This window comes from Leptodactylus fuscus, chromosome 2 (assembly GCF_031893055.1).
Source record: "Leptodactylus fuscus isolate aLepFus1 chromosome 2, aLepFus1.hap2, whole genome shotgun sequence".
Lineage (NCBI taxonomy): Eukaryota > Metazoa > Chordata > Amphibia > Anura > Leptodactylidae > Leptodactylus > Leptodactylus fuscus.
Genome location: NC_134266.1, coordinates 8,533,746 through 8,605,834, shown reverse-complemented (window position 1 = coordinate 8,605,834; position 72,089 = coordinate 8,533,746). Strand labels below are relative to the sequence as shown.

General features: G+C 47.1%; 1 protein-coding gene across 4 annotated transcripts; it reads right to left on the bottom strand.

Annotated features, from left to right (window-relative positions):
* Positions 1-30,930: 30,930 nt before the first annotated feature.
* LOC142194290 (uncharacterized) lies at positions 30,931-65,850 on the bottom strand. Of its 4 annotated transcripts, XM_075263329.1 has the most exons (7): positions 51,588-51,655; positions 40,506-40,574; positions 37,978-38,310; positions 37,600-37,863; positions 36,717-36,814; positions 36,405-36,470; positions 30,931-34,167 (listed from the first exon to the last, which is right to left on the bottom strand). In XM_075263329.1, the coding sequence occupies exons 1-7, from the start codon at positions 51,607-51,609 to the stop codon at positions 33,988-33,990; spliced, it is 1,032 nt and encodes a 343-aa protein (XP_075119430.1). In that variant the 5' UTR covers positions 51,610-51,655; the 3' UTR covers positions 30,931-33,987. The 4 variants fall into 4 exon arrangements, with proteins under 4 accessions (XP_075119430.1, XP_075119431.1, XP_075119432.1 ...); XM_075263330.1 differs by lacking the exon at positions 40,506-40,574 and having other exon boundaries at positions 51,588-51,670; XM_075263331.1 differs by lacking the exons at positions 37,978-38,310; positions 40,506-40,574; positions 51,588-51,655 and adding an exon at positions 65,537-65,850.
* Positions 65,851-72,089: the final 6,239 nt, after the last annotated feature.

Genomic DNA, 72,089 nt, shown 5'->3' with positions numbered 1-72,089 from the left:
TAAAAACTTCAACCATTTTAGAAAGAAAAAAGAAAAAACTGAACATGTTCATGCGTTTTTACACTGAGCACAATAATAAGACCCATGTCCTTTACACAGATATTTTGAACATCCAGCACATGTCAGATTAGTCTTATTGTCACAGGAAGATGGACAGAAGCTCCATCTCTTCCTTTTTTTTGCTGGTAGCTGTGCTGGTGGAGGCCGTGGATGTGGAGTCTCTTTCTTGAGCATGCTGGACACTTTGTACAATGGCTGCTGCTCCATCACTTCTGGGGGTCACTTTTCTGCTCTCAATATATGGCCTCACCAGGGATTCTCCCAATTCCTCAAGAAATAATCTTCTTTTATGCAGCTTATTCCCTTATTCCGGTTCCAATCGCATACCTCCCAACTTTTGAAGAACCGAAAGAGGGACAAAATGTGCGGCGCGCATAATTTAGCCCCGCCCACTTTTGTGCTGACTCCGCCCACTCATTAATTTTTCATGTGCCCGCACACAATATAATCCTCCTACAGTCACCCGTAAATTATATGTCCTCCCTCTATCTCTTCCCCAGTTTCATATACACCCTTCATCTGCCCCCAGATTCATGTCCCCTCCATCTCTGCCCCCAGATTCATGTCCCCTATCTCTGCCCCCAGATTCATGTCCCCCCATCTCTGCCCCCAGATTCATGTCCTCTCCATCTCTGCCCCCAGATTCATGTCCCTACATCTCTGCCCCCAGATTCATGTCCCCCCATCTCTGCCCCCAGATTCATGTCCCCCCATCTCTGCCCCCAGATTCATGTCCCCCCATCTCTGCCCCCAGATTCATGTCCCTCCATCTCTGCCCCCAGATTCATGTCCCTCCATCTCTGCCCCCAGATTCATGTCCCTCCATCTCTGCCCCCAGATTCATGTCCCTCCATCTCTGCCCCCAGATTCATGTCCCCTCCATCTCTGTCCCCAGATTCATGTCCCCCATCTCTGCCCCCAGATTCATGTCCCCTCCATCTCTGCCCCCAGATTCATGTCCTCTCCATCTCTGCCCCCAGATTCATGTCCACACATCTCTGCCCCCAGTGTCATGCCGTCCTCTCCATCTCTGTCCCCAGTGTCATGCCGTCCTCTCCTTCATCTGCCCCCAGATTCACGTTCCACCTCCACATTAAACTTACCTTCTCCTCCGCTCCCTCGCCGCTCTCTGCCCGCCTCTCTCGCTGACACATGCGGCTGAAGGAAGGAGCTGACACAGGCCAGCTCCTCGCTTCGCCGCTGCCCGCCTCTCTCCCTGACACCAGCGCCTGAAGGAAGGAGCTGACACAGGTCAGCGCTTCGCCGCTGCGTGTCTCTCTCGCTGACACATGCGGCTGAAGCGAGGAGCTGACCTGTGTCAGCTCCTCGCTTCGCCGCTGCCGCCGGCTCCTGGCTTGTAGACGCGATTTGCCAGGAGCCGGCGGCAGCAGCGAAGCGAGGAGCTGACACAGGTCAGCTCCTCGCTTCAGCCGCATGTGTCAGCGAGAGAGACGCAGCGGCGAAGCGAGGAGCTGACCTGTGTCAGCTCCTTCCTTCAGCCGCATGTGTCAGGGAGAGAGGCGGGCAGCGGTGAAGCGAGGAGCTGACACAGGTCAGTTCCTTGCTTCAGCCGCATATGTGTTCAACTCAGATCTGCGTCCTCTGGACGCAGATCTGAGTTGAAATCGGGACATACCTCCCTCCAACCGGGACCGCGGGACATGTCACCCAAATCGTGACTGTCCCGCAAATCGGGACGGTTGGGAGGTATGCAATCGGGGTCGATTTCTCTCCATAAGACAAATATTTCAAATGCATTGTATGCAGAAACGTCCAGTATGTTATAAAATAAAATCATTGGCCACCGATTGGTTTTGCGTTTGCATGTACAGTCCTATGAAAAAGTTTGGGCACCCCTATTAATCTTAATCATTTTTTGTTCTAAATATTTTGGTGTTTGCAACAGCCATTTCAGTTTGATATATCTAATAACTGATGGACACAGTAATATTTCTGGATTGAAATGAGGTTTATTGTACTAACAGAAAATGTGCAATATGCATTAAACCAAAATTTGACCGGTGCAAAAGTATGGGCACCCTTATCATTTTATTGATTTGAATTCCCCTAACTACTTTTTACTGACTTACTGAAGCACAAAATTGGTTTTGTAACCTCAGTGAGCTTTGAACTTCATAGCCAGATGTATCCAATCATAAGAAAAGGTATTTAAGGTGGCCAATTGCAAGTTGATCTCCTATTTGAATCTCCTCTGAAGAGTGGCATCATGGGCTACTCAAAACAACTCTCAAATGATCTGAAAACAAAGATTGTTCAACATAGTTGTTCAGGGGAAGGATACAAAAAGTTGTCTCAGAGATTTAACCTGTCAGTTTCCACTGTGAGGAACATAGTAAGGAAATGGAAGACCACAGGGACAGTTCTTGTTAAGCCCAGAAGTGGCAGGCCAAGAAAAATATCAGAAAGGCAGAGAAGAAGAATGGTGAGAAGAGTCAAGGACAATCCACAGACCACCTCCAAAGAGCTGCAGCATCATCTTGCTGCAGATGGTGTCACTGTGCATCGGTCAACTATACAGCGCACTTTGCACAAATAGAAGCTGTATGGGAGAGTGATGAGAAAGAAGCCGTTTCTGCATGTACGCCACAAATAGAGTTGCCTGAGGTATGAAAAAGCACATTTGGACAAGGCAGCTTCATTTTGGAAACAAAAATTGAGTTGTTTGGTTATAAAAAAAGGCGTTATGCATGGCGTCCAAAAAGAAACAGCATTCCAAGAAAAACACATGCTACCCACTGTAAAATTTGGTGGAGGTTCCATCATGCTTTGGGGCTGTGTGGCCAATGCCGGCATCGGAAATCTTGTTAAAGTTGAGGGTCGCATGGATTCCACTCAGTATCAGCAGATTCTTGAGAATAATGTTCAAGAATCAGTGACGAAGTTGAAGTTACGCCGGGGATGGATATTTCAGCAAGACAATGATCCAAAACACCGCTCCAAATCCTCAGGCATTCATGCAGAGGAACAATTACAATGTTCTGGAATGGCCATCCCAGTCCCCAGACCTGAATATCATTGAACATCTGTGGGATGATTTGAAGCGGGCTGTCCATGCTCGGCGACCATCTAACTTAACTGAACTTGAATTGTTTGTCCAAAATCCCTTCATCCAGGATCCAGGAACTGATTAAAAGCTACAGGAAGCGACTAGAGGCTGTTATCTTTGCCAAAGGAGGATCTACTAAATATTAATGTCACTTTTCTGTTGAGGTGCCCATACTTTTGCACCGGTCAAATTTTGGTTTAATGCATATTGCGCATTTTCTGTTAGTACAATAAACCTCATTTCAATCCTGAAATATTACTGTGTCCATCAGTTATTAGATATATCAAACTGAAATGGCTGTTATAAACACCAAAATATTTAGAACTAAAAATGATTAAGATTAATAGGGGTGCCCAAACTTTTTCATAGGACTGTATATGTTGATATTACTTGGTCTAAAGCAGGGGTCCTCAAACTTTTCAAACAGTGGGCCGGAGGCAGAGCAGGTCGCACAGATATCGGGAGCGGTGCCCTCCCATAGGTAAAGTGAAGTGCGCTCCATGGCCTGGCCCGAGCTCCCCAGGAGCTTCATTATAAATGCACGCCTGCTGGCGTTGTCGGCGGGGCCAGACAGAAGAGCTTGGCGGGCCGCATGTGGCCCGCGGGCCGCAGTTTGAGGACCCCTGCTCTAAAGTATCAACTGCTCCCTTTGTGGCATTATAATCCAAAATAATGTCAGGCTTTCTGTCTTCTCTATCACTTACGGCATTGTCATGGTGCCTTGTGCTCATGAGAATTACCTGTTTGTTTGTTTTTTGGAACATAAGAAACAACAGTTGTATTTCCAGAAAAATAAAAAGTTGAACTGTACACCTCTCTCTTGCTAAGGATACCGTGCGGTAGTTCAGGTTTGTTTTTTCTCATAGTACCCAGCATGGTAAGTTGTTTTTTCTTCAACATCTGGCCTAGTTGATAGGATGTAAAAAAGTTATCACATGTGACATTTTGTCCTTTTAGTCCGTGAGTCAAATCTAGAACAACACACATACCCTGATGTTTTTCAGGTCTCTCATCAGGGCTTTTCCTGTATACACTTGAACATTTAGAGCATATGAACTTTTGCTGTCGCAAAGTGTCCAGATCTTGATGCCATATTTTGCTGGCTTACTTGGTATATATTGTCTGAATGGGCACCTACCTCGGAATGCCACCAGTTTGGAGATGAAGTACACATAAAAAAAACCATAACTTTTGCAGTCAGAAATAATCAGAGACCTGTAGACCATTATAAAATGCTATCGGGTCATATTGACCCGAACAGTACAAGTGTAACAATCAGCGTGTAGCAAAAAGTAAAAAAAAATAAAAAAAATGTAGAGCTCCACAAATGAGGAGAAGTCAAGGAACCACTAGTTTCAAATCATCATTAAAAAAAAATCTGCAGGGTCTCAAAAATCATTTCGGGTCATATTGACCCAAACATAACAGCAGGGTTAATACAAATGTACATATGGAGTAATTCTTCACATACAATACAGTGATCTTTGCAGGTAGGGTCCAGTTAGCAGGTGATGGAGCTTGGAGCAGGAAATTGCTTGGGTAGTTAAACTTGTAAAGATGGCCTGTATCCAGGGGGTTAGTCCTCAACAAACTGGGTACACATATGTAGGAGAGGAAATAGGGGTGTTGACAGCGGGAGACCTTCAATTTCTGTCAAACTAGCTATGGGCTCCTTAAATACAGATTTGTCCCAAAGACTTACTTGCAGAGAGATATATGCAGAGGTCCAAGATGTATAGATAACCAGTCAGCATACTTTAGTACTTGCAGACTTGAAGCTTCAGAGGAAAACACACTCTGAGGAGAATCTTGAGCACAGAGGAAAAGACATCTCTGGTTGAAGTGCCCTGATGCTTGGCTGCCATTTTCAACTCCACATGTCTAGATCTCTTCACACAAAAGAACCCAAAGGGTTCCCAACCCCCTCTAGAGAGGGCTGTAACTCCTCCTCCTCCAGGCCAGTCAAGGGAGCTTGATTGGTCCTGAAGGTCACCTGATCATACTGGACACTCCTTTACATTGGCAACATAAATTACAATGACAAGTATAGGCAGGTGCGATTCACAAAACATCCACAAGATGGTGCATTAATAGACCCCCCTGTGTGCTGGCTCTGCTAAAATAGAAATACTGTTAATATAGAAGGGATGGGGAAGAAACCTCTTTACCTTGTATGCAAATGTCCATACCATCTCGGTCTGCAAGGACTATTAAAGGGAATGGGCACAAGCAGTACCGGGACATTACACTGTCTCTTCCCCTGAAAGGACTGAGCTCTCCTCTGTGTAGCCGTCTCTTCCCCTGACAGGACTGAGCTCTCCTCTGTGTAGCCGTCTCTTCCTCTGACAGGACTGAGCTCTCCTTTTTATTGCTGTCTCTTCCCCTGACAGGACTAAGCTCTCCTCTGTGTAGCCGTCTCTTCCTCTGACAGGACTGAGCTCTCCTCTTTATAGCTGTCTCTTTGACAGTGTAACACTCAGGAGGGCCAGGGCTGGTATCACGGGTAATATATCAGATGTGGCCAGCTTTTAGGGGGTCCCTGGGTCCCAAATGTACACAAAATCTCCTTTTTGATGTCACCAACTACCCACCCCCACGTGGTACCTGACAATGACAACAGACAACCAGGTCTCAGGGGTAGTCGTTGCTCTTTTACTAGCAGGACAAGGTAATACAAATGTACATATGGAGTAATTCTTCACAGGTGATGGAGTTTGGAGCAGGAATGCTTTGGATAGTTTAATTAGTAGTTGCTTGGGTAGTTAAACTTGTATATACTTGTAAAGAGGATGTATGTAGGAGAGGAAATAGGGGTGTCGACAGAGGGAGACCCTCAAATTCTGCCAGACTAGCTGTGGGCTTCTTAAATATAGATTTGTCCCAAAGACTTACTTGAATAGAGATACGTGTGAGGTCCCAGATGAGATGGATAATCAGGTCCATATCCTTTAGTAATTGTAGACTTGGAACTTCAGAGGAAAACGCTTTCTGAGGAGGATCTTGGGTACAAAGGCTTGGCTGCCATTTTCAGCTCCACATGTGTAGAACTCTTCACACAAAAGACCAAGACAAAGGGTTCCCAACCCCCTCCAGAGAGGCTGTAACTCCTCCTCCTCCAGGCCAGTCAAAGGAGCTTGATTGGTCCTGAAGGTCACCTGATCATACTGGACACTCCTTTACATTGGTAACATAAATTACAATGGGAAGTATAGGCAGGCGTAGTTCACAAAACATCCACAAGATGGCGCATTAATAGACCCCCTGTGTGCTGGCTATGGTGAAATAGAAACACTGGTAAATATATAGAAGGAATGAAGGGGGAGGAACCTCTGTACCTTATATGCAAATGTCCATATCATCTCGGTCTGCAAGGACTATTAAAGGGAATTGGACGAGCAGGACTGGGACATTACAACAGGACTGAGCTCTCCTCTGTATAGCCGTCTCTTCCCCTGACAGGTCCGAGCTCTCCTCTGTTGCGCCGTCTCTTCCCCTGACAGGACTGAACTCTCCTCTCTGTAGCCATCTCTTCCCCTGACAGGACTGGGCTCTCCTCTGTATAGCCGTCTCTTCCCCTGACAGGACTGGGCTCTCCTCTGTATAGCCGTCTCTTCCCCTGACAGGTCCGAGCTCTCCTCTGTATAGCCGTCTCTTCCCCTGACAGGACTGAACTCTCCTCTCTGTAGCCATCTCTTCCCCTGACAGGACTGGGCTCTCCTCTGTATAGCCGTCTCTTTCCCTGACAGGACTGAGTGCTCCTCTTTATAGCTGTCTCTTCCCCTGACAGGACTGAGCTCTCCTCTGTATAGCCGTCTCTTCCCCTGACAGGTCCGAGCTCTCCTCTGTTGCGCCGTCTCTTCCCCTGACAGGACTGAACTCTCCTCTCTGTAGCCATCTCTTCCCCTGACAGGACTGGGCTCTCCTCTGTATAGCCGTCTCTTCCCCTGACAGGACTGGGCTCTCCTCTGTATAGCCGTCTCTTCCCCTGACAGGTCCGAGCTCTCCTCTGTATAGCCGTCTCTTCCCCTGACAGGACTGAACTCTCCTCTCTGTAGCCATCTCTTCCCCTGACAGGACTGGGCTCTCCTCTGTATAGCCGTCTCTTTCCCTGACAGGACTGAGTGCTCCTCTTTATAGCTGTCTCTTCCCCTGACAGGACTGAGCTCTCCTCTGTTGCGCCGTCTCTTCCCCTGACAGGACTGAGCTTTCCTCTGTTGCGCCGTCTCTTCCCCTGACGGGACTGAGCTCTCCGCTGTTGCGCCGTCTCATCCCCTGACAGGACTGAACTCTCCTCTCTGTAGCCGTCTCTTCCCCTGACAGGACTGGGCTCTCCTCCATATAGCCGTCTCTTTCCCTGACAGGACTGAGTGCTCCTCTTTATAGCTGTCTCTTCCCCTGACAGGACTGAGCTCTCCTCTGTTGCGCCGTCTCTTCCCCTGACAGGACTGAGCTCTCCTCTGTTGCGCCGTCTCTTCCCCTGACGGGACTGAGCTCTCCGCTGTTGCGCCGTCTCATCCCCTGACAGGACTGGGCTCTCCTCTGTATAGCCGTCTCATCCTCTGACAGGACTGAGCTCTCCTCTGTTGCGCCGCCTCTTCCCCTGACAGGACTGAGAGCTCCTCTTTATAGCTATCTCTTCCCCTGACAGGACTGAGCGCTCCTCTTTATAGCTGTCTCTTCCCCTGACAGGACTGAGCTCTCCTCTGTTGCGCCGTCTCTTCCCCTGACGGGACTGAGCTCTCCGCTGTTGCGCCGTCTCATCCCCTGACAGGACTGGGCTCTCCTCTGTATAGCCGTCTCATCCTCTGACAGGACTGAACTCTCCTCTGTATAGCTGTATTTATTGAATGTGTGTGTACCATGGAATGGTACCAAGAAAAACAACCACAAAACCCACAAAAATAAAGATCCTTTAACAGGTCTATAGATAGAAGTATAAAAAGTTACATCTACTGCGGAATGGTCCCAATGAAGACAACCGCTCACCGTACAAAGAGAGACATCCCACTAACAGAGCTGATACAGAAATATATGAAGTTAGGGCCAGTGCACACGGCGTTAATGCGAGCGTATTTTAGCATAAAACACGTGTATAGAATACACATGTAAAAATAAGTCCCATTGACTTCAATGAACTCTTTTACACGTGTAAAAAAAACCTGATGCGGTTTTTGACATGTTTTTTTAACACGTGTAAAAGATTTCATTGACGTCAATGGGAGTTATTTTTACACGTGTATTCTATACACGTGTTTTATGCTAAAATACGCTCGCATTAACCCCGTGTGCACGAGCCCTTATATGAATATGGTGAAGCGAGGAAACTTTAGTTTTAAAAGCAGGTTTTAATTTTTTTTTTACGGTATCTGTAACTCGACAGTTTGACTTTGTTTAGTTATTCCTTTCTATCTGAAGATTTTGGGTCTTCTTCACCCCCATCGGGGTCATGTGACCTCAGGGGTTTCTGTTCTCTTTTCACACCTTCCCGATTCATATGGCATGGACTGTACCACTCAGATGGGGGGGCATGATCTGCTATCACTAGCTCCTGCTGATATAAGACGGCTCGTGTCACACATCTATAATGGAGGAGATCACAGCATGGTCTCCGCAGCAGCCATGACTCTAGATTTTAGGAGTGAGGAGAGGCTGATTGTAGGAATATACTTAAACGGGTTTTATTAAGGATTTTCAATAAAAATACAACACAAAGAAACAAAGATAAATCGAGCATCAATAAAAAAGGCACATATACCAGTAGGCGAGAAGGCCAAAGGAGACCTCTCACCGCAATGATCAAAACTAGCTCAACGAGGAGACGAAAAGGGAATAAGGAAGAGACAGGGGACGAACAAACAAACACAGGGCAAAGACGGTGAGACCACAAACAGAACTAGAACAGGAAAAGGAGGAAAAGGAAGGTAAGAAAGAAAAAGAGGGAGGAAAGTAGACGGCCATGTCACACTCAGGTGAAGGCAGTAGAAAAAGCAGAGGACTCCTGGAACAGAATCCAGGGGCGCCATCGCAGTTCAAACTTGGAATAGGCGGGAGAATCCTCCGCTACCAGGGTCTCCATCCTCTGTATAAGCAGAAACTCCTGGAGGAACTCAAGCATGGAGGGTGGGGTGGAGCTGCGCCAGTGTCTCGGAATAACAGCCCTGGCGGCCGTAAGGAAATGTCTCAGGAGGTCCTCCTTAATTGCCGACAGCTTGCCAGGGATGACTGACAGAAGCGCCAGCTGAGGAGAAACAGTCACAGAGCGCCCACTGACCGTGGAATACAATGAGAACACCGCATCCCAGAAAGGCCGCAGAACGTCACAATCCCACCAAATGTGTAGCATAGTACCCCTAGCGGAGCCACAGCGCCAACATAAGTCCGAAACAGCAGGAAAAATCCTATGAAGAAGCACCGGACACCTGTACCACCGGGACAGAATCTTAAAATTTTTCTCCTGAGCGCTACACGGGAGGGCCAACTTATGAGAAAGCAAGAAGGACCTGTCCCAATCCGCAGAAGACAGACTCACAGGAAGATCGGAGTTCCAGGCAGTAACATAAGAGGGGAGTCCTGCAGTGACATCCGAAAGGAGAACGTCATACAACAGTGAAAGAGCACGAGGCGGGGAGGTCCGTCGCCCAACTAAGGATTCTAAGGCTAAGGCCGGAGGGGAGAGGCGAGAAGTAAGCGAGAACCGCTTCAAAAAGGACTGGAGTTGGGCGTATTCCAACCACGAGAGGCGTAAGTCGGGGTGAGAACTACATAACTGGGCAAAAGGAGGGAGCGGGGAGTCGCCCGCCACCTCCTGAAGACGAGCACAATTCTCTCTCTCCCAACAGAGGAACCGATCCACTGAGCACCCAGGGGGGAACATAGGATTCCCGAAGAGAGGAGTCAAGGGGCCCGGAACACGGGCCAGGCGACCAGAAGAGCAGACCAAATCCCACACCTTCAAGAAGTGTGAAGGGAGAACGTAAAGACCAGGGGGTTTGGGACGAAAATGCGGTGGAATCCACGGCCAAGAAGAGAGCGAGGATGATAACAGGTCAAATTCGATGGACACCCACTGCTTGTCATGGCGACGGAATTGCCAGTCAAATAAACGAAGCAAAACCGAGGCGCGATAATACAGGTGCACATCCGGAAGGCCAACGCCTCCCCTGGACTTACGCCTGACGAGAGTACGGAACCCAAGTCTGCTCCGAGAGGAGCCCCAAACAAACCTCCCAAACAAGGATTGTACTTTGGCCAAAAAAGTGCGAGGGAGAGGGATAGGAAGGGCCTGAAATAGATACAAAAACCGGGAGAGGACATCCATTTTAAGGGCATGAATTCGACTGAACCAAGAGGGAAGGCGAGCGCCATAAGAGCGCAAGTCCTTAGTAATGGCATCCAAAAGCGGGAGATAATTAAGTTGGAATAGAGAAGCAGGATCAGGGGAGATACGGATCCCTAAGTACTTGAAGGAGGAAGGCTGCCACCTAAAAGGGAAAGTCCGCGCCAGAAATTCAGCCTCAGAGGGTGGAAGTGAGACATTAAGGGCCTCACTCTTAGATAAATTAACCTTAAAGTTACTAAGGGCACCAAAACGAGAAAATTCGCGCAGAATAGCCGGGAACGACACCCGCGGATCGGAGACATAAAGCAGAAGATCATCCGCATATAACGCCGCTTTGACCACACGAGACCCCAGAGGTATACCGTGAACATCTGGGCAATGGCGCAACGCCACCGCCAGGTGCTCCATCACCAAAGCAAAAAGCAACGGCGAGAGGGGGCAACCCTGGCGGGTACCGTTACGGACCGAAAAGGGGTCCGAAATTACTCTGTTCACACGGACACGCGCCGACGCATTCCCGTAGAGAGCCAAGATCTTGCCCAAGAATCCGGAACCAATACCGATCTGCACAAGGGTCTCCCGAAGAAACCCCCAGTGGACGCGATCAAACGCCTTTTCGGCGTCAATTGAAAGCAAACAAAGAGGGACTCTAGTGGAGCGGGCTACAGAGATGGCCAGAACAGTTTTACAGACATTATCACGTGCCTCCCGACCCGGAATAAAGCCGACCTGATCACTATGAACCAAAGCAGGCATGAAAGGAGAAAGACGATTCGCCAACAGTTTCGCATACAATTTCACGTCTATATTGATTAAGGAGATAGGCCGGTAACTCGCAAGGCACACAGGATCCTTACCAGGCTTAGGAATCACAGTGATCAGAGCCGACAAGGATTGTGCAGAAAATGGCGACGACTCCCCCACACTATTAAACACCCGTGCCAAGTCCGGGGAGAGCAGAGAACCGAAGCATTTATAAAAACGAGCAGTGAACCCGTCCGGGCCCGGCGCCTTACCCGCAGGCGTCGCCTGAATCGCCGCGGCGACTTCTTCCGACGAAAACGGTGACTCAAGGGCTTCCGCATCGTCACTAGAAAGGGAGGGGAGAGCAGTCTCCGAAACATAACGACGGATCTTATCCCGGAGCGCCGATGGATCTAGGTCTGCATAACGACCGCGGATATCATACAAGTTGGAATAAAACGAGCGGAATTCCGCAGCGATGTCAGAGGGATTATGTACTAAACCACCCAATCCCGTACGCAAGCGCGGGGGAGTCACGCGGATGGAGACGCCGAGCCAGCGAACGACCACATTTATCAGCAAACTCATAATAATGTTTTCTAATGCGATCCCTGAAGCGCAGATATTTCCCGTCCAGAAGGGCATGGAGTTCCTCCCTAACATTAAGAAGCTCAGTGAAGGTTGCACGGCAGCCGGTGTGCTTGTGGGACACCTCCAGATCGTGGATCCGCCCCAAAAGGGCAGCAACTCCAACGGCCCTCTCCCTCTTAAGACGAGCGCCATGCTGGATAAGGACCCCCCTCACTACACACTTCATAGCCTCCCATTGCATAGGGAGGGAAGTAGAGTCAAGGGAATGATCAAGCCAGAAGTTCCGGATAGACTCCCCGACAGCCTCCCTACAGGAGATGTCCTTCAATAAGCCTTCGTTTAAGCGCCAGTTAAAAGGACGACGCGACAAACCAGGGATGTCCAATGACAAATGAACAGGGGCATGGTCCGACCAAAGGGCCGAGTCGATACGGACTACCGGGGACCAGGACAGGGCATGATGGCTGGTCAGGAAGAAGTCAATGCGACTGTAAGAGTTATGAGCCGGGGAGTAATAAGTATAATCCTTATCTAGAGGGTGTAGGATACGCCAAACATCTACCAATTGGGAGTTGTGGAGGGCCGACAACAAACGGCGCAATTGCGAGGGAGCGTGGGGGGGACGCGGGGGAGAGGAGTGAACATGGGGGTCCAGCACAAAATTGAAATCACCACCCAAAACTACAACCCCCTCAGTAAAGTCTGCCAATCTGCGGATAAGGGACCTACAGTACGCCAATTGACCCTGATTCGGAAGGTAGCAGCCAGCCACGGTAAGAACCGTGCCTCCCGTGCGCAATTTCAAGAAGAGAAACCTACCCTCAGGGTCGATACAGGTGTCCAGAACCTCATGCTGCAAGGAACGGTGGATAGCAATTGAGACTCCCTTGGACTTAGCAACAGGGTTGACGCTGTGGAACCACTTAGGGAAGTAACGACTGCGGATGTCCGGGACGTGGTCCTTCTTAAAATGGGTTTCCTGCAAAACAAGGACATGTGAGCGCTGTTTATGCAACTGATACAAAATCTGATTACGTTTTTGAGGGACATTAAGGCCCCGAGCATTGAGGGTGCAAAAGTTAACGGAGGACATGGCCGAGGGGAGAGAAAAGAGAGGGGAAAGGGACGAAACAACCGGAAGACAACCAGAAAACGATTAAGAAAAACACGTAAGAGAGAGAAAAGGAAATAGAAGGAAACAACCAGGAATGAAACACAAAAGACAGGAGGACAAAAGGAACAAAACCAACTAAGTGGGGTGGAGAGAAGAACTCCACACAAAGAGGTGGGGAAGCGGCAAAGAAAAAGATTGCCAAAGACCACGCAAACAGAAAGCGTGGAGACCCCGGTGGGAAATGGGCTTTTCCAAAAATAGCAGCCGGTACCCCATCCCAGGCCCCCAGGCGAAAACACCGAAACAGTAAATCATCTAGTAAAGAATAAAATGCTGACCGAAAAAATAGAACAATAAGAACAGGAACACAAGAATCAGAGGAAACAAGGCCCACAAAGGAGCCATCCGGAGGAGAGGATGGAAGCATCACATATAAAAATAAGCATCACACATCCCTATCCCCCCCACGTATATCCCAGGAACATAAAGGGAGAGCAGTCCAAACTAAAGAAGTCCGTCACAAACAGCAGAGCAATCAGGTAGAAGCGCCAGGAGCAGCCTGGGACGAACTCGTCTCCACCGAGGGGCGGGTCTTGCGGCGCCTCCCGGAACGCCGCTGAGGACGGGCAGGAGGGGCCGACAGGAGATCACCAGGAAACGGAGGCCATGAGAGGGCAGGAACAGATGGGAGGCCCAGGGCAGAGGCAAAATTGAAAAGTTCATCCGGATGGGACATAGAAACAACACGGCCGCCATGACGGACCTGGAGGCGGAAAGGAAAGCCCCAAGTATACGGCACTTGATGCTGGGTGAGCACATCCAGAAGAGGCTTCAACGCTCTCCGTTTAGCAAGGGTGAGGCGTGACAGATCCGGAAGTAGTTGGAGTTCAGAGTCCTGAAACAATATTTTCGGCACCTCCCGAACTTTGCGCATAATCGCTTCCTTCAACTGGTATCTATGCACCCTGCAAATAACATCTCGGGACCTATTGTCATCAGGAGGGCGCGCACCCAAAGAGCGGTGCGCACGGTCAAGCTCAATGGGCGAGTCCAAGGGGGCCCCCAAGATTGAATTGAAGATGGTGCGCAAGGTAGCATCCAGATGCTGAGACTCAACAGATTCAGGCAGTCCTCTCACCCTTATGTTATTGCGTCGATTGCGATTCTCCAAGTCATCCAGCATGTCAGACAAGAACCGCAACTGTCGAGTGTGAGAGGCAATGGTCGCCTCCTGGGTAGAGAGCTGGGAATCATGGGAGGCAGAGGACGCTTCGAGGGAATCCACTCTGGTCTCCAGTTGTTGTACAGAGGAACGGACAGCAGATAGCTCCGATTTGTAAGACTGCTCAAGACGAACCACATATTCCTCCATATCGGACTTAGTAGGGACCGCCGCCAGGTGAGCGCTAAGGCGGCGTAGTTCAGCCAGGGTATCAGAAACAGAAGCAGAAGAAGCGTCAGCTCCAGCAGGGTCATAAGCAATACAGAGACGTGGCCCACTAACCGCGGCAGCAGTAGGTGAGGCAGAGGGGACTGGCGGGAAAGTAACAGCAGCCTGATGACCTTGGGGAGACTGGGAGGGAGCGGCAGAAGGGGGGTCAGTCCTCAGGGGGGAGCAGCTGGTGAGGTAGGAAGTCCACGGGCCTCATGGTCAGTGTAGACAGAAGCCAGGGGGCTTGGAGGCACACACAAAACAGCCAGGGTCTCCCGGACAGGGCATGAGGGGGGTGTTGTGGCCATCCTAGGGAGGGAAGACTCAGAGGGGAGCCAGTCAGACCTGTCCTCTCCCCAAGCAAGAGACCCTGAGGAGGCAGTCATAGGCTCCAGGGGGAGGGACAGCAGTGGGGCAGCAGGGGAAGGCGGCAGGGACGGCCAGTCACTATCCAACCCGGGAGCAGGCAGCAGAGAAGGTGAGGCAGAGCCATGGCCTACCTGTCCATCATCCTTCAGGCCGGAGGGGAGAGGAGAGAGGCCGCCGGAGGTGTGCGTCGGCAGGCAGACATCCCCGGCATGTAGAACATCCGGACCGCCGGAGGCAGAGGAGCACGGCAGCACGTCCCCAGAGTCCACTTCATCGCTGAGGGCAGAAGGTAGAACAGCACCGGAGGCAGCTGGAGAGAGCACAGAGCCTGCAGGAAGCCGGCCGCGTGGAGCGGCTACAGGAGCGGGCGCCATCTTGGATCCGCACGGAGCAGAGGAGTCCCCACAGCGCGGCACCCGGAGGAAGCGGGAGATAGAAGAGGAGCCAGAAGTCCCCGGAGGGGTGGAAGAGGACCGTTGAGAGGGCCTGCGGTTCTTCCCCATCACAGAGCAGGTAAGTTCAGCTTCGGTCAGCAGTAAAAGGTGTCTTTACCCGGAGCCAGGGACGGAGCAGAGGCAGCACACAACCTCACTCCTCCATGGCCAAACCACGCCCCCCGATTGTAGGAATATGAGGGCCGTATACATGGGAGAAGCCTGAAGAAGGCAGACAGTCAGGGGGGAGGGGGCCGGGATGGGAGAAAGGGCTTTGACTGCAACACTTTTATTATTCATGGTTACAGCGCCGCCTATTGTGGTCAGTTTAGAATTACACTGCTCCTTGTATTAGTTCTAGAGAAACATTCGTGGAAGTTAGGAGAAGGAGAGAAGCAAATTGGAGGGAAAAGTCCTAAGGAAGGAGAAACTGCAGAAAAGGCCCAACATCCTCCATTACACATCAGTCAGATTTCCATTTTCTGCTCAGAAGATCCAATAATTTCTATCACTTACACTTCAGTTATTAGTTGTGAGAACTGCGACAATTTATTACCAGAAACCACAAGTCAGAATTATATCTAATAAGTGAATAAATTCAAAAGATTTTTTTACAAAACAAGTAATAAAATATATTAAGCCCATTTAACCCCTTCCCGCTGATGGCATTTTTTGATTTTCGTTTTTGACTCCCCTCCTTCTAAACCCCATAACTTTTTTATTTCTCTGCTCCCAGAGCCATATGAGGTCTTAATCTTTGCGGGACAAATTTTTCTTCATGATGCCGCCATTAATTATTCTGTATAATGTACTGGGAAGCTGGAAAAAAATTCTGAATGGGGGGGATTTGAAGAAAAAATGCATTTCTGCGATATTCTTACAGGTTTGTTTTTACGGCGTTCACTGTGCAGCCAAAATGACCTGTCCCCTGTATTCTGTGTTTCGGTACGATTTTGGGGATACTAAATTTATATGGTTTTATTTACATGTTAACCCCTTTTAAAAAAATCCAAAACTGTGTTCAAATTTTTTTTTCTAAAAGTCGCCATATTCTGACAGCCGTGACTTTTTTATACGTCCGTGTACAGGGATGCATAGGGCGTCTTTTTTTGCGGGGCCGGGTGTACTTTTTAGTTCTACCATCTTCGGGAAATGCTTTTGCTTTGATCACTTTTTATTCAAATTTTTATCAGAATTAAAATAGTGAAAAAACGGCGGTTTGGCACTTTTGACTATTTTTCCCGCTACGGCGTTTACCGAACAGGAAAAATATTTTAATTAGATTTGTAGAGCGGGTGATTTCGGACACGGGGAGACCTAATGTGTATGTGTGTCACAGTATTTAACTACTTTTATATGTGTTCTAGGGAAAGGCGGGGATTTGAATTTTTAATACTTTCTTAAAAATTTTATATTTTTTTTTTTACTTTTTTTTTTTTTTTTTTTTTGCATTTATTAGACCCCCTAGGGGTCTTCAACCTCAGGGGGTCTGATCACTAATGCATTTCAAAAAATCATCATGTCTTTTGCAGGCTGCATAGACCAGCCTGCAAAAGGAAATCACTGCAGACAAGTCGGGGAGCCTTTACAAGGCTCCCGGCTGTCATGGAAACGTGATGTCGGCCCTGGAGCTTGCTCCAGGCGCCGGCGATCACTGGAAAAATGGCGGCGCCCGTGCGCCGCCTGGAAAATGGCGCCTTTGACTGCGGCACCGGAGGGGTTAATGCCTCTGATCGGTGCGGGGACTGATCGGAGACATTAGCGCCGGTTGTCTACTGTGTAACACAGTAGACACCCTGCGGCTATGGTGGCCGCCCGACTCCCGGGCAGCCGCCATAGTTAAACACCCACATGCGCCGTACTAGTACGGCGGATGTTGGGAAAGAGTTAATAAAAATTGCTATACACTGCAATACATTAGTACAGCAGTATATTGTATGAGCGATCAAACCCCCTAGGGTAAAGTTAATTTTTTTTTTTTAAGTATTAAAAAAAGTGGGGGCAACACGGTGGCTCAGTGGTTAGCACTTCAGCTTTGCAGCGCTGGAGTCCTGGGTTCAAATCCCGCCAGGAACAACATCTGCAAGGAGTTTGTATGTTCTCCTCATATGGGGCTCACAATCTACATATATATATATATATATATATATATATATATATATATATATATATATATATTGCAAAAATCTAATAATTAAAATCCCCCCTCTTCCCTAAATCACCTATAGAACAATAATCATGAGCCTTTTCCCCAGCACTCAAAAATGTCCAAACTGTTAAAATATAAAAATATTTATCCCATACAGTGGACATGGAAGGAAAAAAAAACAAAAACTAAATGGCCAAATGGCTGTTTTTTCAACATTTTGCCTCCTATAAAAAAAAAAAAAAAAAGGTTAAAGCTTCAGCTATTCCCCAAAATGTTATCAATAACGTCATCTTGTCCTGCATAAAAAGTCGCCTTACCCAACCCCATATATGTAAATATGAAAGTTACATGTATCACAATATGGTGTGAGAAGGTGAAAGGCAGTGTGCTGGTGTCCTGCTATATCAGCCCCAGATTCCTGACTTATGTGTGGTCCAGGGCGGGTCTGGAATAGGTTTCAGCCCCAGATGTGGGTCATAGGCTCATTACTGGGCCATAAAATGCTGCAGAGCCTGCACTTCAGGGCAGATCCTGGGAGTGAGAGGAGGTGCCTGGGTCTGTCCTGACACTGAGAACCTTGTGATACGGTATAGTATTGTTTTGGTTGATTCTTGTGGCTGGTAGCAAGCCCCACGTACAGTTAGTATTTTCTGATTAGTTAGCGCTCAGACGAGCAGGCTTTTGTTTCACTCCTTTAGCCTGTAGATAAAACTGTATTCTATTTTGCTCATTTTTTGTGCTTGAAGTAAAGTTTATTTATTGTGCTGTTTTTCCTTAAATAAACCGGTTATGGGACTACATGAGCATTGCTATGCCCAGGTGGAATACGTAGAAAATGCAATAAGGAGTAGAACAGTCTGGGTTCCAGTAGCTTTTATTTGAGTAAAAAGGCAACGTGTTTTGACACTAGCAGTGTGACTTCATCAGGTTTACAGAGTAATGAATGACAGAGACATACATATAAATAAATACATCCTTCCTACTAATATTATAAATGTGAAAGTTTGTGTGTTTGTTCCTCCAAAAACGGCTGAAGGGATTTGAATTCGGTACATAGATTGTAACCTCAATTAAAATATAGGCTACTTTTTATTTTGGTAAATTACATGGCTTCATGACTGTTATGAATTTAAGGAAACAACAGGGGGAGATGGAGAGAAGTAGAGAGAAATTAGAAGTATGGAAGGTATTAGAGAAAAGGGATAATAGAAGAAACAAAATGAAATATAAGAAAATAATGATAATAATCAATAATTAACCCCTTCCCGACAGCCGCCGTGATAGTACGGCGCATGTCGGGTGTGTAACTATGGCGACTGCCCGGGAGCTGGGTGGCCGCCATAGCCGCCGGGTGTCTACTGCTTTAAGCACCACCATTTTGCCCGTGATCGGTGGCTCCTGGAGCATGCTCCAGGGCCGACGTCACGTTGGCATGACAGCCGGGAGCCTTTACAAGGCTCCCCGGCCAGTCTGCAAGCTCTTTCTTTTGCAGGCTGGTCTATGCAGCCTGCAAAAGAAAGGATGATTTTTTGCAATGCATTGCAATTCTTTAGCGTTGTAATGCATTGCATTAGTGATCAGACCCCCTGGGGTTCAACACCCCTAGGGGGTCTAATAAATGCAAAGAAAATAATTTAAAAAAGTAAAAAAATATAAAAAAGCATTAAAAATTCAAATCACCCCCCTTTCCCTAGAATACACATAAAAGTAGTTAAATACTGTGAAACACATACATGTTAGGTATCTCAGTGTCCGCAATCGCCCGCTCTACAAATCTATAAAAATATATAAATATAAATATTTTTCCTGTTCGGTAAACGCCGTAGTGGGAAAAATAGTCAAAAGTGCCAGACCGCCGTTTTTTCACTATTTTGATTGATAAAAATTTGAATAAAAAGTGATGAAAGCAATAACATTTCCCAAAAATGGTAGAACTGAAAAGTACACCCGGCCCCGCAAAAAAAGACGCCCTATACATCCCCGTACACGGACGTATAAAAAAGTTACGGCTGTCAGAATATGGCGACTTTTAGAAAAAAAAATTAACACAGTTTTGGATTTTTTTTTAAGGGGTCAAAATATACATATAAATTTGGAATCCCTGGAACCGTAATGAAACACAGAATACAGGTGACAGGTCATTTTAGCTGCACAGTGAACGCCGTAAAACCAAAGCCCGTAAGAAAGTCGCAGAAATGCATTTTTTTCTTCAAATCCACCCCATTCTGAATTTTTTCCCTGCTTCCCAGTACATTACACAGAATAATTAATGGCAGCATCATAAAGAAAAATTTGTCCCACAAAAATTAAGACCTCATATGGCTCTGGGAGCGGAGAAATAAAAAAGTTATGGGGTTTAGAAGGAGGGGAGTCGAAAAACGAAAATCAAAAAATGCCATCGGCGGGAAAGGGTTAAATAAAAAAAGGAAAGGGAGAGAGGGGAATGGAAGAACAAAAGACGAGGACCGTAGAAAGCTGCAGCTTAGGACATCCACCACAAGGAACATTTCAGTTACCTCCTAGGCTATCACCAATACCCCACCAAGGGTTTGTACTGTATATCTCGGAGGCGCCATTGTGGGTATCTGTGTACGCACAATTTTACTTCTTTTATTTACCTACTGTATATATAAAGGAGGGAGGAACGCCCCGTAGATCAGAACCTCAACTATCAGTGGCCGAGCTGAACAATGACAATTATCAGCTATGGAAATTTAAAGTGGAAATGCTATTAAGCAGGGATGACCTTTGGGAGGTTATCACTGCAGAGAGGCCGCAGGACGACTACCAGGACTAGGATAGGAAAACAGACGGGCGCGGGACACCATAGGATTACTAGTAGAAGATGGAAATAAAAAAAAACAAAACTTTATCTTCAGTAGTTGATACCTTTTTAATGGCTAACTAATAGAGATGAGCGAACACTAAAATGTTCGAGGTTCGAAATTCGATTCGAACAGCCGCTCACTGTTCGAGTGTTCGAATGGGTTTCGAACCCCATTATAGTCTATGGGGAACATAAACTCGTTAAGGGGGAAACCCAAATTCGTGTCTGGAGGGTCACCAAGTCCACTATGACACCCCAGGAAATGATGCCAACACCCTGGAATGACACTGGGACAGCAGGGGAAGCATGTCTGGGGGCATAAAAGTCACTTTATTTCATGGAAATCCCTGTCAGTTTGCGATTTTCGCAAGCTAACTTTTCCCCATAGAAATGCATTGGCCAGTGCTGATTGGCCAGAGTACGGAACTCGACCAATCAGCGCTGGCTCTGCTGGAGGAGGCGGAGTCTAAGGTCGGACCTGAATGGAGACTGGTGTGGAGCGATCTTAGACTCCGCCTCCTCCAGCAGAGCCAGCGCTGATTGGCCGAATTCCGTACTCTGGCCAATCAGCACTGGCTAATGCATTGTATTGGCTTGATGAAGCAGTGCTGAATGTGTGTGCTTAGCACACACATTCAGCTCTACTTCATCGGGCTAATAGAATGCATTGGCCAATCAGCGCTGGCCAATGCATTCTATTAGCGTGAACTGAGTTTGCACAGGGGTTCTAGTGCACCCTCGACTCTGCTACATCAGATTGCTACATCTGATGTAGCAGTGCCGAGTGTGCATCAGATGTGTAGTTGAGCAAAACTGACTCAGCACTGCTAAGTCTCTGCATTCGCATAGGAATGCATTGGCCAGCCTTCGGCCAATCAGCGCTGGCTCTGCCGGAGGAGGCGGAGTCTAAGGTCGGACCTGAATGGAGACTGGTGTGGAGCGATCTTAGACTCCGCCTCCTCCAGCAGAGCCAGCGCTGATTGGTCGAGTTCCGTACTCTGGCCAATCAGCGCTGGCCAATGCATTCTATTAGCCCGATGAAGTAGAGCTGAATGTGTGTGCTTAGCACACACATTCAGCTCTACTTCATCAGGCTAATAGAATACATTGGCCAATCAGCGCTGGCCAATGCATTCTATTAGCTTGATGAAGCAGAGTGTGCACAAGGGTTCAAGCGCACCCTTGGCTCTGATGTAGCAGAGCTGAGGGTGCACAAGGGTTCAAGTGCACCCTCGGCTCTCCTACATCAGAGCCGAGGGTGCGCTTGAACCCTTGTGCAGCCTCGGCTCTGCTACATCAGAGCCGAGGGTGCGCTTGAACCCTTGTGCAGCCTCGGCTCTGCTACATCAGAGCCGAGGGTGCGCTTGAACCCTTGTGCACACTCTGCTTCATCAAGCTAATAGAATGCATTGGCCAGCACTGATTGGCCAGAGTACGGAATTCGGCCAATCAGCGCTGGCCAATGCATCCCTATGGGAAAAAGTTTATCTCACAAAAATCACAATTACACACCCGATAGAGCCCCAAAAAGTTATTTTTAATAACATTCCCCCCTAAATGAAGGTTATCCCTAGCTATCCCTGCCTGTACAGCTATTGTAATGTCCCGGTACTGCTAGTCCAATTCCCTCTAATGCAGACCGAGATAGCATGGACATTTTCATATAAGGTAAATATTTTCCTCCCCCTTCATTCCTTCTATATATTTCTATTCTTCCAGAGCCAGCACACAGGGGGTCTATTAATGCGCCATCTTGTGGATGTTTTTGTGAACTGCACCTGCCTATACTTTGCCATTGTAATTTGAGTTGTAACTGTAAAGGGAGTGTCCATTATGATTAGCTGACCTCCAGGACCAATGAGGCTCCCTTGACTGGCCTGGAGGGAGAGTTGAGTGACCACCCTCTCTAGAGGGGGTTGGGGACGTTTTTGGCTGATGTCTTTTGTGTGGGGCGACAAGTGTAGACACAGCTGTGAGACAGAGCACATGGAGCATGGATAATGGCTTCCGACTTATCAGGGTGCACCAAGCAGAGATGTCTTCTTCCCTATCTTCAAGGCCCTTCTCAGAGAGCGTTTTCCTCTGAAGCTCTAATCTTACAAGTGCTGAAGTTGATGGACCTGGTTATCCATACATCTGGGACCCCCCACGTATATCTCTATCCAAGTAAGTCTTTGGGACAAATCTATATTTAAAGAAGCCCATAGCTAGTCTGGCAGAAATTGAGAATCTCCCGCTGCTAAGAAAAATTGTATTTGTTCTTCTACATACGTGTACCCAGTTTGTTGAGGACTAACCCCCTGGATACAGGCCATCTTTACAAGTATATACAAGTTAACTGCCAAGCAACCACTATCCAAAGCATTCTGCCCCATCCTCCGCTAATTGGACACTACCTGCAAAGATCGCTGTATTGTATGTGAAGAAGTCCTCCATATGTACATGTGTATTACTTTGTCCTGCTAGTAAAAAGAAAAGCAACGATTACCCCCGAAGCCTGGTTGTCTGTTGTCATTGTCAGATATCACGCAGGGGAGGGTAGTCGGGGACATCAAAAAGGGAAATTTTGTGCACATTCGGGACCCAGGGACTCCCTGCAAGCCGGCCACATCTGATATATTACCGTGATACCAGCCCTGGCCCTCCTGAGTGTTGCAAACCCCTTTTTGTGGCGTCACGAACAGGATTGTGCCTCTGTGCCTGCCTAAAGACTGTATGTTGCTTCTGGAGAACTACTGCTCCAAGACTAACCGATACTCTCTAGAAAGTGGGGGTGAAAGCATTCTGCCTCTGTGCCTGCCTAAAGACTGTGTTGTTGTATGCCATGCTGTGTGACTGCATATTCCACCATTTTGGATTGACTAGCTTCTTGAGCAATTCAGCAGGAGTAAACTCCCCCCACCAAACTTCCCCCAGGTGCCAAAACTGGGTGTCGCCATCTCTATCCAACACTGAATCCAAATCCATCCCAGCTGTAACAAGACTCCAACTTCCCTGCCCCCAATTCTTTTTGCAAAGACTCCTTATCTCTTCAAGGATCAAAGTGATCATCCTGCCTGCAGCTCCTGCTCATCACTTCTGCCAGAACCTCCACTGCCATTGTCTGCTGTTACCTGCCATTCCTGGGATACAGATAAGTGCATTTTATAAAGTGACTTTGTATTTGCTGAGATTTGCATTTCATAAAAGAGACAGAAGCCTTATTATTTTACTTAAAGAGACAGTATCCTAATTTTTGCAAAAATGTCTACATCGCCTCGAGATGCCCTGTCTGGCGCAGATAACACTACAACCTCATCCTCCAGTTCTCCTGCACCTCAGGAGACAGCTACCATCTCGGCTTCAACTCCTGTTATAGCGACAGGCTTGCCTTTCTTTATAGGACCCTCCAGTCTTCCAAGTTACAGAGGGGATCCTCATACCCTTGCTCAGTTTCAGGAAAAGATATTGCGTACTCTTGAACTTGTATCACTTTCTCCCAAGCAACAGGTACAGCTTCTCTTAGGACAACTTGAAGGTCCAGCTGCTGAGGAAGTTCGTTCCTGGCCACCGACAGAAAAGACCACCGTTGACCAGGTCCTCACGCGTCTGAGAAAAGAATTCGAAGTCCAATCACCAACTGAGGTTCGTCTTAAATTCTATGACAGACGTCAGAGACCAGGTGAGACCCTCAGAGACTATGCACTTGCCCTCCAGTCAGCATATAGGGCTCTGCGCCAAGTTGACAACATTGATCCTACTGCTGCAGAAAGCATTATTACAGACAGGTTCATAGAAGGTGTGGACTCACGACTAATACAGAGTCAACTCCGCATGCTATCAGCCCAAAATCCAGACATGTCTTTTCTAGATTTTAAGACTTTGGCCCTACGAATAGTGGGAACTGATTCACCTTGTGCTAATTATTACTCTGCCACATATCCCCCAGACCTGGCTGGTGGAATCTCCGCTGCATCTCAATTACCTCCTATTGTGCCCATGCAGGCCACTCAGACTGTACAGGCTCCTACTCCTGCCACTATACCCTCTACCACCGATGTTCTTGCTCAGGTAGTGGAATCTCTTTGCCAAGCCCTAAAGGAATTAAAAGGCCAGTCTGCATCATGTGAGCCCTCTTTATCTAGAACATTGCCTGCAGAGCCTCACTCTAGCCGCCCAAGTCCTGATAGGCTTCCTCCTGACCGGTCTTCACCACGTGAACGTCCTTATTGTACTTACTGTGAGCGTGTTGGGCATTACAAATACCAGTGCTTTAAGTTAAACGGGACACCACCGAGGCCAAGGGCCGCCCCTCGGGAGGTGAATCCAAAGGCCCAGGGGGACAATCGCCATGGACATCCAGATTCGTCTCCAAGTGCCCGTACATAACTATTTGGATTGAGGGTGTACCATTAGAAGCTTTAGTGGACACTGGGTCACAAGTAACAACTATTGGGCAACAAGCCTTTGAGAAATATTGGGACTCTGACATACTAAATTCTGTGGGCAAAGCGAAGTTACGTTTGATTGCAAGTAATGGTCAGCCTATATCCCAACTAGGTTACTGGGAACCTACCATTCGTATTGGTGATCGTGAATTACCACGACAAGGTGTAATTGTTACAGAGTCTCAGGGAATGGCTACACCAGTGGTATTAGGCATGAATGTTATGCGTCATGTATTCACTGAATTGCTAGATGCTTTGCATGCTTCTCTCCCTACTGCTACTCTTTCTTACAGGCAAGCTGTACAACGTACCATCAAAGTGCTCTGTGCCCAGCAGAAGTTTGCTAACCGTAATGGTGAAATCTGTCGTGTCCGTATCCAGGATGCCAGACCCGTCACTCTGACTCCTAACAGTGAGACTCTCATCTGGTGCCGAGTCCGTCCAGGCATTAACAACGAAGATTACGAAGCTCTTCTTGATCCTATTCAGATTGAAGGACAGCCGCTGGTGAAAGCCGCCAGAAGCATCGTCACCGTCTCCAACGGTAAAGTACCAGTACGGCTAGTCAACCTAAGTGATGCACCTATTGAATTGCACAAGTTTAAGTCAGTTGCTCAACTGTATCAGCTCAATTCAGAAGACATCTTAGATGATGAAGCACTTGCTTATCAAAAGTCAATTCATGTCCCTGCCGGAGGTACTCACAAACCTACTACCTTCTGGTGGAATGAACTCAACATTGGGGATGCGAATACCCCTAGGGAACACATCAATGGTGTCATCAAAGTTGCGAAACGGCACAGCCAAGCTTTCAGCAAGCATCCACTTGATTTTGGGAAAACCTCTTTGATCCAGCATAAAATCAACACAGGTGATCATCCTCCTTTCAAGGAAAGATACCGTCCAATCCCTCCTGCTAACTACCAGCAAGTAAAGAAGCTGATAAAGGAGATGAAAGACACCAAAGTCATCCAAGAAAGTCAAAGTCCTTGGGCAGCACCTATCGTTTTGGTAAGAAAGAAGGATGGTAACATCAGATTCTGTGTTGACTACAGAAGACTGAACGACATCACACATAAAGATGCCTATCCTCTTCCACGGATTGAAGAATCCCTCACTGCTCTTGGTTCAGCTGCATACTTCTCAACTCTCGACCTAACCAGTGGCTACTGGCAGGTCCCCATGGCTCCTGAGGATAGAGAAAAGACAGCTTTTACCACCCCGATGGGACTTTATGAGTTTAATAGCATGCCTTTTGGGTTGTGCAATGCCCCAGCAACATTCCAGCGACTCATGGAGAGATGTCTTGGCCACCTCAACTTCCAGAGTGTTTTGCTGTATCTCGATGATGTTGTTGTGTATTCTCGCACTTATGAAGACCATCTGAACAACCTAGCAGAAGTGTTCCAGGTTCTTATTGAACACGGCCTGAAGATAAAACCTTCAAAATGCCACCTGCTAAAACCAAAGGTCAATTACTTAGGTCATGTAGTCAGTGCTGAAGGTATCCAGCCTGATCCTGACAAGATCTCTGCTGTCAAAGACTGGGAAACTCCAAAGACAGTAAAGGAAGTCAGAAGTTTTCTAGGATTCGCGGGCTACTACCGCCGCTTTATACCTCACTTTGCACAGGTAGCGGAACCACTGACAGAATTGCTACGTGGTTGTCCTAAAGAAAACTCAAACAGAAGACTCCTAATTGATTGGTCTGAAAGACAAGAAACTGCATTCCAGACTTTGAAAGCCTTATTGACTTCTCCTCCAATTCTGGCTTATCCTGACTACAGCCATCCTTTCCGTCTCTATACAGATGCCAGCTATCAAGGCCTAGGAGCTGTACTGTCACAAGTCCAGGACAACAAAGAGAGAGTCATCGCTTATGCCAGCCGAAGCTTGAGAGGTGCTGAGAAGAACGATCACAATTACAGTTCGTTCAAGTTAGAGCTGCTTGGTGTTGTGTGGGCCGTCACAGAGAAATTCAAAGACTACCTTGCGGCTACACCATTTACCGTTTACACAGACAACAATCCTCTAGCTCACCTAAACACAGCACGGCTAGGTGCTCTCGAACAGAGATGGGCTTCCAGATTGGCGAACTATTGTTTCGACCTCAAATACCGCAGTGGTAAGACCAACGTAAACGCTGATGCTTTATCCCGTTTGCCTATAGGAGAAGAACCTCCTGAAGAAGACATGTGGGAAGATGTTGAGATGCCTCCCTTCTATCAGAAGTTTGCTACGCAGAACGTCATTGCTGCTACACAGCCTGAAGAAGGTCCTCAAGAGAAATCTGACCCACTTCAAGAACTATCTAGATGGCAAACCCTCCAGAAAGAATCTCGTGTCATAGGTGAAATCTATGATTACCTAATCACTGGAAGAATACCTGTCAGACTCAGAAGACGGTATACGGATACTGAGCTCAAACGCCTATGGAGGCAGCGCAAAAGACTTTTCATCCAGAAAGGCTTGATTCTGCGCAACACCTTAGATCCTGTTTCCGGTGAGAGGTTGCACCAAATTCTCATTCCTAGGCGGGATGCCAAGATCATTCTTGATGCCTACCACGATCAATCTGGACACTTTGGAGTGCAGAAAACTGAAGCCACCATACGCCAACGCTTCTATTGGATTGGAATGCGTGCTGACATTGAGAGTTGGTGTAGTGAATGTCCAGCCTGCAACCTTACAAAGACTGGTAAGAAGGATGCTAGAGCACCACTACATCCCATCCATACTCAGAGACCAAACGAACTAGTTGCTCTTGACCATGTGAAGTTAGCCCCGACTCGTTCAGGCTACTCATATGCCCTTACCATGGTGGACCACTACTCCAAGTGGGTTGTCGTTGTGCCAGTTAAAGACCTCACCGCACGTACCACAGCCATCACATTCTACCGCGAATATGTGAGACACTACGGGTGTCCTGAAGCAGTCCTAACTGACAGAGGACCTGCATTCGAGTCACAGCTTTTCCAAGAACTATGCCAGTTCCATGAATGCAAAAAGCTGAGAACAACTGCCTACCATCCCCAAGGGAATGGACTTTGTGAGAAGGTTAACCAGATCTTCATCAACATGCTGAGAACAGCATCTTTCACCAAACAAGCAGAATGGCCTCAACTACTTGATGAATTAGTGGAGATCTACAATAACACTACCCACTGTTCTACAGGCTATTCACCATACTTCTTAATGTTTGGAAGACAAGGTCAACTTCCAAAAGACCGTGCTTTAGGAATTCAGATACCAGATGTGATCAACCCTCTGCCAAAGACTGATTGGGTTCTAGAACATCAGCGCCGAATGCAAGAAGCGCAAGAGATAGTCGACTGTCGCATGAAGGAAGCTCACAGACGACAAGAAGAGAACTACAACCAAAGAGCTAATGCTACACCTTTACACATTGGTGACAAAGTATGGTTAAAGAAGTACCACAGAACTGGAAAACTTGATTCTCTTTGGGAAGCGGAGCCCTACACCATTACAGCCATTCCCTATCCAGAGTCCGATGTTTATGAAGTAAAGAAACCAGGCATGGCTCCACAAACAGTGCATCGGAACCGCATCAAATTGTGCACCAGAGAGGACTCACTGAGGATGTCAGCACCACCACAAGCTACAACTGTCTACCAACCAGTTCCTGTGATGGCAACTCCTCCAAGACTGCCTTCTGTAGATGAATCGATCTTTAGATCTCAATTTCTTATCCCCAGCTGTTACCAGTTTGTTCCTGTTCCAGTTCCTATCCCGACTCATGTTCCGGTTCCAATTGTTGCCCCGGAACCAACACAAGATGAAATTCCGGACTCCAGTGTTGCTGCTCCTGAACCAACACAAGATGGAATTCCGGACTCCAGTGTTGCTGCTCCTGAATCAACACAAGATGAAATTCCGGACTCCAGTGTTGCTGCTCCAATTGCTGCTCCTGAACCAGCACAAGATGGAGTTCCAGTTTCCAGTGTTCCTACGCAAGTAGAAGACCAAGTGCTGAGGCGATCAGAGCGAAGTACCAAGGGAACTCCCCCAGCTCGCTATAGAGACTGAGCAACCATATCCTTTCATATATATATATATATATATATATATATACTTTGCCTCTTTCATATACCTATGTTCTTATTAATTAGTTAGTTAGCAACCGTTTAAGCCTCCATACCTGGGTAATCCCAAGCATTTTGTTATGTTCTTGTTTTGCATTACATATTTCTCTACAGCCTATGGACTACTGAGGACTGTATTTGTGCCACATAGTGCCTACCCTGAGCCTTTCCATGGACAATGCCCTATTGCTGAAAGAGACTCTACCCACCTATTGGCATTATGTTTCTACTGTTTATTATGTTTTGGTTTTGCATATAATCACGGAGTATCGTTCTTGTACATAAGTCATGTCACATTGTTGTTTGCCATTATTCTGTTTATTGTTTCTCAGGTATCCAGCCCTACTACCTGTGCGCATCCCATCTCTCTAGGTTCCTCCGCGCTAGTTAGTCGCCGAGGACGGCTCTTTTCTTAGTGGGGGTGTATGTAATGTCCCGGTACTGCTAGTCCAATTCCCTCTAATGCAGACCGAGATAGCATGGACATTTTCATATAAGGTAAATATTTTCCTCCCCCTTCATTCCTTCTATATATTTCTATTCTTCCAGAGCCAGCACACAGGGGGTCTATTAATGCGCCATCTTGTGGATGTTTTTGTGAACTGCACCTGCCTATACTTTGCCATTGTAATTTGAGTTGTAACTGTAAAGGGAGTGTCCATTATGATTAGCTGACCTCCAGGACCAATGAGGCTCCCTTGACTGGCCTGGAGGGAGAGTTGAGTGACCACCCTCTCTAGAGGGGGTTGGGGACGTTTTTGGCTGATGTCTTTTGTGTGGGGCGACAAGTGTAGACACAGCTGTGAGACAGAGCACATGGAGCATGGATAATGGCTTCCGACTTATCAGGGTGCACCAAGCAGAGATGTCTTCTTCCCTATCTTCAAGGCCCTTCTCAGAGAGCGTTTTCCTCTGAAGCTCTAATCTTACAAGTGCTGAAGTTGATGGACCTGGTTATCCATACATCTGGGACCCCCCACGTATATCTCTATCCAAGTAAGTCTTTGGGACAAATCTATATTTAAAGAAGCCCATAGCTAGTCTGGCAGAAATTGAGAATCTCCCGCTGCTAAGAAAAATTGTATTTGTTCTTCTACATACGTGTACCCAGTTTGTTGAGGACTAACCCCCTGGATACAGGCCATCTTTACAAGTATATACAAGTTAACTGCCAAGCAACCACTATCCAAAGCATTCTGCCCCATCCTCCGCTAATTGGACACTACCTGCAAAGATCGCTGTATTGTATGTGAAGAAGTCCTCCATATGTACATGTGTATTACTTTGTCCTGCTAGTAAAAAGAAAAGCAACGATTACCCCCGAAGCCTGGTTGTCTGTTGTCATTGTCAGATATCACGCAGGGGAGGGTAGTCGGGGACATCAAAAAGGGAAATTTTGTGCACATTCGGGACCCAGGGACTCCCTGCAAGCCGGCCACATCTGATATATTACCGTGATACCAGCCCTGGCCCTCCTGAGTGTTGCACTATCCCTGTCTCATAGTCACAAAGTTCACATTCTCATATGACCCGGATTTGAAATCCACTATTCGTCTAAAATGGAGGTCACCTGATTTCGGCAGCCAATGACTTTTTCCAATTTTTTTCAATGCCCCCGGTGTCGTAGTTCCTGTCCCACCTCCCCTGCGCTGTTATTGGTGCAAAAAAGGCGCCAGGGAAGGTGGGAGGGGAATCTAATTTTGGCGCACTTTACCACGCGGTGTTCGATTCGAACATGGCGAACACCCTGATATCCGATCGAACATGTGTTCGATAGAACACTGTTCGCTCATCTCTACTAACTAATAATGATGACAGATTACAATGTTTCGGAATTCTTGGCTCCTTTCTGAAGTAAAATGAGGAGGAGGAGAGAAGCTAAACATCTAAAATTAAAAGTGAAATGGGTCTACAGTTAGCAGGGCTGGTAGTATCTTTGCCTTGTTTGGGGATCATCGTTATGGATGCTCTGAGCAAAGCCTGGTGAAATTTACTGCCTTACAGAATGTGATTAAACATTTGCATGAGCTGTGGCGAGAAGAGGGATATAAACTTTTTATAGCAGAGGGAGGAGAAGCCATCAGGGACAGGGCTTCCCCACTCTTAATCAAACCCAAAGCTATCTCAATACTAGATAAACAAAGATACCCGCAAAAACTCAAAGCACCAACTAAGTATCAATGTATAAATAACACAAAAAATTCTTTTGATTTTAAATCTAAATTTATTGTTACAAAAATGTTTTTAATTGTAAAAAAAATATTGGTATCAGGAAAACACAAACACATAAAAACATTTAAAAGCACACAACAAGAGTGGAGGTGGCATTGGCCTGAGCAGCTCCAGCAGGTGTATAATCTGCAAGTGGTGTAGGGGATGAGAACAGCCACAATAAATGTGTGTATAGAAAGGCTCAGTATTTTGTATATATAAATGTAAATAGGATCCCATTGCCCACAATATCACAAGATCAGAGCACTTAATTGAAAAAATATATCTGTAGCATTGCAAAGATCATACCCACATCACCACTATATAGTAAGAGCATATAAGGTAACAGAACCAATGTAAAGTTACACACACATGCCAGTATTACATAAGCCAACCTCAGTGGCGTAACTAGGAATGGCGGGGCCCCGTGGCGAACTTTTGACATGGCCCCCCCCCCCCATTCCAACTGACGCCGAAGACCTCGACCGACCCCCTCCTCCACACGCTATTATGTCCCTTACTTGCCCCTGCACACAGTATTATGTCCCATAGTGGCCCCTGCACACAGTATTATGTCCCATAGTGGCCCCTGCACACAGTATTATGTCCCATAGTGGCCCCTGCACACAGTATTATGTCCCATAGTGGCCCCTGCACACATAGTATTAACCCCAATAGTGGCCCCTGCACACACTATTAACCTCAATAGTGGCCCCTGCACACATAGTATTAACCCCAATAGTGGCCCCTGCACACACTATTAACCCCAATAGTGGCCCCTGCACACACTATTAACCCCAATAGTGGCCCCTGCACACACTATTAACCCCAATAGTGGCCCCTGCACACACTATTAACTCCAATAGTGGCCCCTGCACACACTATTAACCCCAATAGTGGCCCCTGCACACACTATTAACCCCAATAGTGGCCCCTGCACACAGTATTAACCCCAATAGTGGCCTCTGCACACACTATTAACCCCAATAGTGTCCCCTGCACACAGTATTATGTCCCTCTGTGGACACCCATAAACAATTATTATACTCTGGGGTCTTTTCAGACCCTAGAGTATAATAATCGGAGACCCGGGGAATAAAAACATTAAAAAAAAATGTTGCTTCTTACCTGTTCCCCGGCTCCTGTGCTGTGCTGTCCTCCTGTGCTCGCGTCCTTCGTTAATGACGTCGGATGTCACATGACCCGGGAAGCATGCCGGGTTCATGTGACGTCAGACAACAGTAGGACGGAGGCCTGGCAGGATCGCGGAGAGGTAAGTAACAGTTTTTTATGTTTATTACCTCTCCCGATCCGCCGGTCATTATACTCGGGGGTCTGCAAAGACCCCCCCGAGTATAATGATAGCCTTTGTGGGGCCCGCGGTGTCACTTGCCGATCCCGGCCCAGCCAGGATCGGCAAGTGAATAGGGCCCGTAACTGCCTATTGAAAAAAAACCGCAGCGGTAGCGGCTGTCACCGGGCCCCCTAATGGCCCGGGCCCTGTGGCAGCTGCTACTGCTGCTACCACGGTAGTTACACCACTGGCCAACCTACATAGGACAAAATGTGAAGCATATACGTAAACCACTGCTCACCAGCTGCACCTCCACTCTGAGCCCCGATGGACCGTTTCGCCCCTGCTTCTTCAGGGGGCTACAGAATGGAGGCAGGAGGGGAAGCTTTTATAGGGTACACAATAGTAATTAATGGCGCCATTAATTCATTCAGGTGCGGCTCCCGCATCACAATGGTGCGAGAGCATCACATGACAATGCTTGAGCTAATCAAAACAGTAGGAGTGTCCAAAGGAGACACACATACAGCGTGTATAGAAGGGAAAACCACAGCCACCGCACATATAAATCAAGAGCAAAATCTTATATACGCCTGTGTATAGCCACCAGAGAAAAAAAAAAGTGAACTGTGGATGATGTTAATATACACAAAAGGTTTTCAAAAAGATATGAACTATTGTTACAATACTACATATAAGATAAAAAGAGGTAATCCAGCAAGGTTTTTTTCAAGATAAATGTGATAAAGGTGCAAGAAAAAAATGTGAAAAGTCAAGTGAAATATGCACTCGAATAAAACAAATGTGAAAACGTGAATTGAAGATGCCAATGAAATTTAATAAGACGGTGGCAATAAAGTGAATCTTAAGAGCATCAATACCCGTATCTAATTGTTCCTTAGTTACAGGTGCTTTTAAGGAGGCGACTTGAGTAGCAGTTACAGTAGGGAAGTGGAGGGAGTGGAAGAAGGAGGCAAACTCCGGGGTCGGGTATGGGCTGGGGCAGAATACAATTTCTGATAAAGCTGGTAGAACTGTGTGCAGATAGAACTGGGATTGCAAGTAATTCTGCCATCTGACTCTCACATTTGATATATCATGTTTAGCTTCCTTAGGGGCCGGAGTAAAGGCTAGCAGTTTATCGAAGCTTATCAGCAGATTCCAATTTAATAGTTTGTATTCCTATTCAGCTAGAATGTTAGACTTCTCATTTCTAGGTGAGAAGCCTCAGTGATAAAGGGTACCCCTAGCCGTAGCCTTATGTGCAGCCCAATTAATAGTTGGGTCTGTATCTGAGACATTATTGTGTGCAAAGAACTCGGTGAGTGCGTTCAAGATTCGTTATTTAATGCCGGATGCGTCCTCTCTGGCTGTCTTGTGTCAGATCGAGGATGTCCAGGAAAGGTGAGGCAAAGTGAGTATTAGTATTCGTTATTTTTAATCACCTTCCCCAGAGATACCCGAGAGTATAATAATAGCACCGAAGCAGAGGGGGGCTGTTGGGAGCATATAATACTGTCTGAGGCCACTGTGAGCATATAATAATGGGTGGGGGCTACTGTGTGGAGCATATAATACCGAGTGGGGGCCACTGTGGAGCATATAATACTGTCTGCGCTGTGGAGCATATAATACTTAGTGGGGCCCACTGTGGAGCATATAATCCTGGGGGCCACTGTGTGGAGCATATAATACTTGGTGGGGCTCTGTAACAGTCATTATCACTGTCACTATGCTGTAGGGAGGTGGTAGGGATCCCAGACAAAAGTTTGCACCAGGACCCAGAAAACTTTGGCTACACCACTGCATACCAGGTAGGAGCAGGTCTATGTTTGGTGATGACCTCCAGAATATTTGTGGTTTTCCTTAGAACTGCTCACTGAGTTGTCAGCCATCTCCACTCCTCCTCTGTCTCTCTGCACAACTCGTTTGTACTTGGAGATGTTCCATAGATTTCTCCACATGGACAGATTCTTCTTGTCTCTTCTCTTTGTCTCTGGGAAGGTCTGTAAGAAAAAAAATCTGTTACATAAAAGGTCCCAATGTGATAGATCCCTACAAGCAGGACTGGAGAAGGAAGGGTTAATGGCAGATATAGAATAGGATTAACCCTTACAGGACGCAGATGGTTTTCCTTTTTTACCTTCCTGCCTACCAAAAGCCATAAAGCTTAAATCTCATATTTACTTAGTCGTACAAGGTTGGTTTTTTTGTGACTACCGTATATACTCGAGTGTAAGTCGACCCGAATATAAGCCGAGGGGAGGCTTTTTCAGCACAAAAACTGGGCTGAAAAATTCGGCTTATACTTGAGTATATACGGTAATTGTAATAACAACAACTTTATTTATATAGCCCAAACAGCACTGTACAAATCTATTCACCCACTGGCTTTATTCTCCGGGTTAGTACCATCACGATGATACCAGGGTTATTGTTTTGTGGGTTTTTTCATGTTTTAATACCTTTAAAAAAATATTCTGACAACTGTAAACTTTATACATTTCAGGTTACGGCACTGATATATTATTCAGTGATAGCCTTTGAGAAAATACATGACGTTTTAATCACATTTACTTTTGGGGCGATGCAACAAAAAAAAAAAAAAAAAAAAAAAGTCAATTCAGCCATTTTGATTTTTTCCGCTATGGCACTCACTATATATTTTTTTGTTATATTTGGTTAGTTTGGGTATTTTCAGACTTAAGGATACCAAATATGAGATGGTTTACTTTTATTTATATGAGATCTAGGAAAAGGGAAGGGTTAAAATTTAAGTCTATTTATTTATATTTTTTAACCTTTTCTTCTGACTTTTTTAACCTCCGCCCCACTAAGGGGACTTGAACCCGGCACAAGTAAGCCTCAATAGCTCCAATACTATAGGAGGCCTGGGAGCCTTCAGAAGACCACACTGGTGGTGGTGGTGGTGGTGGTGGGGGGGGGTAAGTAGTCCTACTATTGAAGGTGAAAGTGAAAATAACCACCTAGATTCTGTGGTTGTGTTTGACTGCGGCATCTGAGTGGTTAAACATCGGTGATCAGAGTCTGGTGGCGGGCACTGCTGTTTGGTCCCTGCAACAGGAGACCCGATGGCTACTGCAGATTTGTACATGGTGACTGGGAGAGAAGACTCTGGGACATCACTACTAGGATCAGGGGTCCTCAAACTGCGGCCCGCGGGCCACATGCGGCCCCGCCAAGCACTTCTGTCTGGCCCACCGACAAGCATGCATTTATAATGAAGCTCCTGGGGAGCTCAGGCCAGGCCATGAAGCGCACTTCACTTTACCTATTGGAGGGCACCGCTCCTGATGTCTGTGCGACCTGCTCTGCCTCCGGTGTCCGCCTGTGTCCTCCTGCCACATCGCTTGTATGTGATGTAAGGAGGATACAGGAGGCACCGCTCCTTATGTCTGCATGGCCTAATCTGCCTCCGGTATCCTCCTTACATTGCATACATGCGATGTGACAGGCGGACATCGGAGGCAGCTGCCTTCCTGGACTGACCCTACCTGTGCCCCCTGAAGTAATAGTATAATATCTTACTGTAGGATAAATAACACCTCAGAGGGCGTTCACACTTGAGCTCGGTGTCTGGTGTATGCGGGTTTCCAACTTCAGTCCCAGCGAAACTGGACAGGGGACAGAAACCCGGCAGTCACCTTTATAACCCACTCAATTGAATGGGTTTGTAAAGGTGACCACCAGTGACTTTTTTTTTAAAGCCAGACACAAAGTCCTGCACGTCTGACTTTGTGTCCGGCTAAAAAAAACGGTTTCCCCGTGGACAGGCCACAGGCGGACACTGGTGGTCACCTTTACAAACACATTCAATTGAGTGGGTTATAAAGGTGACTACCGGGTTTCCGTCCCCTGTCCAGTTTCGCTGGGACTGAAGATGGAAACCCGACGGAATGCAGACACCAGACACCAAACACAAGTGTGAACGCCCCCTGAGATTGAAAATTGAGTGTCCCCCTCCACCCCACGGTTGCATTCATCTCCATTTTTTCTCAATAACACATAGGAATAGCCTTAAAAAGACATCTAAAGGTAGGAGAAGAAGAGACTTTCTTAAGGCTATTCCTACGTGTTATCGAGAAAAAATGTGATTTTAATGGTAGAATCCCTTTAAACTATATATCGACCCTCCAATGGTCCAAGGGACAGTGAACTGGCCCACTGTTTAAAAAGTTTGACTAGGACAATCACTCCCATCATACACTGCTGTGATCGGTACCTGTGTCTTCGGAGTTGATGTGTCTTCCATTCCCATTGCTCTCCCCAGCTTCTTCTTCTTATGACACTGGGAATATAAGACATGTTATAGGTCAGGTGACTGCACAGAACACTAAATATCATTTTTTTTACTTCACTGGGCAATAGTCATATAAGGGTTAATTTTTTGTGGAATGTGATGCATTTTCTAATAACACCATTTGGAGGTGTCTATAACTTATTTTTAAAATTTTACTAACTCTTTCTAGGTGGATTAACAAAAAAAAATAAAAAAATCTGGCAGGAGCGGCACAAGAACAAGAGAGATGCTCACCATTACCAGAACGATGATTACAATCACAAGGATTAGAATGATCATCCCAACAGCAGCAGATACCCCAGGAAGGGACGGAAACCGAGAGAACCCCGAACCTGAGGAAAGAAATACACTGGAGCTCAAGTCCTGTCACAGCAACTTTATCAACCCTATTGCTATGGCCAAAAATGCTGCAGCCAGATGTTCTAAACCAAGTTATAGTAACGTATGAAAATGTCCACATACTCTGTACAGTCATCTGTGTGATGACATTTCAGGCTACATTCAGTGATCCTCTCCGCACATTGACAGTACTATCTGTACTAATACCCCTCTTAACTGTAATCTCCAGTACTCGGGGTATAGAAGGTGTGAGGGGTGTATAATACCCCAGTAATACCCCTCTTACCTGTATTCTCCAGTACATGGGGTATAGATGGTGTGAGGGGTGTATAATACCCCAGTAATACCCCTCTTACCTATAATCTCCAGTACTCGGGGTATAGAAGGTGTGAGGGGTGTATAATACCCCAGTAATACTCCTCTTACCTGTAATCTCCAGTACACGGGGTATAGAAGGTGTGAGGGGTGTATAATACCCCAGTAATACCCCTCTTACCTGTAATCTTTAGCATACACGGGGTATAGAAGGTGTGAGGGGTGTATAATACCCCAGTAATACCCCTCTTACCTGTAATCTCCAGTACACGGGGTATAGAAGGTGTGAGGGGTGAATGATACCCCAGTAATACCCCTCTTACCTGAAATCTCCAGTACATGGGGTATAGAAGGGGTGAGGTGTGTATAATACCCCAGTAATATCCCTCTTACCTGTAATCTCCAGCACACGGGGTATAGAAGGTGTGAGGGGTGTATAATACCCCAGTAATACCCCTCTTACCTGTAATCTCCAGCTGGTATTCTCGGGTCTCCTCACTGACTGGGTTTGTGATACGGACATGGAGTCTCCTCCCGGCATCGTCTATCTGGGCACTTGGGATGATCATGGTCCTATTGTCATCTATCAGCCGGTATCGGTCAGGGACAGGCCCCCCGTCCACCTCCCAGGTCACAGCCGCCTCCTCTCCAGAGAACTGGACGCTCACAGCAATGTCCTGACCCAGCCGGCTGGAGTTACTGGTGATGTTGGAGATGAGAACTGGATCTGGAAGTATCAGGAGAAGGTCGGTCACCATCAGTCATGTGACATCAGCATGGACATGAATCTAGGGGCTGGGGATAGAGTGCTAGCTCTGCTGTCACTATCATCAGCTCTTACCTAGTACAATGATGTGTATGGAGCGCCGGGAACTTCCTCCATTCCTGTGATACAGAACATTATACACACAGGAGTCGTCCTCCCCGGCATCTGTCAGGGTCCAGCACCCGCTGCTTGTGTTCAGGTGCAGTCTGGGCTCTAAGCGGTTATAAGACCACATACTATCACACCACAGCTCCAGGAGATTACTCTCATCATCCCCACAGACTCTGTACACCTCCAGGACACTTTCCCTATGAGGACAATTCATGCTGCAGTCAGTGATGTCTGATCCTCTCCGCACATAGACTGCGCCTGATGAGAGTGATAGTCTGGTCAGGAGGATGAGGAGACCTGTGGAGGTACAAGAGGAGGAGGATGAATAATTGTAGTTGACCACTAGTGTGCTGCGAGAGTCATACAACAAAACCACAAGTAGCTTATCACACCATGTCACATTTTTGGCATTATATGAAATGGCAGATCGGTGGTTGTTGTAGTCTCCGTGTGTCTTGAGTTTGGTGCTTCCAGGTTTTCAAAGAAGGATGTAGACCAGGTATGAATGGGTAGTGGGGGAAGAGAAATGAAAGTCAACGAAAGTATCACATAACAGAAGAACAGAGTGTAACCCAAAGGGTATTCAGCATGTGTGAGTAGACTTCAGCAGTCCAGTCCGAGTCGCCATAAGTTTTTAGCTGCCTCTTGTGTTTGGTGCTGGTGTTGACTCTTCCTGGATTAAGTGTGCTTTGTTTTCTTTTAAAGCTTGACAAGAGTCCCACTTTTTAAGCAGTGCCATCCCGTTCTCCAGGTTTGGAATGATAAAAGTGTTTCCTCTACTGACAAAATTATTCGGGAATCCCCACTTACACACGTGCAAAAAATAAAGAAAAACCGCTCAAACCCAACAAAAATGAAAATGGAATGGAAACATACTTGTATAGGCTGCTTCGGAAAAATCCTTGACTGAAGAGGATACAACGTGCATCAAAGAAATAAAATATCCAGCGCCAAAAAAACTTAATAAAACTTCACCTTTACTAGTCCATGTTTAAAAAGAATTACAAGATGGATCCAACATGCAATGCAAAACAGCTTACGCGTTTCGGGGCTATGTTATGCCCCTTACTCATAGCCTAACAACATACAACTAACAACAACTTTATATAGGCTATCAGCCCCACCCATAAAATAGAGATTAACTCTTCATATGTCATGTAATGAGTACTATGTAATCAAAATCTTGAAAGGGTTCATATTTACATCAACACCAAATTGACATCCCCTATGGCATAAACATAAGACAACCCATTGAAAAAACAATGAAAAAACAAATAATATAAGTATTGGGGGACTTACCCCTGAGATGATATACGTCCACAATGTTTCTTGTACATGGCAGAAGCAATACAAGACTTCCGCCAATACGCATGATCACATGACACGCTCACGTGATAGACAACCACATGACACGTCACGTGATATACTGATCATACATGTAAATTCATTATATGCGTTACATAATGCATTAGTCTTATATGCATATTCATCAATGCAAGGGAAAATTATTGCTATTAGCTAGTTTGTGTATATAATAAATATAAACTCATGATAGTATTAGTAGATCAATGCTAGATCTTGTTTGATATTGAGCCCTGCCGGAACTCTGGTATTAAGCTTCCAGATCCAGAAAGCCTCTTGTTTAAACAGAAGCTTTCTTCGATCCCCGCCTCTCCTGGGTATGGGAACAAAATCAATTGCATAGAATAAAAAAGATGATATGTCCCCCTTATGTTCTATAGCAAAATGACGTGACACATTGGACATGTTGTCTGTTGGATTTTTTAAGCAATCCGCCAGGTGTTCCGATATCCTAGTTTTTACCTGGCGGATTGTGCAACCTACATAGAGAAGGTTGCACTTCGTGCATTCAATAATATAGACAACATGAGTGCTATTGCAGTTCAAAAAATTCTTAATGTTAAATAGCGATTTGTTTTCGGAAGGTCCAAATGTTTTAGTCTTTTTGCAAAATTTACAGACCGCACATCTAGTAAGTGTACATTTATAAAAGCCTGTACTATCAAGCCAAGTGGAATCCTGGCCATTGTTTGAAATGTATAGGCTAGGGGATAGATGGTCTGACAATGATTTGCCGCGACTAGATACAAATCTTACCCCCGATTGTAGGATCTCCTTAACTATGGGGTCAGTTTCCAATATCGGTAAATTTCTTTTAATTACTTGGACAACCTGATTAAATTGGGGGCTATAAGGTGTAGAAAAATATGGTAAAGATTTTTCTTTGTCTTTAGTCGCTGACTTATCTTGTAGAAGTAATTTACGATCTTTACTAGAAACAATACGCTCCGCCCTCTTTAAGGTCCAAGTGGGATATCCACGATCTTTTAGTCTTTTTAATGTGATTTTTGATTGTTCTTTAAAATCTGCATCATCTGAACATGCTCGTTTGGTGCGAAATAGTTCCCCTACCGGCACAGATTTAATGGTATGAGATGGATGGCAACTAGAGGCCAATAATGTGGTGTTACCTGCGGTAGACTTGCGGTACAGTGATGTCTGCACAGAGGCCGTGGCAGCGTTGCCTATAAGCTCCAGATCTAAAAAACAAATTCTTTTGGGATGAGAATTGTGTGTAAAACTCAAATTAAAATCATTTAAATTGATGTAATCCAAAAACATTGGTATGGGCGCTACATCGCCCCCCCAAATAATGAGGATATCATCGATGTAGCGCCCATACCAATGTATAAAAGAAAAATAAGGATTGGAATTTGGAAAAATGAAAAGTTCCTCCCACCTCGCCATATAGATGTTAGCAAGCGAGGGGGAGAAAGGGGAGCCCATGGGGGCCCCACATATCTGTAAGAAAAATTGTGAATCAAACATAAAATAATTATGTTTCAACAAAAAATCAGTCACCTGTAAAATATATTCACAAAGATCTGGAGTATACGCACTATATCGATATAAGTGGTATGCCAACGCCGCCACAGCCCGATCGTGCGGAATGCTGGAATATAATGAAGTGACATCACATGATACCCACGAAGCCTGGGGTGCGTAGAATCCCAGGCTTCATAAAAGACTCAAAGGAATTGTTAAAAATGTTTTCTGTATTTTCTTGGGACAGTTCTGATTCGTGGGTATCATGTGATGTCACTTCATTATATTCCAGCATTCCGCACGATCGGGCTGTGGCGGCGTTGGCATACCACTTATATCGATACATGGTGACAAGCCACATAGCTTCTGGGAGAATGTCCTATGGACAGATGAGACAAAACTCAAACTTTTTGACAAGGCACATCAGCTCTATGGTCACAGACAGAAAAATGAAGCCCATCTTGTAAAGAAGACTGTCCCTACTGTGACACATGGAGGAGGCTCTGTTATGTTCTGGGGCTGCTTTGCTGCATCTGGCACAGGGTGTCTTGAATCTGTGCAGGGTACAATGAAATCTCAAGATTATTAAGAGATTCTAGAGAGAAATGTGCTGCCCAGTGTCAGAAAGCTTGGTCTCAGTCACAGGTCTTGTAACAGGACAATGACCCAAAACACACAGCTAAACCCCCAAGAATGGCTAAGAAGAAAACATTGGACTATTCTAAGGTGGCTTCTAGGAGCCCTGACCTAAATCCTACTGATAATCCTAGGAAGGAGCTGAAACATGTCGTCTGGAAAAGGCCCCTTCACACCTGGGACAACTAGAGCAGTTTGTTCATGAGGAGGGGCCAAAATCCCTGCTGAGAGGTGCAGAAGTCTCATTGACAGTTACAGGAATTGTCTGATTGCAGCGATTGTCCCATAAGATTGTGCAATAAAATATTAAGTTACGGGAACCGTCATTTCTGTCCAGGCCGTGTCATGGTTTTGTTTTTTTTTTAATTCTGTTGAAGTACAAAGTAAAGTCTGACTTTCATTTTTTCATTTTCATACAATTTTTATTTGTTATTAGTTTTTCCAGATTCAAGTTATTTCTGTGACCATTGTGGGGTTTTCTTTCATTAAACGAGAAGGACCAACAATTTTGTCCACGTGTGTATATAGTATTCTGTTTTCCCTCAAGAGGGCGGTGATAGGTTGGAATTTTCTTCTGTCTTGAGTGGTTACTTGTGATAGGTCGGGGCTACGTGTTTTGGAACCAAGCGTGTTCCTTCCTCTTGCTATAAGGAAGGAACACGCTTGGTTCCGAAACGCACAGCCTTGGTTTTATGCTATGTCGATTATCAACTCCCTATAGTTACTTTGTAACTTTCTTATCGGATGAAAAATCAAAGTTAAATTTTACTGAACATTGCCTGGTGACGCTGGATTTTATTGGTTCTTCATATCCATTCTGGTTCCAGTCTGCCTTGTGTCCGTGCTTCCCAGGAAGATGTAATATACAAACGTGGTGAGCTGGAAAAACTTCTTTTATTAGTCTGTGTGTCTATTATGTAATCAGCTTTAGTGGATTCAGTGTCGACATAAGTTTTTGTAGAAATGGGATTATGTCAGGTTGGGATATATCTTTTGGTATTCCCCTGAGTTTGATATTATTTCTTCATGATCTGTCCTCGATATCCACCATCTTCATTCTTAATGCTGTTCCTTCCTCCTGTTATTTGTGTCCACCAATAAATTGTGGGCCATTTTTTCTTCCATGTGGTTGACTCTGTCGCTGAGGTCATCAATATTAGAAGGGATCTTGTGGGCCATTTTAGACATATTTGCTTGAATTGAGCTTTTGGAGGCGATCATCATATATTTCATAAGATTAACAGAGTTTGTTTCGGCTGAGACAGGAATGTGAGCAGGTACAATAGGAGATGGGCTACATTGTATTTCAGGCAGTGCGTTATCGGTGTAATCCCCTTCTTCGAAGGATTCAAGTCGTTGTCTCTACTGTGCTGGGCTTCTCACCATAGCTGAATGTGATATGGTTTTTCCTAACGTAGGTTAACATTTTGGGATTTTTGGTAGATGTTTCTTGGTTCTTTCCTTTGAGTTTGGTTGGTATCAGGTATTTCTGGGTCTTTCTTGAGTCTTGGCAGGAGCCACCATTATTGTTGTACAGTTTTAAGGTCTAAGCGCCTAATTTATGATAATATATCTCTTGTATCCTGCTGCGCTTTATGGGCTTGTTGTGAGAAGTGTTCCTTGATAAGATATGGAGCACGTTGCTCATTATTGCTTCTCTAATAGCGGCTACCTGTGTTCAGGACGACTTCTTGCTGCCCAGATCACATTGGGCTGGAATTCAGAAAATCAGACAAAATAACTGGAGGGATATCCCCAATGTGATCAGGGGTCATTTGATAACGAATTTCTCTCCTGGGAGACCAGATGAAGTAGCTGTGGGTTGCTTTAGCGTGATGGTGTTGACAGAGCTTCTCACTAAAGCATCCATCTTCTTCTCAGACCATACCACACCCCCTTAAAGGGATATTTTCAATATGTTTGTTTATCATATCATATCACCTTCCAAGAGCCTGACGTCCTGGGACAGAAAGGATGTGGTCCCTTCCTATCAGCAGGGGCGTTACAGAGTGAAGACGAAAAGCGGGGATGTTAGTGCGCAGCTTTATGTCTAACTCTGGGAGGTAGCAGGCCTGCACCAGCTATGCACTGCTGCCCAGGACTCAGGCAGGCTACTCAGTATCAAGGTCCGGAGCCCTAGGTGTGGAGAGGAGAACAAGAGACCAGGGGCCTTCCTTGTGGAGTCAAGGATTGCTCAGGCAGCTGGATCACAGGCTCTGGGTTGCTGTTAGGAGGTGCCAGACGCTGACCTAAAGCACGGTGCCTGGCTTCTGATGCATAACAAGCTATGGCTGCCACTTGGCGAGTGGGCTCAAGGGAAGGTATGTAGTATAGAAGAGCGTGGTTATAGGAGACACCCCAAACTGTACAGGGGGTACTATGGAGGAGTTCCAGAGTGTTTTTAATTAAGTGAGTGCCACATAAACATGTCTTTAAAGTAGATTGAAGAAGCTAGCCCTCCTCATCTGTCCACAGCCTCACCCCCCAAACACATGTAACCAATATATAGGAGGGCAGAACATGTTACATCTGAACGTACATATTATACCATACAAGGATACCTATAGCTGGCACTACTGAGGACCAGCCTGGACTACAAGGATATGATGCTGGTCAGTACTATCTAAGGGGTTAACAGTCTAAGATCAGGGACCCAAAGTCCATTAACGCTTTAAACACCACATGTTGGTCTTATCTATATCCTCCTGTATAATCCTATGTACTGTCCTATCTATATCCCCCTGTATAATCCTATGTACAGTCCTATCTATATCCTCCTGTATACTCCTATGTACTGTCCTATCTATATCCTCCTGTATACTTCTATGTACTGTCCTATCTATATCCCCCTGTATAATCCTATGTACTGTCCTATCTATATCCCCCTGTATACTCCTATGTACCGTCCTATCTATATCCTCCTGTATACTCCTATGTACCGTCCTATCCATATCCTCCTGTATACTTCTATGTACCGTCCTATCTATATCCCCCTGTATACTCCTATGTACCGTCCTATCCATATCCTCCTGTATACTCCTATGTACCGTCCTATCCATATCCTCCTGTATACTTCTATGTACCGTCCTATCTATAACCTCCTGTATACTCCTATGTACCGTCCTATCTACACTCACCGGCCACTTTATTAGGTACACCATGCTAGTAACGGGTTGGACCCCCTTTTGCCTTCAGAACTGCCTCAATTCTTCGTGGCATAGATTCAACAAGGTGCTGGAAGCATTCCTCAGAGATTTTGGTCCATATTGACATGATGGCATCACACAGTTGCCGCAGATTTGTCGGCTGCACATCCATGATGCGAATCTCCCGTTCCACCACATCCCAAAGATGCTCCTCTATTGGATTGAGATCTGGTGACTGTGGAGGCCATTGGAGTACAGTGAACTCATTGTCATGTTCAAGAAACCAGTCTGAGATGATTCCAGCTTTATGACATGGCATTGCATTATCCTGCTGAAAGTAGCCATCAGATGTTGGGTACATTGTGGTCATAAAGGGATGGACATGGTCAGCAACAATACTCAGGTAGGCTTTGGCGTTGCAACGATGCTCAATTGGTACCAAGGGGCCCAAAGAGTGCCAAGAAAATATTCCCCACACCATGACACCACCACCACCAGCCTGAACCGTTACCGATACAAGGCAGGATGGATCCATGCTTTCATGTTGTTGACGCCAAATCCTGACCCTACCATCCGAATGTCGCAGCAGAAATCGAGACTCATCAGACCAGGCAACGTTTTTCCAATCTTCAATTGTCCAATTTCGATGAGCTTGTGCAAATTGTAGCCTCAGTTTCCTGTTCTTAGCTGAAAGGAGTGGCAGCCGGTGTGGTCTTCTGCTGCTGTAGCCCATCTGCCTCAAAGTTCGACGTACTGTGCGGCGTTCAGAGATGCTCTTCTGGCTACCTTGGTTGTAACGGGTGGCTATTTGAGTCACTGTTGCCTTTCTATCAGCTCGAACCAGTCTGACCATTCTCCTCTGACCTCTGGCATCAACAACGCATTTCCGCCCACAGAACTGCCGCTCACTGGATGTTTTTTCTTTTTCGGACCATTCTCTGTAAACCCTAGAGATGGTTGTGCGTGAAAATCCCAGTAGATCAGCAGTTTCTGAAATACTCAGACCAGCCCTTCTGGCACCAACAACCATGCCACGTTCAAAGGCACTCAAATCACCTTTCTTCCCCATACTGATGCTCGGTTTGAACTGCAGGAGATTGTCTTGACCATGTCTACATGCCTAAATGCACTGAGTTGCCGCCATGTGATTGGCTGATTAGAAATTAAGTGTTAACGAGCAGTTGGACAGGTGTACCTAATAAAGTGGCCGGTGAGTGTATATCCTCCTGTATACTCCTATGTACTGTCCTATCTATATCCTCCTGTATACTCCTATGTACTGTCCTATCTATATCCTCCTGTATACTCCTATGTACCGTCCTATCTATATCCTCCTGTATACTCCTATGTACCGTCCTATCTATATCCTCCTGTATACTCCTATGTACCGTCCTATCTATATCCTCCTGTATACTCCTATGTACCGTCCTATCTATATCCTCCTGTATACTCCTATATACTGTCCTATCTATATCCCCCTGTATACTCCTATGTACTGTCCTATCTATATCCTCCTGTATACGCCTATATACTGTCCTATCTATATCCTCCTGTATACTCCTATGTACTGTCCTATCTATATCAGATCAGAACCAGAGCTGCCCCCCAACCCAAGATCAGAACCAGAACAAACCCCAACAACCCAACCGAACAGCAGACAAGTCTTGACGAGGAGACCACCGGGTCCAGATATTGTCCTGATCACAGACTCCAATGGCAAATACCTGGACACAAATAGACTGTTCCCAGGGAAAAGAGTCACCAAAATCTGCTGTTTAACAATCGAAAAAGCAAACGCTGTCATCAACGACCCTTATTTCACCAAACCCAACCACGTCATCATACACACAGGGACAAAAAACCTTGAGGCCCAGGACCAGCACCAACAGATAGTGGGACAGCTGACCCAGCTAGCAGAGAAAGCACAACAACAGTTCCCAGACTGTAGTATCATCCTGTCATCTCTGCTCCCACGAGGAGACATCTCTGAAGCTACCATCATGGGGATCAACGAAGAGCTGGCAACCAAAATCCGATCAACATCAGGTATCACCCTGGCACAACACCCCTCCATAGACAAGCGTCACCTATATGATAACAAACACCTCAATAAACAGGGAGTCAGCCTCCTGGCCAAAGAACTTAAAGACATAGTGCTCAACAGAGACCCCCGGCCCATACACCAAACAAGACAAAAACCTGTGGAGAAGTCACCTTCCAGGAGACACACCCAAACACCATACCCCCCTCAACATACAACACAAAGACCCATGGGGGGGGTTGCCTGGCTGGAAAATATCTCAAACACAACATCTCCCCCAAAAAACTGGAAATGGGGACTACTATAAGCCAGGGCGGAAGCCACCTGTGCCATACAGAACAAGGCAGAACACAGACATGGAGGAGATAAGAACCATGATCAGCACTCTGTGCAACACACTGCTCCAGACTGGGATCCACAACATGGCCACCAATCAGGAACCCAGCCCGTCCTCTGCAGGACAGCTCATTACAAGGTATACCCACCAAAGATGACACCACTGACTATCAGTAGCTGGAATATCCAAGGGCTGAACGCCTCAGCCTTTGGATCCAAACCAAACGATCCAGAATTTATAGACAGACTAAAAAACATAGACATCCAAATCCTCCTAGAGACATGGACCCGGGCAGAAGATGAATCCCTAACACCCATGGGCTACAAGGAATTCTCTGTCGCTGCCCGGAAAAGCAAGACTACCAAACTAGGCCGCCACTCAGGAGGCATACTAATATGGTTCAAGGAGGAGCTTAAAGAACATGTGAAAGCCATCAAACGCGGTGACAACCACATGTGGATAAAAATAAGCAACTCCATCCTCAACGGCCAACACGACATCTATCTCTGTGCAGTATACATCCCCCCATCTGAGTCCACCTACCACAACCCAGACATCTATGAGGTCCTACAAAGGGAATCTGCACAGTTCCAGTCCCAAGGCAGAGTGCTGATCTGCGGCGACCTAAACGCCAGGACTGGAACAGAGATAGACTTCCTGTCCTCTGATGGAAACCTGCACATCCCGGTAGGCGAGGTCCACCACCTGGAGTCTGCACAGAGAAGAAGAAATAGCTATGACATACAGTAGTCGTCAACAAGAGCGGGAGACAGCTGCTGAACCTGTGCCGAAGTCTGGGACTGTACATAATGAACGGGCGTACCAGAGGGGACACTCAGGGACGCTTCACACTAAACTCTCATGTGGGCAACAGCGTGGTGGACTATGTCATCACAGACGCAGACCGGTCAGACATAGATGCTCTCATAGTCACCCCTGAGACACACCTGTCAGACCACAATCAGATCCTGCTGTACATGAGATCCACTGGCAAGCCACTCACACAGCAGCCCCACCAGATTGGTCTCTACAACCTGCCACCATTCTTCAAATGGGCCAGTCACCGGGCCACCGAATACACCAATGCGGCTGACCAACCCGAAATCAAGGAACTGCTCACAAACTTCTATATGAGTTCCTACCAGCCAGACCAACAAGGGGTCACCCGAGCAGTGAAGGACTTCAGTAACATCCTGTACACCACGGCAGAACTAGCAGGCCTGAAACAGACAAAGCCCAAGAGACCGACTAACAAACAGTCTCACAAATGGTTTGACAGCGACTGCAAGGCTCTACGCCATTGTCTAAGGGCAGCCTCCAACCAGAAACACAGAGACCCCAACAACAGAGAGACGAGGGAAGCCTACAACAATCTATGCAAGCAATACAAGGGCACCCTCAGAGAGAAGAAACAGAGGGACCTCTCCCACAAAATAGAGCAACTAGAGGACTCCCTCCAGGACAGCTCATTCTGGGAGACCTGGCACCACATGGGCACAAAGCCCAAGAAAAACTCTCTCCACATCCAAAATGGCAATATCTGGCTCAACTACTTCAGAGGTCTCTACAAAAACATCCCAGAAGAAGAACTAACTCCAGAACAGCAACAGATAATCACCAAACTGAGGGACATGGAGAAAGCCATCAAAGACTTCCAGAACCCTCTGGACTCGCCAATCACCATAAAAGATATACAGGAAAGAATTGTCCTGCTGAAAGGCAAAAAGGCCAGTGGCCCTGACGGCATCCTACCAGAGATGATCAAATACAGCCCTCCAGCAATACACGCGGCACTGGCAAAGCTATTCACCCTCGTCCTCATTACCGGACACTTCCCCGAAGACTGGAACAAAGGCCTCATAACCCCCATCTACAAGAATGGGGACCAATATGACCCCAACAACTACAGAGGGATCTGCGTCAGCAGCACGCTGGGGAAACTGTTCAACAGCATCCTCAATAACAGAATCCTCACCTTCCTCACACAACACGGGGTCCTCAGCAAGAGCCAAGCAGGGTTCATGCCAAACCACCGCACCACAGACCATATCTACACCCTGCACAGCCTCATCAAGACGCACGTCCACAACACCAGAAGAGGCGAGATATTCGCCTGCTTCGTGGACTTTAAGAAGGCGTTTGATTCAGTATGGCACCCAGGCCTACTCCTCAAACTCCTAGAGAGTGGAATAGGAGGAAGAACGTACGACGTCATCAAGAGCTCCTACACCGGAAACCAGTGCAGTGTGAAGGTGAATGGGAAAAGGACCGCATACTTCCAACAGGCCCGAGGGGTCAGACAAGGCTGTAGCCTGAGCCCAACGCTCTTCAACATCTATATCAATGAACTGGCTACAGCCCTGGAGGCCTCACCAACCCCAGGCCTCACCCTGAACACCGAAGGGTGAAGTTCCTGCTATACGCCGATGACCTCCTACTCCTGGCCCCCACCGAGAAAGACCTCCAAGAAAGCCTGTCAGTGCTGGAAAAATTCAGCACCACATGGGCCCTACCCATCAACCAGAAGAAGACCAAAGTCATGGTATTTCAGAAGAAGGGCCACAATAAAGCCTCCACCACCCCACAATTCACACTGAACGGCTCCACACTGGAGAAAACCAACAGCTACACCTACCTGGGGCTGGAGCTCAGCCAATCAGGAAGCTTCAAAGCAGCAATAGAAACCCTGAAAGCAAAAGCCTGCAGAACCTTCTACGCCATCAGAAGACAACTGTACCACCTCAAACCACCGGTGAGGGTCTGGATGAAGATATTTGACGCTGTCATCTCCCCGATCCTTCTCTATGGCAGTGAGGTTTGGGGCCCAGCCACCTACCCAGACCAGTCAAAGTGGGATTCCAGCCCAACAGAGAACTTCCACCTGGAGTTCTGCAAATACCTGCTACATGTCCATCGCAACACCACCAACATGGCCTGCAGGGCAGAGCTAGGCAGACCCCCCTATGGCTCACCATACAGAAGAGGGCGCTAGCTTTCCAGGCACACATCCAGGGGAGCGACTCCTACCACCACCAAGCATGGCTAAGCCACCTGAGCAAACCAGACACTCACCAACCAAACAGCAGCCAACCACCAAACCAAAAACTCCAACAGATGATAACCAAGGCCGAAATAAAGGCGACCACAGAGGCAAACAGAGAGCGGTACATTGAAGAATGGAGAAACGAAATAAATAACTCCAAGAAACTCACCGTGTACCAATCCCTACAAAGGGACTACACCATGGCCACCTACCTGGAGAGAATACGCCACCCCAAGCACAGACAGACCCTGAGCCGGTACAGACTGAGCGCCCACAACCTAGAGATAGAGACGGGGCGATACAGGCAGACGTACAAGCCACGGGAGAAGAGACTGTGCCAGCACTGTGACCAGGGGGCCCTAGAAGACGAGACCCACTTCCTGCTACACTGCACCAAATACTCAGCTGTGAGGGCCGTCTACTACCAAAGACTCTCTGCCCACATCCCAGACGAGAAGAGGAAACTCTACATCCTACTGGGAGAAGAAGAGGCCACTGTGGAGATCGCTGCCCAATACGTGTCCAGCTGTCACCAAACCAGAGGAAGATGAGACTCCACGGACTGTTATATTTATCCCAAAACACCCGCCCCACCCCCACCTCCCCATATAGCAGTCACCAACGAAGAGGAAGATGAAACTTCATGGACTGTTATACCCCAAACCAACCGCCCCACCCCACCCCCACCACTCACCCACCCGAGTCCAACTCCCCCCCCCCACTTTACTAGCTTTGGCAATGCCAAATATCTATTCGGACGTGCCAATAAAGCTTTTTTGATTTGATTTGATATCCTCCTGTATACTCCTATGTACTGTCCTATCTATATCCTCCTGTATACTCCTATGTACTGTCCTATCTATATCCTCCTGTATACTCCTATGTACTGTCCTATCTATATCCTCCTGTATACTCCTATGTACTGTCCTATCTATATCCCCCTGTATACTCCTATGTACTGTCCTATCTATATCCCCCTGTATACTCCTATGTACTGTCCTATCTATTTCCTCCTGTATACTCCTATGTACTGTCCTATCTATATCCCCCTGTATACTCCTATGTACTGTCCTATCTATATCCTCCTGTATACTCCTATGTACTGTCCTATCTATATCCTCCTGTATACTCCTATGTACTGTCCTATCTATATCCTCCTGTATACTCCTATGTACTGTCCTATCTATATCCCCCTGTATACTCCTATGTACTGTCCTATCTATATCCTCCTGTATACTCCTATGTACTGTCCTATCTATATCCTCCTGTATACTCCTATGTACTGTCCTATCTATATCCCCCTGTATACTCCTATGTACTGTCCTATCTATATCCCCCTGTATACTCCTATGTACTGTCCTATCTATATCCTCCTGTATACTCCTATATACTGTCCTATCTATATCCTCCTGTATACTCCTATGTACTGTCCTATCTATATCCCCCTGTATACTCCTATGTACTGTCCTATCTATATCCTCCTGTATACTCCTATGTACTATATATAGCACCTACTACAATTACCTGGGCTCAGGTTGGTTTGCATATTCAGGTTCCTTGATGTTGTTAGAATATTTTCATAGTTGGGGTGTTTTCAGCCTCTTCTTCTTTTGCTTTCGGTTGCTGCTATTTCCTGGTGGCTGGCAGCCAGCTTCACTACTTCACTACTTCTCCTCTGACTACACTTCCTGGCATACAGTGTCCATATTAGGACATCCCCAGATATCAGAGTCAAACATCAGATTAATGCTAGTTTACAGCTCTGATACCTGACTTCTGACATCTGATTTAGCTGACACCTGACTTTGACACCTGACTCCGACTACTGACACCTGATACCTGACTCTGATACCTGACACCTGACTCTAACACCTGACTCTGATACCTGACTCTGATACCTGACTCTGACACCTGACTCTGACACCTGACTCTGATACCTGACTCTGACACCTGACTCTGACACATGCAGTTTCTGATTGGGCCAACAGATGAGCTCCGCCCAGGGGTGAACCTGGGCTTTCTGCCGCCTGAAGTGGCGTCAGAAAGCCCCCCCCCCGGAGGAGGGGCGGAGCTGAAGGGGCGGAGACGAGCAGAAAGGGGGTGTGGTCAAGCGGAAAGGGGGTGTGGTCGAGCGGAAAGGGGGTGTGGCCAAACGGAGCGAGCTCCGTTCGCAAGCAGGGAGAGGACCTGCTCTCTGCTTGAGTGTGAGGGGCGGCCACAGGAGCAGCGCTGCGTCCAGTAGGGCCGCCCCAATACACCGCTCGCTTCCCGTGTCGGGCTGCAGACACGGTGACGCTAAGCCAGTCCAGGACAGCTTGTCCTGGACTGGCTTAGGTCAGCAAAAATGCTGCCCTCCTGAGGCCCTGGCATAGCGCCACCTGAAGCGGTCGCTTCAGGTCGCCTCATGGGAGGTGCGGCGCTGGCTCCGCCCCCTATATAAGTGTAGTTTACAGAAGCTTCAGACTCCAGTCCTCACCAGACTCCAATCATTTCATTGCATCACCAGGTAAAGACATTTCTGACTTGTACTTATCATACATAATACTTCCTAATTCCTGCTCCCTTAGGGCTTCTTCACTGTTGGCTGTCTGCTCTGATAGGGTCTGTAAAAAAAAAATGGACACCCATCATAACAGACAGTAACTGATGTCAATGTGTCCGGTTTTTTATATTGTCTTTTTTTGTGATTATTTTCTGTTGTTGTTCTTTCTGTGTATAGGATGAAATAGGATGTAATAGAGAAGCACAAACATTTACCATCCATTAGTGTTTCATCCTATGCACAGAAAGAGCAACAACAGAAAATAATCACAAAAAAAGACAATATAAAAAACCGGACACATTGACATCAGTTACTGTCTGTTATGATGGGTGTCCATTTTTTTTTTACAGACCCTATCAGAGCAGACAGCCAACAGTGAAGAAGCCCTAAGGGAGCAGGAATTAGGAAGTATTATGTATGATAAGTACAAGTCAGAAATGTCTTTACCTGGTGATGCAATGAAATGATTGGAGTCTGGTGAGGACTGGAGTCTGAAGCTTCTGTAAACTACACTTATATAGGGGGCGGAGCTCATCTGTTGGCCCAATCAGAAACTGCATGTGTCAGAGTCAGGTGTCAGAGTCAGGTGTCAAAGTCAAGTGTCAGATGTCAGAGTCAGGTGTCAGAGTCAGGTGTCAGAGTCAGGTGTCAAAGTCAGATGTCAGAGTCAGGTGTCAGAGTCAGGTGTCAGAGTCAGGTGTCAGAGTCAGGTGTCAGAGTCAGGTGTCAGAGTCAGGTGTATGGGTCAGGTATCAGAGTCAGGTGTCAGATATCAGAGTCAGGTGTCAGAGACAGGTATCAGTGTCACAGTCAAGTGTCAGAGTCAGGTATCAGAGTCAGATGTCAGGTATCAGAGTCAGGTGTCAGACGTCAGAAGTCAGGTATCAGAGCTGTAAACTAGCATTAATCTGATGTTTGACTCTGATATCTGAGGATGTCCTAATATGGACACTGTATTTCTGAACAATAAGACATTCTAATGAATCCACTTCTATAATACACTGACTATATTCTCATAAGTGATAGACACAATTATTGGTGATTATTGATCCTCATTTTCTGATCTTTTTCCACCACAGTATACAGCTGAGGCCACACATAGGAAAACACAGATAAGAAGATGGGGGGACATTATTATACTCTGGAGGGTCTTCAGATCCCGGAGTGTTACAGGGGGAGATCCAGGAGAGGTATAAAAAATTAAAAAATACACAAACGTTCATGTGGTTTTTGCTGCACCCAGTGAACACATCCTCAGGGACATTTATTTCATCCTTGTTTTATTCTATTTCTGTTTTCAAAACCTGTATGGCGTCTCCTGTATATAAGGGATATAACGCTCCAGGTGTATACTCTCTGCACCTTCTGTGCTCCAGTTACCACCAGCTCAGGGTTTCTGCTATTATCAGACACACTGCGCCCTCTGCTGGAAGTCACTGGCACTGCCACTATTTCTACTGGAGCACCACCTAGTGGACAATTGTAAGGTTACAGGAACACGACTGAGGAGGGACTGATTTCATAGCTTCAGCCATACACAATAGAGGGTCAGGTCTGCTCTATTGAGTATGGCAGAAAATTTTTACTGCCCCTCCCACCTTCCCCGGCACTTTTTTACACCAATAACTATGCAGGTTAGGTATTCAATTGAATATACTCGCTCATCTCTAGGTCCAACCTTTAGGGCCACCATGATCCCAGGGATAAAGGGCCCATGCTGATCAGATATTCAGCTCCTTCATTGTTTTTCCTGCACCTGGCATTCTTGGTCTCCCGCTTGTGCTGGGCTGTCCCTGAACTGAAGCCGCCGCCCTCCAACACAACAACCAATCAGATGTCAGCTCTTATCTGTGTCATATGATCGTTATCATGAAGGGGTCACCTGAATGGTTGGTTGCAGGTATAGGAGTGAACATGGCGGCGTATTTCTCACCCATTAGAGGTTTGTCCTTCTTGGCTGCCCACAAAATATCTTCCACCAGTCTGATTCACTAACCAACTTGGACCAAAATTTTTTGAGAGAAGTCCTCAGTAGTTGATACCTTTATTAATGGCTAACTTAAAAGAAGATGACAAATTGCGAGCCTTCTGGATACTACAACTTTCCCTTCATCAGGCCGGTATAACACAATATCTGACCGCAGGCATATGTATACAGGAATAGTGTTAGGGTCCATTCACACAGAGTAATGTGCCGCGTGACCTGGCATGTATACGGCGTGTAAGATTTTGAGCGCCGTAAAAGCTCCCATTGATTTCAATGGGAGCCTGGATCGTATACGCCACGTTATTTTGCAGCCGTGATTTTGCCAAGTGCTGCCAAGTCCATCCCCATCAAATGGGGTCTGGTGAACACCTCTGTGGGGTTGGAGTTGGTGTGGTCGGGGGATGGTGGACACACGGCGCTGTATTTACCATTTTGATCAGTGTATCTAGTATTGGTTCTCACTATAGGCTCAGTTCTGCATCTGTTATCCTAACAGAATAGCTATATACTCCATTCTGTGGTATTGTTTGGAATCCATTATGGAGCCTATGTAATTGCTAGTGGATCAGATGTAGAGTGTGACTCAGTTCCAAGACTTGGCGGTAAGAGTTCAGGTGCAGGAAAAATCCCGGTCTCAAGCCACAGCTCAAGAATTGGTGTCTATGGAGCCCAAGATAAATGTGCCTGAAAGATTTTCAGGGGACCAGAATTCTTTACTAATTGAGGCCTGTAAACTGTACTTCTGGCTTAGGTGGTCGCACTTTTCTGGCAACCATCAGCAAGTGGCCATGGTAATTTCTCTGCTGCAGGAGGACCCCAGACCTGGGTGTTTTCCTTTGGATCCCCGTCCTCCTGAGCTAACTTCTGTGGACAACTTTTTCAAAGCTTTAGGTCTGCTGTATTCCACAAGGCTTTGTCTCGCTCCATCAAGGACATCCTGGTCAAGTTCCCGACTCCAAATACCCTCAAAGCAAGTATGAACCTTGCCAGTAAGTTAGACAGGCATCTTCAAGAACGCAGGAGAGAGCGAGTTTCTGTGGAGCCAAGTTTTCCTGAACCAGTTCAACCCCTGGAGGCCGCCCCAGAGCCCATGCAACTTGGAGCTGCCATGATAGCAGAAGAACGCAAAAAGAAGAAGGCAGAAGGGCTTGTGCTTCTATAGTGGTGAGGCAGGTCATATGCTGAATAGGTCAGATGGTCCAGAAGCCCCAAGTGTCCCTCAGAAGGACCAACTGGGGGAACAGGTACTCCCTTCTATTGTCCTATTATAAGTTCGTGTTACCTGTTGAAATTTCTGTCTGTGGTTCAAGGGTCCGGGGTAATGCTTTTGTTGACTGTGGTTCCATTCTATTGATCTGAAGGTGGCTCGGTATTTGTGTGTGTCCCCCCCTCCCGATTCCACTAGAAAACCCTGTTTTAATCACTGCCACTGATTCCACTCCTCTTGCTCAAATCTCAGCTTGTTGTTTGTTACTCCTTCCCTGAATCTTAAGATAGGAACCCTTCAGTCCGAATCACTTCCCTTTCATGTCCTTGAAAATCTGCCCTCTGACATTGTCTTGGGTTTGCCTTGGTTAAGATCATGTAACCCTGTCTTAGATTGGAGGTTGGGGGATGTGGTTAAATGGGGGTCCGAATGCATGAGTTCATGTTTGCCTCTCTATGTCTCCACTGTCGCCTCTCCTCTGCCTGACTATAGCTCAGATTTTGCGGATGTTTTTGCCGAGTCTGGAGCTGAGTTGTTGCCTCCTCACGGGCCGTATGATTGTGCCATTGAGTTGGTCCCTGACTTGAAACTCCTTAAAGGCCGTCTCTTTAACCCGTCAGAACCTGAGAGATTGGTCATGAGGGAGTATGTGAAAGACGCTCTTTGCAAAAGGCATATCCGTCCCCACACCTCTCCGGCAGGAGCTGGGTTCTTTTTAGTTAAAAAGAAAGATGGTGGCCTTAGACCTTGTATTGACTAACAGGGGTTAAACAAAACCACTGAAAAAAAACCCAGTATCCTCTGCCTCTTATCTCTGATTTATTGAACCAGACCGCTGGGTCTAAGTTTTTTTCTCAAAATTCGACTTGAGGGGGATGAGTGGAAGACGGCTTTTAACACACCTGTAGGGCATTACGAGCACTTAGTCATGCCCTTCGTGCTGAGTAACGCCCCCGCGGTATTTCAGGCCTTTGTCAATGACATTTTCCGGCCGTTTTGTTATTGTTTATTTAGACGATAGTTTGATTTTCTCTTGTGACTGGGAGTCTCATATTAGACATGTCAGGTCTGTTCTGCAGGTCCTTAGGGAGAATACATTTTTTGCTAAGTGGGGAAAAATGTTTATATGGGGTCCAGCAACTATCTTTCCTGGGTTATATTCTCTCTTCCTCGGCCATTGGCATGGAACCGGCTAAGGTTCAGGCTGTGACTGATTGGGCTCAGTCTACCTCCCTAAAGGCTTTGCATGTTATTATAAATAATTCATTGCCAACCTTTCCGCTATAGCAAAGCCGCTGACTGACCTGACTCAGAAAGGACTAGAAAAATTGGAGCTAGGAGGCGATGCGTGCATTTGCGTTTCTGATCCAACCAGATCTTAGTAAGCCATTTATTGTGGAAGTAGATGCATCAGACGTAGGGGTAGGGCCTGTCTTGTCTCAGGGATCCACCTCACTCACCAAACTTAGACCCTCTGCCTTTTTCTCAAGAAAATTCTCCTCTTCTGAGAGAAACTGATATTGGCAATCGTGAACTCTTGGCCATAAAATGGGCTTTTGAAGAGTGGCGCCATCTCCTGGAAGGGGCGAGGCACAGAATTACAGCCCTGACTGGCCATAAGAATTTGGTGTTCTTGGAATCCGCTAAGAGGTTGAACCCCTGATAAGCCAGGTGGGCCTTGTTTTGTTTTTTTTACCAGATTTGACTTTATTGTTAGCTTTACGCCAGGGTCCAAATACATTAGGGCAGATGCCTTGTCTGGAAGATTTTGTCCCTCACAGTCTGATTGTTCTCAGCCCGATTTTATTCTCCCTGAGGGAATTGTATTCTCTGCAGTCTCTGTGGGTTCAGCTTCCGAGATCAGGGAGAATCAGCAGTTGGGCCCTCCTGAGACACCTGAAGGGAAGCTGTTTGTTCCACCTCAGTTCAGATTAAGGGTCTTGAAGGAACTCCATCATTCGGTTTTGTGTGGCCATCCAGGTATCTCAGGTACTAAGAGGTTAGTATCTCGCCCCTATTGGTGGCCTTCTAAGTCGCGGTATATTGCAGCCTACTAGAGATGAGCGAACACTATTCGGAACAGCCGTTCCGAATAGCACGCTCCCATAGAGATGAATGCAATCGGCCATTAATTTCTATGGGAGCGTGCTATTCGAAACGGCTGCTCCGAATAGTGTTCGCTCATCTCTACGGCCTAAGTGTCTGCTTGTACAGTCTGTGCTAGAGCCAAGGGTCTGAGAACTAGACCCTTTACCGGTACCCGAGAGACCATGGTCTCATATATCTATGGTGCTGGGAAGAGAATCACTGCCGGATTAGGAGATTTTTTTTAAAATCTATATATATTAATATATAAAAGGACATATATATATACACATACAAAGTAACTCCCTTCAAAATATACATAGACCCAGGCGCTGTATGACGTGTCACAGAGAAGTTTTGGAGGCCGTTTTGGCCACGAAGTGGTCGCCGTCCCTCTAATGTCATCATTAATGGCTCCGACTGGGGCACGGCTTGGAAATATGAAAAGTGCAACAAGAATTGTAGAAAATTTCCCATCTCATCAAACCAACATGTAAGAAAAGTAGCGCAGTCACGCAGAAAAGTCTGTAGGTAAACTATTAGAGTCACATCTTATAGGGTTCATGTCATACAAGATGGAGTCAGGATCCTTCAGAGACCTCGAAGACACTTCTTAGAAGTTATAACCGGACATAAATCCTTCTGACAAGCGTCCTCCTTGTATTCTCCGACTCTCCTGTCTTTGGGATTTGATAATTGCCATTAAATATGAGACCTCATCGTCGCCTTAGGTTTGTGTTTCTCCAACATGGAGACCCCAGGTATGACCTTTACTGCACAGCGCCCCACCACAGGAGAGGTCATACATGTGAATGTCCCAGGAATCCCGTGTCATGTGCTGTAGACCCATACCAGGTCAGAGCAGGTCTATGTCTATCACATGGCGATGAGCTCCAGAATATTAGAACCTCTCACTTTACTGTAATGCTGACAATCCCTGCTGTTCTGTGTGAGTTACAGGTTGTCAGCCGCCTCCTCTGCTCCTCCATCTCTCTGCGCAACTGGGTTGTACTGGCATACTCTCCATAGATGTCTCCATCGTCCACCACACATGGACAGATTCTTCTCTCTCGTCTCTTCTTTGTCTCCGGGATGATCTGTAAGAAAATAATCTGTTACATAAAGGTCCCGATGTGAGAGATCCCAACAAGCAGGACTGGAGAAGGAAGGGTTAATGACAAGTATAGAAAAGGGGTATCCCTTACAGGGCGCAGACGGCTTTCCATTTTAACTCCCTGCCTACCAAAAGCCATAAATCTTTATATTTTTGTTGACTTAGACGTACCAGGACTTGTTTGTGTGACGATAATAATCCCTATATAGCACCAACATATTCCGCAGCTCTGTACAAATCTATTATATAGTAACTGTATATTCTGTACAATGTTCTGGAATGTGAAAAAATTTTTAGAATGTGGAAAATATATATAGTACCGCCCTTGTCTTATGGGATTTTGCGTTTAGGTTCCTACTGGCTTTATATTTGGTTATTTTGGGTATTTTCAGACTTGAGGAGACCGAATACGAGATGGTTTACTTTTATTTATTTGTGATCTAGGGAAAGGAAGAGGTTAAGCTTTATTTTTAATTTATTATTTCAATATTTATTTTTTTAAAACTTTGTTTTTTTAAACTTCAGAAAACTTCTGTCTGCCATGGAAATGGGACGACTCCTGCGACCACACTGGGGGGGAGTAGTCCTACTATTGAAGGTGAGAATAACCACCCGGATGCTGTGGTTGTGTTTGACTGCGGCATCTGAGTGGTTAAACATCAGTGATCAGAGTCATCTCTGGTGGCGGCACTGCTGTTGGGTCCCTGCATCAGGAGACCTGATGGCTACTGCAGATTTATAGATGGTGACTGGGAGAGAAGACTCTGGGACATCATCATATCCCGATCATCACTACTAGGACAATCACTCCCATCATACACTGCTGTCATCAGTACCTTTCTTTTGGGAGTTGATGGTTCGTCCTCCATCTTCTATGGACTGGTAATTTCCATTGCTCTCCACATCCTTGGGCTTCTTCTTCTTATAACGCTGGGAATATAAGACATGTTACAGGTCAGGTGACTGTGCAGGACACTAAATATCTACAATTATACTACTAAAAGTGATAGCTTTCACCATCCATCATAGCCAGTGATGGACACATCGGCCTCTCGGCATACACTTGCTTTTTGTTTGCTTGGGGGATGAGATATCATTTTTGTCACCATATTGGGATATGAAAAACCTAAACTATATCCTTGTCTGTTCTTTTGTTAGAATTCGCCAGATTCTATACACGTGTACATAATACATAGTAAACATGTAGAACTAGTCATATGGACACCAAACATTCAGATTATTAGGTTTTAGGACCTCTTTCCTGTCAATTTATAATAAAGATGGGTTCACACAGAGCTTATTGCTGTTAATTGCAGTTATTAGTAGCAGGTTACTATACGTTAGCTAGTTGGAAAAATATAAACCAGATTCTTGAACAATACAATTTGTCATCTTGAAAAATAAAAAACTGAACTTATCAAATGTGTGACTTGTACCCTGGACAGACAAGAGGTGACCTCCGTCCTCTGAGCACTGTACTAAGCAGCACCGGACGGCAGGAGATCCTCGCTCCACCTATAATCCTGCCCCGATCACTCCGGTGAGCAGCCGCGATATCCACCGCCCTGCACCAACACAGCTGTCCATCACCACAGAGAGGGGAACTTACTATGGAGGCCGCACCTGTATGGTCAGCGGCATCTACATTACTGGGCAAAGGTTTTACAACTCCTCCGGCGTTTCCGTAGATATAATTGACATGCTGCGATTTTCTAAACCACAATGGTTGTGAAAATCGCAGCGTGTCTGCACTGCGTTTTTTTTCCACAAAGTGGGCATGGGATTCACATGAATCCCATCCCCATTGCTTGCACTGTAAAATGCTGCGATTTTTCCCGCAGCGTTTCCGCCGTGGGCAAATCACGGAGTTTACGTCCCGTGGGGCTCCAGCCTTAAGATAAGATAATCCTTTAATAGTCCCACATTGGGGAAATTTCAGCATGTTACAGCCGCCTAGTAATACGGATACAGGATAATACATAGTAATATAATACAGATGTAGACACACATATGCTGAGAGGAGAATATATACTAGGAGTCCATAGCAGCTAAGGGAAAACGGAAGAGAAAGAAGGAAGACTTCATAGCCATAATCATTAGCTCTCTGTGCGGAGTGTCTTCGCTTGGTCTGATGTAGATTATACAGCCTGGTCGCGGTTGGAAGGAAGGACTTGCGATAGCGCTCCTTCTCACACTTGGGGTGAAGCAGACGGTCACTTACAGTGCTGCCAAGTCCCATCAGGGTCCCATACATGGGGTGGGATTTGTTCTGCAGCATGGAGGTCACCACGGACAGTGTCCTTCTGTCACCCACCACCTGTACTGGGTCCATGGGGCTCCCCAGGACAGAGCCGGCCCTCCTGATCAGCCTGTCAAGTCTATTTCTGTCCCTGGTTGATATACTGCTCCCCCAGCAGGCCACTCTGAAGAATATGGCGGCTGCTACCACAGAGTTGAAAAAGGCCCTAAGAAGTGTCCCCTGGACTCCGAAGGCCCTCAGCCTCCTGAGCAGGTAGAGTCTGCTGTGGCCCTTTCTGTGCAGCGCCTCCAGGTGATCAGCCCAGTCTAGTTTATTATTGAGGAGCACACCCAGGTACTTATAGGTCCTGACTATCTCACTGCATGTTCCCTGGATCTCCACCGGGGTTGGGGCACTCCTCCATTTACTAAAGTCCACCACCATCTCCTTGGTCTTCCCAGCATTAATCCTGAGCTGGTTCTGCTGACACCAGTCCACAAAGTCCCGGTTCAAGTGGTGCTTGAAGACTTTGTGCTGTGAAAAGCTGATCCCGCCGTCTACTGACTCATCTGGTGTTGTAGTGGCCTTTGGCCTGTCAGAGTTTCCAAGAGCCTTTTGCTAGTAAAGTGATGTGTTGTGACTGCCGCCTTACCAATATCTCTGCAGGACACATGTAACCGTCTAAGGACTAGAACTGTCTGTCTGTCTTCTTTGGATAAATGTCTTTACTTGCCGGTATGATAGTAATGTTTGAGGTGAGCTGTATCAATATAAAAATAACTAGAAAATGTAAAGTGTTCTAAAACAAAAAGGAGGAGAAGAGGGGATGTGTAGTGATCAGGGGGATCAGAACCAAATTTGGGGAGGTCCTGTGCGACTCTACATGCCAGGGACCCCAAGAGCTGCACAAAACAAGAGAGATGCTCACCATTACCAGAACGATGGTAACAATCACGAGGATTACAATGATCATCCCAACAGCAGCCAATACCCCAGGATGGAACCGAGAATCTGAGGAGAGAAACACAATGGAGCTCAAGTCCTGTCACAGCTCCTTATTGTTATGGCCAAAGCCGCTGCAGCCAGATGTTCTAAACCAAGTTATAGTAACGTATGAAACTATCTACAGAGAACGTCACAATACAGCACTTTCTACATTCAGTGTTATTTCTGACATTCTTCAAAATATCACAAAAATTCTGAAAAAACGGTCAGTAAAAATGGACGCCAACCATAAGGGACACATCAGCATCAGGTAGTGTCTGTGTCCGATTTAATGCTGTAATAACGGACAGTAGAACCGACAGTATAAGGGACAGTAGAACCGGCGTGCATATTTGCCGCAGACAAGTCCTGCACCTTGAATTTTTATGTCCGTGAAAAACAAAAGACGTAATGAATTTAGTGTAACAATGGTGCAACGGTGCTAGTGTCTGCTGTTAAAACCTTGTAAAGGACACTGGAAGCAGACCCTACTGAGGGTCACCAATGGTAGTACTAACACAAAGGAGTTCTTCACAACAGTTCTTTATGGTTTTGAAAGCAAAAACTTACTGGACTTCAAAATGTAAAACATGTGACACCATATTTCCTGTACCAATAACCCATATGGCAGCAACATGTGGTCAGATCAGATTGTACATGTCAGAGTGTCTATCAGGATAATCCTCTAGCGGCCGGTATCGGTCAGGTGAAGGCCCCGTGTCTACTCTCCAGTTCATGTGTCCTGTCCCCATATATAGTCACTAGCTGTGTTATCAGCTCTTACCTAGTACAGTGATGGATATAGAGCGCCGGGAACTTCCTCCATTCCTGTGATACAGAACATTATACACACAGGAGTCGTCCTTCCCGGCATCTGTCAGGGTCCAGCACCCGCTGCTTGTGTTCAGGTGCAGTCTGGGCTCTAAGTGGTTATAAAACCACATATTATAACATGACAGCTCCAAGAGACGACTCTCATCATCCCCACAGACTCTGTACACCTCCAGGACACCATCTTTATGAGGACATTTCATGCTGCAGTCAGTGATGTCTGATCCTCTCCGCACATAGACTGAGGCTGATGAGAGTGATAGTGCGGTCAGGTTAGTGAGGACTCCTGTGGAGACATAAGAGGAGGAGGATCAGTTTATAGTAGATAAAAAAAAACAGGGGTCAGTAAGGCTTATGTTTAACTAAAGAACAAGTCATGACTAAGGGACTGTATAGCCTCGAAACGCGTCAGCGGTTTTAAGCTCTATGTCTTTTTTCTGACTTTTCACGTCTTGTTCTATGTCATGTGAGTTTTAAAATAGCTTATTAAAAGTTATATTTTACCAAGCCCAAGCAACCAGAAAATGGGCGGCTGAAGCCCTAACAGTCGGCCAACTATAAACTAACTGTCCTGAAGTTCCTTCCTCCAGAAGACTGATCGAAGCACCAGGCCAAAGCCAAACTTAACCCCTTAAAATGTTTGGGCAGCAAACTTCAATCAATACTGAATCACTATTATTTGTGAATGTATTTTAACATCCTTCATATTTCCAAACACAGCCCTCCATTTCTTTCATTAGCCCCCCAACACACATTATGCCAATTATGAGCTTTTAAACCAGCTGTGATGTGACCCCCAAACCTGTTTTGCATGATGAAACCTCAATAGGCAGTAGCTAGTGCTCAGTATGATATCATGGCGCACTATTGCCTGGAACCCCCCTAACATCTCTGCTCCACCCATCTCCTATACTGAGCCTAGTCCTGTTTGTCTATAACCCTCTTACCTGTAACCTCCAGTACATGGGGTATAGAAGGTGTGAGGGGTGTATAATACCCCTGTAATACCCCTCTTACCTGTAACCTCCAGTACATGGGGTATAGAAGGTGTGAGGGGTGTATAATACCCCAGTAATACCCCTCTTACCTGTAATCTCCAGTACATGGGGTATAGAAGGGGTGAGGTGTGTATAATACCCCTGTAATACCCCTCTTACCTGTAATCTCCAGTACATGGGGTATAGAAGGTGTGAGGGGTGTATAATACCCCAGTAATACCCCTCTTACCTGTAATCTCCAGTACATGGGGTATAGAAGGGGTGAGGTGTGTATAATACCCCAGTAATACCCCTCTTACCTGTAATCTCCAGTACATGGGGTATAGAAGGGGTGAGGTGTGTATAATACCCCAGTAATACCCCTCTTACCTGTAATCTCCAGTACACAGGGTATAGAAGGTGTGAGGGGTGTATAATACCCCAGTAATACCCCTCTTACCTGTAATCTCCAGTACATGGGGTATAGAAGGTGTGAGGGGTGTATAATACCCCAGTAATACCCCTCTTACCTGTAATCTCCAGTACATGGGGTATAGATGGTGTGAGGTGTGTATAATACCCCAGTAATACCCCTCTTACCTGTAATCTCCAGTATACGGGGTATAGAAGGTATGAGGGGTGTATAATACCCCAGTAATACCCCTCTTACCTGTAATCTCCAGCACACGGGGTATAGAAGGTGTGAGGGGTGTATAATACCCCAGTAATACCCCTCTTACCTGTAATCTCCAGTACATGGGGTATAGAAGGTGTGAGGGGTGTATAATACCCCTCTTACCTGTAATCTCCAGTACACGGGGTATAGAAGGTGTGAGGGGTGTATAATACCCCAGTAATACCCCTCTTACCTGTAATCTCCAGTACACGGGGTATAGAAGGTGTGAGAGGTGTATAATACCCAGTAATACCCCTCTTACCTGTAATCTCCAGTACACGGGGTATAGAAGGTGTGAGGGGTGTATAATACCCCTCTTACCTGTAATCTCCAGTACACGGGGTATAGAAGGTGTGAGGGGTGTATAATACCCCAGTAATACCCCTCTTACCTGTAATCTCCAGTACACAGGGTATAGAAGGTGTGAGGGGTGTATAATACCCCAGTAATACCCCTCTTACCTGTAATCTCCAGTACATGGGGTATAGAAGGTGTGAGGTGTGTATAATACCCCAGTAATACCCCTCTTACCTGTAATCTCCAGCTGGTATTCTCGGGTCTCCTCACTGACTGGGTTTGTGATACAGACATGGAGTCTCCTCCCGGCATCGTCTATCTGGGCACTCGGGATGATCATGGTCCTATTGTCATCTATCAGTGCTAGCGCTGCTGTCAGTATCAGACCCCAGTACCTGCCCCTCCCCACATACAGTCCCAAGTGACTACTGACAATGTGTTATCGGCCTCTATTATATGATGAGAGGACTCAGGTTGCCCATAGAATACAATAGAGATATTGCTGGTGCTGAAATCTGCTCCATCAGGTCTTACCTAGTACAGTGACGTGTAAAGTTGTCAGGTTCCATCGTCCACCACTGTAATGCACAACCTTATACACACAGGAGTCGTCCTCCCCGGCATCTGTCAGGGTCCAGCACCCGGTGCTTGTGTTCAGGTGCAGTCTGGGCTCTAAGCGGTTACGATACCACATATTATCACACCACAGCTCCAGGAGATTACTCTCATCACCCCCACAGACTCTGTTCAGCTCCAGGACACCATCTTTATGAGGACATTTCATGCTGCAGTCAGTGATGTCTGATCCTCTCTGTACTTAGACTGCGCCTGATGAGAGTGATAGTGCGGTCAGGAGGATGAGGAGACCTGTGGAGACATAAGAGGAGGAAGATGGTAACTGGCTGTGTAGGAGCATTACTTGGACACACCTATGTCTTGCACACTAGCATCACTCCTACAGCAGGCCTGAGGGAACGTTTGGTAATGTGTAATGGCCGGCTCCCCACTTACTGTATTTTATCTTTTAATAATAAAGCAAATATTTTACAGGAGTATTCGCACGTCGCATACTCAGCAGTCCTCGCTGCTGTAAAATCTTATCTTCCTGCTTTGTTGCGTCATTGGTGGACAGGGTTACATATGCAAAGCCAGCGGCGAGATGACGTCGCTTCTATGCTGCTGGCCCTGCGTGTGCGCTCATAGATGGTGAGACCAGTCAGTTCTCCAGCCTTCACAATGCCAATACAGACCCAGAACCCGCTGTAATAGAGAGGCGGATGCCGGGGAGGGTTAGACGCCGGCACAGGTGCCTGCGACATTGCTACGCTCCTGCCCTGCATGAAGCCAGCTGCTGCTATTCCGCTCCAAAAGTCCCCCCCCCCTCCGGAATATATATATATACACACATATACGCCGGAGACACCTCCAGGCTGACAGATACGTATAGAGATAGTCACACACGGGCTATTACCTAGGGCAGCGCCGCTCCGGCTCTCCGCCATTCCTGTACATCAGCTGTAAAGTCTCTCTCAAGTTCTCGCCGACAACAGCGCTGAGAGGCCGGGCAGAGAACAGCGCTCACAGCGGCCGCCTCCTTCTCTGACTCCCATAGTCCCGTCTCTTCACCCCATTGGCCGCCGGCTTCTTGACGGGCCCTCCCAGGGGCGGGCAGAGGGTGTGGCCCTCCAGGAGGCGGGGGAATACCGACCAAACCAGACCAAACCGCTCGGTAACATCGCGACTCAAGTTCCGCGGCTACTCGGTTCTAGAGAGATCGCGGAAGTGACGTCAGGCTGGCAGGAAGTACGTAAGCGGGGAGAGAGGCGGTCGCCATGGAGACGGTATAACATGGCCTAGCAAAGCGGAACTCCGAAGTCACAGACCGCGCTATGAAGCGACAAATGGCGGAGAATACCGGGGGAGGGTGTAGAGGAGAGGTCACACTGTGGCACGTAACGATGCGCTTTGTGTACTATCTCTAGCTGTGACATGTCTGGAGTTATCGGGCTGTTGTCGCTCAGTCTCTGCACATTCCCTGGTTGTCGGACAGTTATATAGAAGTGATAATATCCTGCATCAGGATCAGACTGACCCTCAGGGGAATCTCCCAGCGGACCCCCGAGCCAGAAGGGCCCCCAACTCCCCAGAGACAAGGACAGGGCCCCAGAATCTGAGACAAGGACTAGGCTGGAATATACTGACGGGGCCCCAGAATCTGAGACAAGGACTAGGCTGGAATATACTGACGGGGCCCCAGAATCTGAGACAAGGACTAGGCTGGAATATACTGACGGGGCCCCAGAATCTGAGACAAGGACTAGGCTGGAATATACTGACGGGGCCCCAGAATCTGAGACAAGGACTAGGCTGGAATATACTGACGGGGCCCCAGAATCTGAGACAAGGACTAGGCTGGAATATACTGACGGGGCCCCAGAATCTGAGACAAGGACTAGGCTGGAATATACTGACGGGGCCCCAGAATCTGAGACAAGGACTAGGCTGGAATATACTGACGGGACCCCAGAATCTGAGACAAGGACTAGGCTGGAATATACTGACGGGGCCCCAGAATCTGAGACAAGGACTAGGCTGGAATATACTGACGGGGCCCCGGGACAGAATCTGAGACAAGGACTAGGCTGGAATATACTGACGGGGCCCCGGGAAAGAATCTGAGACAAGGACTAGGCTGGAATATACTGACGGGGCCCCAGAATCTGAGACAAGGACTAGGCTGGAATATACTGACGGGGCCCCAGAATCTGAGACAAGGACTAGGCTGGAATATACTGACAGGGCCCCGGGACAGAATCTGAGACAAGGACTAGGCTGGAATATACTGACGGGGCCCCGGGACAGAATCTGAGACAAGGACTAGGCTGGAATATACTGACGGGGCCCCGGGACAGAATCTGAGACAAGGACTAGGCTGGAATATACTGACTGGGCCCCGGGACAGAATCTGAGACAAGGACTAGGCTGGAATATACTGACGGGGCCCCGGGACAGAATCTGAGACAAGGACTAGGCTGGAATATACTGACGGGGCCCCGGGACAGAATCTGAGACAAGGACTAGGCTGGAATATACTGACGGGGCCCCGGGACAGAATCTGAGACAAGGACTAGGCTGGAATATACTGACGGGGCCCCAGAATCTGGGACAAGGACTAGGCTGGAATATACTGACGGGGCCCCAGAATCTGAGACGAGGACTAGGCTGGAATATGCTGACGGGGCCCCAGAATCTGAGACAAGGACTAGGCTGGAATATACTGACGGGGCCCCGGGCCAGAATCTGAGACAAGGACTAGGCTGGAATATACTGACGGGGCCCCGGAACAGAATCTGAGACAAGGACTAGGCTGGAATATACTGACGGGGCCCCGGGACAGAATCTGAGACAAGGACTAGGCTGGAATATACTGACGGGGCCCCGGGACAGAATCTGAGACAAGGACTAGGCTGGAATATACTGACGGGGCCCCGGGACAGAATCTGAGACAAGGACTAGGCTGGAATATACTGACGGGGCCCCAGAATCTGAGACAAGGACTAGGCTGGAATATACTGACGGGGCCCCAGAATCTGAGACAAGGACTAGGCTGGAATATACTGACGGGGCCCCAGAATCTGAGACAAGGACTAGGCTGGAATATACTGACGGGGCCCCAGAATCTGAGACAAGGACTAGGCTGGAATATACTGACGGGGCCCCGGGACAGAATCTGAGACAAGGACTAGGCTGGAATATACTGACGGGGCCCCAGAATCTGAGACAAGGACTAGGCTGGAATATACTGACGGGGCCCCAGAATCTGAGACAAGGACTAGGCTGGAATATACTGACGGGGCCCCGGGACAGAATCTGAGACAAGGACTAGGCTGGAATATACTGACGGGGCCCCGGGACAGAATCTGAGACAAGGACTAGGCTGGAATATACTGACGGGGCCCCGGGAAAGAATCTGAGACAAGGACTAGGCTGGAATATACTGACGGGGCCCCAGAATCTGAGACAAGGACTAGGCTGGAATATACTGACGAAGCCCCAGAATCTGAGACAAGGACTAGGCTGGAATATACTGACGGGGCCCCAGAATCTGAGACAAGGACTAGGCTGGAATATACTGACGGGGCCCCGGGCCAGAATCTGAGACAAGGACTAGGCTGGAATATACTGACGGGGCCCCGGGCCAGAATCTGAGACAAGGACTAGGCTGGAATATACTGACGGGGCCCCGGGACAGAATCTGAGACAAGGACTAGGCTGGAATATACTGACGGGGCCCCAGAATCTGAGACAAGGACTAGGCTGGAATATTCTGACGGGGCCCCGGGACAGAATCTGAGACAAGGACTAGGCTGGAATATACTGACGGGGCCCCAGAATCTGAGACAAGGACTAGGCTGGAATATACTGACGGGGCCCCAGAATCTGAGACAAGGACTAGGCTGGAATATACTGACGGGGCCCCAGAATCTGAGACAAGGACTAGGCTGGAATATACTGACGGGGCCCCGGGACAGAATCTGAGACAAGGACTAGGCTGGAATATACTGACGGGGGCCCCGGGACAGAATCTGAGACAAGGACTAGGCTGGAATATACTGACGGGGCCCCGGGACAGAATCTGAGACAAGGACTAGGCTGGAATATACTGACGGGGCCCCGGGAAAGAATCTGAGACAAGGACTAGGCTGGAATATACTGACGGGGCCCCGGGACAGAATCTGAGACAAGGACTAGGCTGGAATATACTGACGGGGCCCCGGAACAGAATCTGAGACAAGGACTAGGCTGGAATATACTGACGGGGCCCCGGGACAGAATCTGAGACAAGGACTAGGCTGGAATATACTGACGGGGCCCCGGGCCAGAATCTGAGACAAGGACTAGGCTGGAATATACTGACGGGGCCCCGGGCCAGAATCTGAGACAAGGACTAGGCTGGAATATACTGACGGGGCCCCAGAATCTGAGACAAGGACTAGGCTGGAATATACTGACGGGGCCCCAGAATCTAAGACAAGGACTAGGCTGGAATATACTGACGGGGCCCCAGAATCTGAGACAAGGACTAGGCTGGAATATACTGACGGGGCCCCAGAATCTGAGACAAGGACTAGGCTGGAATATACTGACGGGGCCCCAGAATCTGAGACAAGGACTAGGCTGGAATATACTGACGGGGCCCCGGGACAGAATCTGAGACAAGGACTAGGCTGGAATATACTGACGGGGCCCCGGGACAGAATCTGAGACAAGGACTAGGCTGGAATATACTGACGGGGCCCCGGGACAAAATCTAAGACAAGGACTAGGCTGGAATATACTGACGGGGCCCCAGAATCTGAGACAAGGACTAGGCTGGAATATACTGACGGGGCCCCGGGACAGAATCTGAGACAAGGACTAGGCTGGAATATACTGACGGGGCCCCAGAATCTGAGACAAGGACTAGGCTGGAATATACTGACGGGACCCCGGGACAGAATCTGAGACAAGGACTAGGCTGGAATATACTGACGGGGCCCCAGAATCTGAGACAAGGACTAGGCTGGAATATACTGACGGGGCCCCGGGACAGAATCTGAGACAAGGACTAGGCTGGAATATACTGACGGGGCCCCGGGACAGAATCTGAGACAAGGACTAGGCTGGAATATACTGACGGGGCCCCGGGACAGAATCTGAGACAAGGACTAGGCTGGAATATACTGACGGGGCCCCGGGAAAGAATCTGAGACAAGGACTAGGCTGGAATATACTGACGGGGCCCCGGGACAGAATCTGAGACAAGGACTAGGCTGGAATATACTGACGGGGCCCCGGAACAGAATCTGAGACAAGGACTAGGCTGGAATATACTGACGGGGCCCCGGGACAGAATCTGAGACAAGGACTAGGCTGGAATATACTGACGGGGCCCCGGGCCAGAATCTGAGACAAGGACTAGGCTGGAATATACTGACGGGGCCCCGGGCCAGAATCTGAGACAAGGACTAGGCTGGAATATACTGACGGGGCCCCAGAATCTGAGACAAGGACTAGGCTGGAATATACTGACGGGGCCCCAGAATCTGAGACAAGGACTAGGCTGGAATATACTGACGGGGCCCCAGAATCTGAGACAAGGACTAGGCTGGAATATACTGACGGGGCCCCAGAATCTGAGACAAGGACTAGGCTGGAATATACTGACGGGGCCCCAGAATCTGAGACAAGGACTAGGCTGGAATATACTGACGGGGCCCCGGGACAGAATCTGAGACAAGGACTAGGCTGGAATATACTGACGGGGCCCCGGGACAGAATCTGAGACAAGGACTAGGCTGGAATATACTGACGGGGCCCCGGGACAAAATCTGAGACAAGGACTAGGCTGGAATATACTGACGGGGCCCCAGAATCTGAGACAAGGACTAGGCTGGAATATACTGACGGGGCCCCGGGACAGAATCTGAGACAAGGACTAGGCTGGAATATACTGACGGGGCCCCAGAATCTGAGACAAGGACTAGGCTGGAATATACTGACGGGACCCCGGGACAGAATCTGAGACAAGGACTAGGCTGGAATATACTGACGGGGCCCCAGAATCTGAGACAAGGACTAGGCTGGAATATACTGACGGGGCCCCGGGACAGAATCTGAGACAAGGACTAGGCTGGAATATACTGACGGGGCCCCAGAATCTGAGACAAGGACTAGGCTGGAATATACTGACGGGGCCCCGGGACAGAATCTGAGACAAGGACTAGGCTGGAATATACTGACGGGGCCCCGGGACAGAATCTGAGACAAGGACTAGGCTGGAATATACTGACGGGGCCCCGGGACAGAATCTGAGACAAGGACTAGGCTGGAATATACTGACGGGGCCCCGGGACAGAATCTGAGACAAGGACTAGGCTGGAATACACTGACGGGGCCCCGGGACAGAATCTGAGACAAGGACTAGGCTGGAATACACTGACGGGGCCCCGGGACAGAATCTGAGACAAGGACTAGGCTGGAATATACTGACGGGGCCCCGGAACAGAATCTGAGACAAGGACTAGGCTGGAATATACTGACGGGG

Coding starts and splice junctions, on each gene's coding strand:
- LOC142194290 (XM_075263329.1), bottom strand. CDS start 51,609: ATGCAAACCAACCTGAGCCCAG. Junction 36,815..37,599: donor ATACCAGCTGGAGATTACAG/GTAAGAGGGGTA, acceptor TTCTTTCCTCAG/GTTCGGGGTTCTCTCGGTTT. Junction 34,168..36,404: donor CATCAACTCCGAAGACACAG/GTACCGATCACA, acceptor TTTTTCTTACAG/ACCTTCCCAGAGACAAAGAG.